The following is a 72089-nucleotide window of genomic DNA, read 5'->3' on the forward strand; positions in this document are numbered from 1 at the left end:
AATAATTACCATCTGTGCACTAATCATTATTTAGGAAAACTTTAACAGTTGGTTAGTCCAAAAGATGCTGTTAATGCCAGGCACTCTGTTTACTCAGGGACTCTACCTAGTAGCCCTATGGATCTCCCTGGCCATGCGGCTGGCGGATGCATGCTGGCTATCCTGCAGCTGGGGAGAAGTCTTCTTTCCCTGCCAACAGCAGAAATTGGCTGCTGGAGCACGCTGGACCAGACTCAGTGGCAGCCAGCTATTCCCAGCTTTGCAGTGGCTCCACAGTTCCAAACCATCGAAATTAAACGTCAGTCTGGCTGAGTTGCTTACACCAGAAATGTTAAATTACAGTGTAAAGCAAACTTCCAGAAGACTTGAATTGCTTAGAGGGTAATTTTACTGTCTCTGGAATCCCATGCATGCTTCCATCATGGTTTTCCTAATAAGACATCCCTGTTTTTTCTTTGTTTGATTGAAAAGCACATGCAGCCTCCAAATAAACTAAATATGCACATGTATAGTTCCTGTACAGGAATTCTGGCATTTAATCTGTCTACGTTTGTTAATATGGACATGTATATGCATGTTTGCATATACAAGGCCATTATGTGTAGCTATGTGTGGCTGATACATGTTGACCTCTGAAATTTGGGATTGTTTACTTCAAGTTACAGCTGCATTTTGGATTCCTGTCTGTGAAGCCCTGTTGCACACCAAAGCTGCTACCAGCACTAATGTCTCCTTGGTACACAGGGCTTCAAGTCAGAGGCAAGGTGCTCTCAGCCCAAACTGCTGGAAAGTCTTCCTAAACCAAGCAAGGCTGGCAAACCTTCAGGTTGTGACTTGTCCTCATACCAATGTGAACAGAAATATTAATTTGTTTAAGGAAAACAGGCTAAATAAGAGAAAAGAAACCATGAAAAATTCTGGAGTGCATAATTGATTTTGACACTGCAGTTGGAGTAAAGCACATCTCGACTTTTCCACATTTTCTCCAAGACTACAAATTAGGATTTATCTACAGTGATGCTTAAGTGTCTTCTATAAAATATTTACTCCGAGTTTGATCAGTTATGAGTGACTGGAAGGTATTCATGTGGCATTTGTAGCATTGAGTGAACATTCCAGCCCCAGTCCAGAAAAGAGCTTAAGGCTCATGCCACTGAGCTGTGATCTCTGGCCAGCCTGACACAAGATTTTTAACTTGTTTTGTGCCAAAAAATTGTTGAGCAGCCTCTGAGCTGAGGATGCAGCACTAAGGCTGCTGCTGTGCTCCCCATCACCCACAACTCCTTCGAGTGCCCATGCACCTCCCTTCCCTGTCAGGCAAGTGGTTGGGAGGCCTCTGGGCAAGAGCTTTTTTGTGGGGAGCAGGATAAGCAGGTTAAAACAGTAAGCCTTGATAATTCTTCTCAAGCTCTCTATTGGTTTAACACTGGCTCCCAGTGTTCATGCAAGGTGGGACAGGAGCAAGGAAAGCCTCCTGGCCAAGACCTAATTCTTCACCTGCTGTAATTACCTGAACTCATCTCCTGGCTTTCACTGCTCCTTTTCCTCTGGTCATGAATAAAACAAACCCTTGCTATGGTTGCTAAGCAAAACTGCCATAAACACAGTTTTGTTATCCTTCAGCATAGTTTACAAATAGGAAACAAAGTACCTATTCTTACAGGAGAGAAGTACAGAAAAAAAAGGATGGGATGAGAAGGGACAACCTGTGTCCTCAGAAATTAGGTTGAAGATGGAATACAGGGATTCCCTCCCTGGTGGGAGACTGGCATATTAGACTGACATGAGGGAAGAGCCTGACTGGGCTCAGTGAGATTCCAGCTTTGTGCTAACTCTGCGTCTCACTGGGACATATTCAGCCAAGTGCCATGGGCTGGAGGTACAAGCGTCAACTGATACTGTAGTCAAAATCATAAAAACATCACTCCTGGACAGAAACCTTCCTAGGTTGGTATTAGCAAAAAAGTGCACAGTGCCTGTAAAATAAAGGTTAAGAGAAGCTTAAGCTGATACTTAGAAGTAGTTATGGGCCATACCCTTCTTGGAAGACCTGCACTCTGACTTATACCTCAAAAACTCTGCTTTTCTTTATTCAAAGAACCCAGAAAAAAAATCCTTGGAAAGTTATGGAAAGCTCCATGAGCACCACAGGCTGGAAATCTGGCTGCAGTTAAATATACTACATTTAACCCTAACTGGAAATCATAAAGGGATGCCTGTGCAGCCCACTGCAGGTACAGCAATAAATAGAAAATGTCCAAGAGTAGACACAAGCCAGTCTGGGTGCTGTGTGCATGGGCTCTGCAAGTGACATTTTCAGCCCATCTTCCTCCGTGCTGTTCTGTGTGTTCATTTTGTTAAAACCTCTAATTTGTGCACGAAATGGCCATTTCCTTGAATGCCATGAGGCAATTGAATCTAATGTTCTAATTTGTAGTTTCAAATGCTTGTTTGCCTGAGGAGTCATGTCTGTGGGCAAGGGGGCTCAACCACGCAAGCACAGACCGCTGCACATCTGGACTGTGGGATTTGAGAAACACCAGCAAAACAACAAACCTCACAAAAAGACTTATGAAAATAACATGACCTTTAAATGGCAATATTAGTAATAGAAAAAAACAAAGGGAAGGAAAGAGGAGTAATTTAATTCAAGTGGATTTTCAAATATAATGTAGTTCATTTAAATTTAATTTCATTTAATGTTAATTTTAATTAGCTCACATCTGTTGCAGATATCCACAGGACTGATTTAACCTGTGAACTGGGGCTGCTTTTCCTTGCAGTCCTTTACTTCAATTACAAAATCCTACCACACTGTAATGCTACACACATATTTGCTTCCTTTGGAAAGGAGCAGGGAGAGGATGAACGGTGCAAAATGGACACCGGTCATGTTGGTTAATGTACAGCAAAAAAGACCTATAGATTCTGCGCTGACAAGAAAACAGCTCTGACATAAAAAAAAAAAAAAAAGCCAACCCAAGGCTGTAATTTGTCTTAATATTAGCGTGTCCAAAACTTTCAGTAGAAATGTGAAAGCCAGAAGTACTGGCTGAACAATCATGGACCACTGATCTCTGTTCTTTCCTTCTTTGTATGCTTGAGACCAACTGAAATCTGCCTTTCACATTGGTTTGTGGTAAGCGAATTTTAAGACTGTGAAATAGTCCCAACTGGAAAATTACACTGAGAACCCAAAAAAGGGAGACTAAGATGATTTTTTGAAACCAGTTGTATTTTTCAAAGCTGATGTTCTGCATTGTGATGAGTTTATATGGATGTAGTATTGCAATTTTCAGAAATGTTAGAAGAAATGAGACCTGGATACACTGAGTACTATTAACTCTCAAGTGGAATGTGCAGCAATTTAAATTAAAGAAACACTAATTTCCTGCTCTTTCAAAGAACTCCCTTTACTGCCATAAGACTCACAGAAACAAGTGTATGCATGCCTACTTATTTAGTGGTGTGGCCTAAAAGTCTCTAATAGGACTGTTAAACAGACAAGAACAAATATCTGATGCATTTGTCCCAGTGATGAGCTTTGTTATCTCTGCACCCAAGTGCTGCATTTCGTATGCACTCATTTTTCAAAGCAGAGCACCTAGGCAGACTTACATGGCCGTTAAAGGGAAGGCTTTGACATGTAAGAGATTTCCATTTCTTCCTACACTGAAATCTAAGCCTGACAGACTCATGGGCTAAATTAATTCCTTAAGCCCTTGGCCCAACGATAAAACTTATCTGAAGCAGAAAATGGAAATGTACAGCGTGCTTTATAGAGCTGATCAAAGATCCCCCAGAAAGTGCTGAAGCAATCAGAAATGAATGATCTGCTCTCATGGATAGGAAAAGTGGATGTTTTAATTGCATCAGTTATTCACCACCAATTATTTGTGAGAAGTCTTTTATGTCTGGGTGGTTCAGGAGCCTATCTACACATGTTAAAATCAGCTGAGTTTCCTATTATTTTTCTGTGAAAACCAAGTTAGCTGTGCTGATGGTTCAAATCAGAGATGGAGGAGCCTGCTGAAATTTGGAGCTGACAGCTACTGTGTGACCCCTTCCCTACTGAAACTCAAAAGAAACCAACATTGTAGTAGGAAATTGATCCTTACTGAAGTGGTCTTTAAAACAAGGAAAACCAGACAATCTCCTGAAGGAGATGATGTACAGATATATACTATATTTTAACTTACTAATGCATTATTATGCGTCAGAAAATAACACACAGAGGATGCTAACACAAGCCACTTCTTTTTGTTATTCTTCCACTAGCGTAAGAAATATCTTTATCACTGACTAACCCATCAGCCTTTTCAGATCCATTTCTACCCACACATGACATGGTTTTGTGGACCTGTGTTTTTGTTTAACCATTCATTGCTGCTGAGGAAAAGCAGTGCCTATCAAGTTAACAGAAAGGGAGCTCATCTCTCCTCAGTGCTTCTCCACCCTGTGGGGATGCCTGTGTATCTCCTATGCTGCTGGTTAGTTTTAAATGGCTCAGGAGGGGACTTTGTAGTCCAGGCTATTGCATTAGTGGTGCCCCTTACTGACTTGAGGCTGAATTTCTTCTTAGTTAACATTGATGGGCTTGCATGTGTTGACACGAGGACAGGATTTGACCTGGGAAATGTCCAAGTATGCGACCTAAAGGATGAATGGTGGTTTTGATCAGACAGCCAGCTTGATGACACTGTTGGCCATTAGTGAACCAGAGATATTTATGTGTCATCTAGGAAGAGTCCCTGCCTGGTGGCTGCTTGCCTGGCAGGGACCATCTGCGTCACTTCATATGGAGCCAATTCCTTCAGTGCATCATACCTTGTGAAGCAGCCTGGACAGACTCAGTATCTCCAGAAAAAGCAAGATGTCCTTTTCCCAAGCTGTTTCCTGAAATAACCTGTATTTCTTGCAATGCTGCTGTCAGCCTGCTGTGGCTGGCATGAAGAGGTAACACGTAACCCATGTCTGAACCCCAAATCCCCCTCAGATGCAGTTGCCACGCAGTGATTTAAGACTCCTTAAGCAGAGCAGGAAGAGATCAGAAAAACAAGGAAAGCCTATTTGCAAATCTAAAGAAAGACACGGTGTAGCTGGGGAAGGAAAAGCAACAGCTCAGCAGCACCTGGAGGCACTGCCAGGCACAGGCACAGGACAAGTAAAGTGATAAAAAGTCCCAAGAGCAGAGGAGCTCTGGACCTCTGCAAACACTTTAAGGCTTGTCAGCCCTGCCAGGTGCCCCTGACCAAGGGATGTCCTTCCAACAGTGGGATCCAGGGAGAAGGCCTACATACAACAGCACTGCCTCAGTGCTGGCTGTTGGCATTAAAATGTCTCCACAAAGTTACAAGATTTTGTCTCAGTTTCTGCTTCCTTCCCTAATTTATCACTTTGGGAAAATCACTGACATTGTCCTATGCCAAAATGATACATGTGTCTGTGTGTTTGCTATGGCACTAGAGCTGAATTGTAATGGGTTTTTTTGATTAAAAGCTGCAGTTGGACTTGATGATCTGAAAGGTCTTTTCCAACCTAGATTATTCTATGATGAAATGGCAAAAATTGACATCAACAAATAGATTTGTTGTGAATGAATTTTTGCTGCCATTTTAATGGAAAAAAAAATGAAATGCAGGGGAAAGCTTGAAGTTCAAGAAAGGAGAAATATCCCACTGATGTGAGCTGTCTCCTCGCTTTGAAGGGTTTTGGTGTTGGGCCATCAGTTGTGTACTACTGGTGCTCCTCTGTAAGGTACTGGATGTAAGGAAATGTATTACAGAAAAGCTGCATGACAGATGCCAGGGATTTTTGGCTCCTCAGCTACCTGCTCCAGCTGGGGCCACAGCATCTTTCCAGGCAGCCCTTGGGGACTCTGTACTTGTGGTTGACGCATTTTGCATCTTCCTTTCCAAACACTTTCCAGCTGAGAGGCAATGCCTTCCCCCCTCTTGGAAAATTTTCCCTGGATTGCTTTGAAATGCCAGAGGTATACAGAATTTCCTCAGCTCGTATGCTGCAGCTCCTCACACACAGCTTTTGGGGATCTCGTGTGGCCAGGAGTAGGCTCAGCAATGTCATTTCCCATGACTGAGTCCAAGCAACTTCCACTCCTGCTCCAAAGGCCCAGCAGGATCAGGAGGACTTTTAAAAACTAGGAACATGACAACAGAATATATACTTAAGGTTGCAAAAGAAGACACCCCCAGCACCAGCAACCTCAAAGGCAGTGGAAAGAAGTTGAGGGGAAAGCCTCAGGCATCTGTTAGGAGCATGCTTGATGCCATCCCTCATGCCCCTCTGTTGGACTGAAAAGCCATACAGCTCCCTGCTTCACTGAGCTTGAACTCTGATGGCAGCTTGGTGAGATTTTACCCAACATCTCAGCAGCTCAGAGACATCTCCTCAGTACAGGGGAAGAACTGCAGTTCGTGACTCAGGTGTCTAAAGGTGTGAATTCAGGCAAGGATGCATGTTTGGTGACGGCATGGCATATCCCTCGGCCTTGAACTGGCATACTCTCACCTTTCTTTTCTTCTTTCCACCTACCTAACTGGACTTCTCTGTCTCCCAGAACAGTAAATCAAGGAAGAGCAAACTTGTAGATGTGGCAGCCAAGAGGTTTCAGAAACAGAAGACAGGATAGAAAGAGTCCCACAGGTTCCTTTAAAAAGGAAAAACAAGGCAAAGATGCAGGGGGGAAATGAGAGAAGGAAAAACTAGAGATTTTACAGCTTTAAAGCCAGCTGCTCAGTCTGGTGTGGCCTGATTCATGCCCTCTGTTGGCAAGAGCACTTTGGGATCCTGTCAGCCAGAGAGTGGAAGTAGTGGCCAGGGCAAACATATGCTAAATTTCTTAGTCAGAAAGTCAGAAGGCAGAACATGCATGATAATTTATTGGAACCTAAAAATAACACCGAAAAGACCCTTTAACATCAGGCAATTTCTAGTTCTTAAAAACTTCAAGACAGCTTTCTGAACATCGTTAATGGCAAGCCCATAGAATCTTCCATTGTTTAGACATGAAAAGAAATCCTTACTGCAAAGACAGAGATGTATTAGACAGGATGCTTCAAGAAATTCTAGAATGAGTCTCTTAAATGCCATCTTGTCATTGTATCAATCATTTAAGGTCCTTGTAATATGCCACCTATATTAGCATTTTGTGCCTTATGATAAACGTATAGATAGGAAGTATCTATTGATTTGTTTAGAACCTCCTACACAGCCTAAACCCAAGCAGATCACTCTCAGTTTAGTGATCAGAAAGTGTCCCAGACTCATGTCCATGCTCCTATGCACATTTACTTATCAGGAAAACAGAAACAGTTGCCTTCTATGATCTCATTAATAGGTCTTAGGCAAAAAATCAAGTTATTGTGGCACCTTGGCAAGATCTGTGTAACTGTATCTAAGCCATCATGTGTGTTTTCTCTGCTTGCAGGAGGAACTGAAAAAAGAATGGGTTGGCCTCAATTTCATGTGCATTTGTGGGTTTCCTAATGATCTGGTCAGTGTGCCTGAAAAGGCACTGATCTTCCCCTAATCTGCAGCAACCAGCTGCCCTTGCTGTGTCTCTCAGCTAAATCAAGGATCATTTAAAAACCAGAGATTCTATGTTCCTCCAAGCTCCGCCACCCAGCTGCTGCCTGGATCCTCATCTAAAACCAAAAATTTTCCAGGCTTCTCCTTGACCCTGGCACAGAACACCCCTGCAGTCTCCTGGCTCCTAATATTAATATGCTGGACAAATGAACCCTTTTCCTACATATTATCAATAATAAATGAAAACTTCTTGTTCACACCATCAAAGTAAAGACATATTGGCCAAAGTGACAGATGATGAATCTATTCAAACAGCCACCTAAACAAGACTGCTGAGAGCATCTCTATCCTCCTCTCTATGAGGCACTGGGAGTACTATTTGACATGAGACTTGGCATGGAATCAAAAACTGAGAACGTGTTCTCCTTAGCTCTACCAGCTGCTGGAAGTCCCTTGACAACTCTGTAACAGCCCTCTATCTGTGTAAAGCAGACAACAGAGCAGGAGGTATTTCACTGAGGTGTCAACCTGCACAAGCCTTCATGCTGCCACTTCATACCATAGTCACTATTTAAGTTAGAAGCCTTCATCTTTAAAAGCTTTAGGCTATGTCTGGAAACAGAGCCACAGCCATTTCTCCTGCCATCCTGAGCTGGTCTTACTCCATTGGAGCTAAGGGAGATCTGCAGGCTGGCAGCTAGGGGAAGGAGCTTGTGGCTGCCCCATGCAGCTTCTGTCACTAAAGCCCATCTCCCACCTCACAGAGAGATGCAGGAAGGGTGATTTCTTCACACCATGTCAGCAGTGACCCTTTTCTCTTTCTTTACATTCTAGTGTTGATTACAAAACAGAACCATGGAAGAGATGGAACAAACATTACTGTGCAGGGATGCAAGCTATAGCTGAATTGAAAATAAATTTAGGGCTTAAATTCCCTGTATTTCCTCTGGAGATCCTTCCCTGAGTTTTGAATCCAGGGTGCAGTGCAGGAAGATTTCAAAGGGGTGACCAGGTTCAGAGTAAGGTGCAACCCGTGCAGTCCCTGACACTGCATGTGGGCACTGGAACCGTCAGCTCTCCTTTGGTGGGAACATGATAGCTGTTATAATGAATGTATCCCTTGAAATTACACTTTCAAACCAAAATTGTGGTTTTGAAATAGTGGTTATGTGCTTTCATCATCCAAAACAGAAGCCCTCTCCTGGTAAGACTGAGCAGGTTGAAAACATTTCAGATTCACAGCCACAATGCTGGGGAGAGCAGAAACCCCAAACCAGGTCTCTCTGAGCCTGGAGCAGACACCCATTCTCCAGACATGTTGCCTAATGATATTATCTCTCATGGGCTGTGGTGCCTCCCTAAAATCCACTCAAACTAATTTTTTTCCTGAAACAGCTCGTCTAAAGAGACGCCAGATGTCAGAGGTGCAGCCTGAACATTTGTCCACACTGTGTGTGCTACTGCGCTGAGCATTTTTTCTGGGCAGAGACATCCACTCTGGTTCTGTCATCATATGCAAGGTGTCCAGCACACCTGCAGGGTGTATTTTTATGGATGAGAACAACTTAGAAGGAGTGAATTGAAGTGCCTGAAGCCAGTGTAAAGGCTAAGCATATGGCAGGCAGCAAGCAGCATGCTTTGCCATGGAACAAGTTTGTGAAAATCAGTGATTTCAAGCTATGAAAGAGAGGACAGGGAAATGTTTTTACCTCTGGGAACCAACTGGAGCTCCTTGTAGATGTCTCTTGTCATTAACAAACAGTTCCCTTATTTTCTCTCATAGTAGTCATAACTACATTCTTTACTCCCTTTTTCCCATGTGAAAATGTTACCTAAAATGAGACTCAAATCTCCATGGAAATACTGAAAATACAGGTGCCAGAAAATGAGATCTTTTCATTAGCTGTCAGTGTAGCCCTCATACGGAATCCACTTTCATAGTTACTTTACCCCATGTAATTGCACAGCAAGGCCCTGTTTAACATCTCACTACATAATGGAAACTTTCTATTTCAAATCAGACTAATTTTAAGAGTTACTCAGACATTTCAAGAGACAATAGCTGTAATTAAAGTGTTTCAAGTGATGGGTTCCTATTATAACGTGGCGGAAGATTCTCTGATAGTCTTGCTGACTGCATTAATCACAATTGTTTTCATTAATATTGACACTATTCTCTTACCAGACAAACAGAAAAGGAGATTAATCAAAATACTGTGCTGGTTTCCTTTGCTTTGAACCCCTCTTTTGGACTGATGCTCAATTCTAAGCTTTCAGTTGGAATAAAGAGTAGTTTTTGTAAGATGTGCAGGCAGCTTCACACTTGTTATTTAAAGCAAAATTGTGAGAACAAAGAGAGATAATTTTTTTTTGAAAATCTGAAAATAAAGCACTGATGAAATTTAAATGCTACAATTCCTAAACATCTAATTTGTTTCCAATTTGTGTGTCAGTGATGTGAGATTGCTGGAATGTGTTCAGACTGGGGAATGAGGTAAGCATGTATATGTGGGTTCATTTTTTGGGGGGAAAATTGCACAGACCAAGGAACAACTGGCACTTGAGCCATTTGGGGTTTTGAGGCTGACTCAGGAAAATGGAGGCCTCCAGTGACAAGTCCCCATGATGATGGTTTGGAACAAGCAAAGAGTGTGTTGAGTTTCACAATGATGGAAAACCATGAAAATACCAAGGGAAAACTATATTTGCAAATTCACTTTCTGATTTCAAATACTAGTTATGATGATGTAGCCTCCTAAAAATTGAGTGATAATCACAGAAATTGTTGCTGCTTTCATATATCTAATGCAAAACAAGTATTTTTATTGCAACCCTTTAAATGTGAAATATTATCTCGTATTTTGTACATAGGAGTACATAGAAGTACCCTTCAAATTTGCAAAATGAAAACAGGTATACTTTATCAGATGCATTGCCCAGCTTTAAATCTACAGGAACCTAAAAGGTTGATATTACCAGAGGCTGAGACCAAAGGACCTCGTATATAATTTGTTATTGAAGTGAAAATAATTTAAAAAATAAAAAAGGAAAACAAAAAAAAAAAGCTCTGCAATGAACAGAGCAAGAAGTCTGCAAGAAGTCTTAAAATGTCTGTGTCCTGCCTTAATGTTGACTTTCAGAGGCTACAGGTTTATAAAATTATGTCTCATTAGTGATTGCCTTGCTGCCCTTTGCAATGTGGGCTCAAATCCCATTGCACCTCACATTCTGTTTTGCTTAGAGGGGATCTGCAGCTCACCGAGGCTGCAGTCCCACTGGGACACGGCACTCCCTTATGGTCCTTGCACAAAGACAGCAGGTGGGTCTGTCTTCCTGCTCTCTGGTTTCTGGCCAGGACACAATAAAAAACCAAACTTTTGTGGGAATGAGAAAACTAACTAACTAAAAAAAAAGAAAAAAAAAATCTCATTCTCTGAGTTCTATATATAACCTTGTAATCTATTATTACAAATTACTTCTTGCTAATGTTTTGTAAAATGCTCTTTTAAACTCACCTACTGGAGCCTATGCACTCACTTATTAGAAACTAGTAAAAGTAGTTGTATGAAGCCTGTGTCAAAATCAGTATTTTAAAAAAATAAGTCCCAGACTTGTACAAAAGAAGCAAAGCACATTACGACACTGACATCACAGATTCATTACTGCTCAGTGTCTGTTGAATAAAAACTATTAACTGTAGAGGATGTGAAAAGCATAGGGTTTTAATAAAGAGGAAGTGTTTTATAATTCTTGAAATGAGACCTGTGGTTGTATCTAGTCTTTAAAAAGAAATTTTCCCTTTAGGTTAAGAGTTGCTGTAGTTTTGGTGAGGCAGGACAGGATATGCTTCAATTTATACTTCAATAAATAAGAAACAGTTCTACTCATATAAGTAGGATTAAACAGAGGAGGGAAAAAATAGACCTGCCATCACTGGGAAATACAAAGAGAAAAAAGAACCTACATCTTGGAATATGGAAATATATCAAAGGGGATGGTACATAAATATCTCCCACATCCAAAGGAATAAAAACTGTAGTTTAGGAAAAGAAGAATAACAATTAGAATTACATAGACTGAAGGAAGAGAGAAAAGAAGAATATACCTAAAGGCATAACTTTTTATTCTGATCAGTCACATCCTATTTGAGGTAGAATAAAACAATAGTTGTTTTACTCTGCTAGATTTGTTACAAGCTGTTCAAAGACTGTGATAAAGCATAAACAGCAGTGTGGGGGATTTCTCTGCTGGTGGTCCTGCACTCCTGACCACAGCTCTTCCCTTAGAGAGGTGTGAGCATTCACGAGTAAAACTGCAACCCTGCTGGCTTGAGGAGTTAATGCTAAGGCCTGATTCCTTATTTATGGTTTTTTTGAACCATTGTAAAGCTCTGTTATTGTGGTTGTGATTTGTGTTGCTGCCAGGGTGATAAAAAGCCGTTTCAGAATTTAAAGGCCTAGCTCTGTGCTGGGGTTAAACAAGTATTTAGCACTTATTTGGTCTGTGAGATTATCATCAATCAAAATAGAAAATAAGCATAATTTGAATATGTTCTTAAGAGCTTTATGTAATCCATGTTAACACCTCTATTCATGTTGATTGAAGGCAATCTCTGATTAATTTTTACAAAACTGAATATAATGGGAATGTTTCATTGTGCTTCCTGGCGCAAAAAACATAACCAGAAAGGCCCTAGTAGTGTCAGGTGTGGGTCTGTCCTATGTTAGAGACAGAAATTGTGAAATGTGAGGAATTTTTGCCAACAATCCCTACTTCACAATTTTCTCTTGGGAAATGAAGAAAGAACTATTTGGGCATGATAACATGGGCATGACACTTTCTGAATATTCAGACAAAGCCTTTGGAGTAGGGAAATATGTGGCACAAAGGATGCTGTTGCCATTGGGCTCTGGGACTACACTCATGGTCCAGGAGTGATAGGAAGCTTTAGGTTCAAAAAGGGTGACAAGCATCTACCAACTCCAACAGATTTGAAAAGAAAAACATGCACATGTAGGAGCTTTGCTCTCATTCAGTTTTCCAGTTTATTGAAACCTTGTAGGTTATTTCAGTTTGGGTCAGAAGTGTCCTCCAGAAGTGATGTTACTCTGTGGCTTCATCCTGAGGGAGACACATAAACCACACATGGTGTGTGTGGTTTTCCCATGGGAAGGATCTACCACGTTTCATTGCAGATTTAAACCCCACAACTGACAGGTATCACAAAACCTCTTGCCATTTGATGCATGCTACATAAAAGGCTACTGTGTACAGTCTGCCAGCCTGTGGCAGACGGCTTTCTTTACATAACACAAACTTTGATGTTACTGAATTTTTGTAATTGCCATTTTATTTCTGCACAAATACACTGTCATCCATCCAATATTTTAAATGCACAAGGCACAATGTTCATCAAAGTATTGACTTCCACATATAAAGTGACCATCAGAAACACCTAGTAGCTGCACTCTGAAAGCACTGAGGGGATGTTTTTGAGGAGATGCTTTTTCCTATCCTAGGAGAATGGACAGAGCAGTATTTCATGAGGCCAGAAGAACAGCAAGCTGTCCTCTGAGTAGCTCATCTGCTGATGGGCAGACATTGCTAAGGGGACCCACAAGAGGCAGAAGCAAGCGAACATCACAAAGGAGTTGGTGGAATGAGGAGGCCGCCGTGCAAATCCCACTCTCCAGCCTGGCAGCATGGTGCCTCAGCTCCCCACCACTCCCACAGCAGCACAGAACACACTTCTACAAGGAGCAGCAGGCAAATCTTTAAAGGGAAACACAACCACAAGTACTTTCCCAGCTATGGGTTAATTTTCAGCCCGAGACACAAAGCTAGTTCAGATTTCTGAATTTTCCCATCCTTGTTCACATCGCAGTGGTTGAGCAGGATCTGGCGGAACTTGTCCAGGTCTACCCCACTAATGCTGGGCTGCAGGCAAAGAGAAAAAGGATGCTGAGAGAGAAAATTACTCTGGATTTCCCCAGATAGTAAAGCAGCCCACCATGCAGCAACTGGGAAATTCACCCAAGGAAGAGTGACCAAAAGGCCCCATATCTCATATGTCATGGGGAAGTGAAGAGAAGATGGGGAAAGGGTGCCCTGAAAAAGCAGAAGGTGCATGGAACTGTAAGCGACTGTATGGAAATACACCATGACTTTTGTGCTCAGCCAAGGCCATCAGTATCTGATCCATGTAAAAGAAAACTTCAGAAAGTTGTGCAATGCAGATCCCTGCTCTCCCAGACCTGTGCTTTCATCTGGTTTCCTCTCTCAAACCTGCTGTGTAAGGACTAATGTGACATTACTGTCAGCTTACTGTTAGCCTTTTACAGGCTAGTCAGCAATGAAAAAATACCTTTTGTCGATCAAGTCCATGTTGAAGACACATTTTACAGGCTACACAGTGTCTGTATGCTCCTAATGCTGTACTGCTTGCTCTGCTTCCCACATTCTCAGGAGGGGATCAAATTCACATGCACAGATTGTGGTGTCCAAGGGCAATGCTGATGAAGGCCCTTAGGTAAAGTACAAATTTTCCTTCTTTACACACACTCACACATAGCCACACAAATCCAGCATCCTGCCTATCCCCACACCCTTCCCTGCACACTGCATGGCCAGAACACACACACACAGCCATCAGCACAGAGCTGCCATTCTCTGCTCTCTCCTGAATAGACATGGCAGCACAGATATCCCACACTGTGTGGAAATGCAACAGTTCAGGCTCAGAGGAAGCTAAAGATCAGATTCTATTTGGGTCAAAAGCTCTATCTTGGACTGCATCTGGAAACTTGAGATAATCCAATGAAGACAGACTCTTCTGTCCATCAGGAGCTGAAGAGACACACTGGGTATGGTATTCTTGACTGCAGACAGACCTCAAGCAATTTTCAGTTGTAGCCCTGAGATGAACTTATGAACCATGAGGTCATTCTGGTGAGAACCACATTCACAAGGAAAACAGAAGAAAGAAATTGTGATGACCCATCCATATCATGTCATGTTGTAATGCCTGCCTAATTCAAAGTATGAACTAGAATGGACCTTTTAAAAACAGAGTTCCCGTGGGAAGCTGTATTAATTTGTGAGGCAGAATTTCTGTGACATGGTGAAATGCTTTACAGTATACATAGTGAGATGGTGACATTGCCTTCTGCTGATGATCAAACTAAAATTTTTCTCTATGTTCTTACTACTGTCTCTGTGAACATAGCCTCTTCAAAAGCACTGATCTTTAAGAAATACAGAGTATTAACAAACAGAGCCATGAAGATACCTTGACCAGTTCCATCATGTCTTTGACAAATCCATCCACTTCTGGGCCTTCAAGCGCTCCTGTTTTACTCTGAAAGAAGGAATAGACATCAAAACTCCCCAGTGAGTCAAAACCACTACAGTGTTTACTGGTGAGTACCAATACCTTGTCACCAAGCTTTCTAGCATAAAGTTCACAGAATCATGAAACGGTTTGGGTTAGAAGGAACATTAAAGATCATCCAATTTCAACCATTCCACCATGGCCAGGGACACCTTCTACTAGCCCAGGTTGCTCAAAGCCCCATCCAACCTGGCCTTGAACACTTCCAGGGTTGGGTAATCCACAGCTTCTCTGGGCTAACCTGTTTCAGCACTTCAAGACCCTCACAGTAAAAAATTTCTTCCCAATACCTAATGTCTAAGATCCCATTGTTTTTCCCAAACCATCTCTTCCCACCAAGTGGGAGAAATGTCTCCCACCATCCTGAGGGAGTTCTGACTGCCAGAAGCAGGACTGAATTGCTGATGTCTAACACGCAGTTAAATGGTTACATCTGTCCTGAGCCAGACTCCCTAAACAACCATGGATTTCATATGGGAAGGGGGTTTATTTTTCAACACGATGGTGATGCAGGTCCTGAATTGCCAGAGACTGTGAGCGCTAAAGCCACCACCTTCCTCTTCTTCCCTTGCATCTCCTGCAGGGAAACTGCTAATGCAGCAGCAATGGCCACAGCAATGGAGAAAGTCAAAATGGGTCCTTGACACAAGATCTCTGAGCATAGCTCCTCTCTGTCCCTACCTTACCCCTCCCAGTCTGGCATCTGGGCTCATGAGCCATGGGCTTGGGCACAACTGCTGGTCCTCAGTGACTCCAGCAGCACCCAGCAGGAGGAAGAAGTCTCAGCAGCGCATGCTAACTCTGTCATTTACAAACAGCAAGGGAATGAACTGACTCATGGGACTCACAACGTCATAGTGTGAAAAGATCTTCTCAAAATCTCTTCTCCTTTCTTCTGTGCTGCAAGCCTGCATACAGAGAGGACAAACAAAGAAAAATTAAAGCAAAAATTTCAAGTTTGGGCCCAGGTCATCTTAGCTGGAGACAGGATGAATGTATCAAAAATTAGTGCTACTTACATCCATCTTGAACTGTAGAAGGAAATTTTCCTGGAGTGCCAGAATCCTGAATGGAAAGATTTTAATTATGATCTTTTTGCTTTATCATCTGCACATGACCTATTCTGAGCTCTCCTTGTTTGCAAAGCAAAGGGATGTTAGATTAAAGGCCTATAAAAGAGAAAATTGCCTGTGGGGTTATTTACAGAGGGCTGTTGTGGGAACACATGCCTTCCTCCCTGTCTGATTGGGCACAGAGAGTGCCCTTTGGTTCATCACAGACATGCCTATTAGCACCATTGCTTCTCCCGGAGCATTTCTGGTGGTCCTGCACAACAGAGGGTGTCAGCTTCTGAAGCAAGTGTTATCAGACAATCATTCCTTGTAACTGGGCTGCTGTGCTGCATTAAAGAAAGTGATTTATGGCTCTCTCTTGGAGGGAGGATTTGGTGGTTGTAAAAGTAAAAGACAAAGTAATGCTGGCCTGTGCATCAAGACTGGCAGAATTTCTCTCTTTTCATCTCCTAAACCCTGTAAAGCACTAATAAAACCTTTTCTCTCTTCAACTGCTCTGCTAACCCCAAAGTTTTTAGAGCCCATGGCACAGGGCATGATGAGCTGTGTCTGCCCATGGAGGGATTTGGAGTCTGAGAAATGTTTTCAGATTGGAGGAGAGCCTCAGATGGCCTGGTTCCCAAAAGGGAACTGTATTTAAGAGAAAATTGTAACAACAACCCCCTTTAGATATCCTCCATCCTGCCCCAGATTCTCCTCCTATATTCATAGTCAAAGGGAACTGCTGCATGCACTGCAGTTATTTGTGCTGGCATTTGTCAGGATTCCAAGCAGAGAGTTACAGTGGCAAACCAGACCTCTGTCCCCTCACCCTCTAAACTGGCCCTCTAAGATTGTATCTGCAAATTTAAAGTCCTATCTAACCAATGCACATAGTTGTACAGAGAGAGGCATGCTCTCTATCTCTAGGCAGTGAAAATAATCTAAAAGCCTCTGAGGAATCAGGGACAGAAAGGAGACAGAGGCCCATGACTGAGTCCCCAGCTTTATTCACAAGCATCTCACTATGGCACTCCAAATCCTTTCCTACTGCCACTGCCACACACTTTTGTGGTGGCATTTTCATTATTCAAAATGCAGTATAAATTCTTTGCAATTTCTGCTGCACATAATGATGAAAAATAAATGCATGTCTGTAACCCTGTTGAAAGGATTGTCATCCTTCTTTTGGAGAAACAGAGCCATGGGTTTTTTTGCCACCTCCTGGGAAGCACCTCCGATTATGCCAGAGCACATTGATGTTGTACAGACATACCCTGGCATTGCTCCTATCCCTGGCTCTAGATTCTCAGATTATTGCAATGGGGATCATGCGTTGGAGAGGTGGGATCAGAGCAGATCTAATTCAAAAGCTGGTAGAATTCAACTGCACATGCCTAGAGGGAGAGGATCACCTTGCATGGATTGACCATTGTGAGCTGAAGCACCCCATCAACATTATTAAATCCTACCTTGCCAGGTCATTCAGGTCCAGTCTTCCATCTTTGTTTTTGTCAAAGATTTTCATCTATAAATCAAGAAGACAGAGATAAAGCACATGGGCCATAAGTAGAACACACACACATATATAAAAAAGGGCAATATATATTTTTCTCTGCCCTGTGCCCTTCCCTCTGCTTGCTCAGGGTGCTTGCCCAGACCCTGGGAAGCATGGCATCCTGTGTTAGCACCAAGTGCAAGGGTGGCACAAGGGAATAGCAAAACCAGCCAGCTTTCTGACAGCAGCAACCCAAATCAATCAAATAGCAGTACCTCTCCCTTCCCACCTTACATGGGGATAAAGCAAGTCTGCAGGAAAGACATTCAGAAACTAAATACTGACATTGCCCTGGTCCTGAAAAAAAAAAAAAGAAAGCCAGAAAAAGGGAGAAATTTCTAAACACTTCCACCTGGACTCCATCCTTACCTTTGACTGCTGCTGTGGCTTCTGAGAGGCTGAGGTGCAAATGCCACCTTCTAATCACCACTCAGGTCAGGATTTTACACCACTACAGCTGTGGGGTTTGCTTGGCTCAAGGCCTGCTGCTAGAATGGACTAAGACTCGGAAGAAGGTTCAGGCTACCAACATCAAGAGGTTAAATGTGATTTCAAAACTTATTCTTTTCTTTTACTGAATAGCATAATTTTGATGAGCCATCACAGAAAAAAAACCAATTTATTTTCGGTTTTTGGTTCTCCATTTCTCTTCAAGGCACAAAAAATGGACTGTTACAAAGAAGGGGGTGGGGGGGATGTTTAATGAGTTGCAAACCTGAATATCTCATGGCTCAAAGTTCTAGAAAAAAATAAAAAAATCCACATTGTGTGTGGAGGGAACATGAACATTTTACTATGACATATTATCTTTCTTTGTCAAATGCTCAGCTAAGGAATATGCATTAATCTTACCTTAATAGATCACATTTGCTTGTTTACTGGCTGTGCAGAGTAATTGGTTCACTACAGATCTTTTGTGCACTGCACAGCTGGTGAGGAAGGCCTGAACCAGCCCCATCTGACACAGCTCAGATGGACGGGATTATCCCCTATGACATAGCCTGAACACATGGGAGCCAGCAGCATGTCCTGAGCACTTCTCAGCAGTGGAGCCAGGGCAGAGCCTAATAATCACGTGAGAAAAAGTAGCATCTGGAGAGCTGCCATTTCTCAGGGAGATTTTGCCTGTTTTGTCAGTGCTGCCTCTTCCCTGCCCATTGCTCAAGGGGAACAAGGAAGCAAGTCCATAGTAACCCTTTACTGTAGCACATTTAGACTGAGATTCTGCAACAGACTCTGTACCATTAATTATTCTGAGTATTTCACACTTGTGAGATTTGAGTGGAATTTTTGATGAGGCATTGGTATGGGCTCACTTTTCCTCCCATTGAAAGAGAGCATGAAAGTCCTACGAATGATTGAAGGCCCATATTGAGATATTTGGAAAAATGGCATCACAATTTGGAACCATGTGGGTGTTCAGTGGCACAAAGAAAGCTATTTTTCCATTTAACTGCCCTCTGCCAAACATATGCTCTGTGCAGAGCCACTAAACGACAGAGGAAAGACTTCTGAACTCTAGAACTGGGGAGACAAATAAAGCTGCCAGGCCATCCTGAGGACATCCCCCTGGTTGCATCAGTCCAAGTTGTTCCCTTCCAGCTGATCTAATTTCTTGCATGCTGCTTCCTGCCCCATTAGATCTCTCACAGCAATATGGAACTTTTCCCTGGTCTCTGCTGGAGCAGCAGTAGGACACGGCTAGAGGAAGGGATGGGAGCAGAAGCTCCCTTTGCTGGTGCCACCAAGGGGAGAAATGTCCTTGCAATGACAGCCTCCCACTGCCATCAGAGAGATAAACCCGAGCCTTCAAGTCTTAGCTGATAAAGGAGTTATTCTGCAGGTCATAGAAAATGATTAATATTCTTTCTAGAAACAAGTAAGCCCAGATAACATTTTAAAAGCCTCTCTCCAAATGGAACAACAATGCCTAACCTGATTTTGTCTGTTCTTTGAGGAGAAATACCCCTTCTACTTTGCTATGGCATACTCTCCACCACTGGTGACATTGCTACATCCAGCTTACATCATTGCTGTAAAATATGCTGCCTAAAGGAAGCTTATGGAGACAACCCCTATGTAGCTGGCTAGAGAAAGTACCAGCATGTGGGTGGTGGGAATACCATAGTCCTTATGGTATTCCACGAGGGCTCTACAGTAACTTCAGTGCTTTCGAAAATGCCACTCTAAATCCTTTGATTTAGGCCACCAAGGAGCATTAGTTACCTACATGGTCTGTAGGTCACCACAAAGCAGTGCAGCTGGGGGGGTGAGACAGAACAGCATTTGCTGGGAAAGGACATTTTTTGGCGGGAAACACAGGGCCCAGATTTCAGGAACTCTTCTGCCAGGTCAGGGCAGCTCTGGCTGAAGGCACTGGTCTTTGGTTCATATAAAAATACAGTATCTTTAGCAAAACACACTAAAACATACTGCCTTTAGTAGTCTTAGTACTTCACTTGGATTCTCCACGTTTCTGAGCTCCTCAAAGTGTGTTCTATTTTCTCCCATTTCTGCTGCATTTCAGAATTACTGTCTTGAGACTAAAATTCAGTGCTTCAGCCTAGACTTCAAATTCAGATGTGTTTTTTCTCTCTGTGATGCCTCAGAAAAGCAAACACTGAGTTTTTCAGGGAGAAGTTCAACTCTGTGATCACCATGTCCTAATCTCCATATGAGCTTATGGGACCATAACAGAACTGGAGGTTTTCTGTCCAAGAGCCAGACTTGGGGCACAATTCTCATTTCACATAGGCTTGCCTGGTGCAAGTCTCATGATTCTTTTCCAGTGAAACATCTTCAGCCTCATGTTCTTTTCCAGGGCATAAATACATAAGAATCCCAGCATTGCTGTCCTTGCCTTGGGACTTCATGTATCCCACCTGCCCTGCAACTGCTCTACTTTGTGGGTGCATCATATTTTCATGGTTTCAGAAGTCGCAAATAACGAGGGAGAATTTTGTGCACTCTTAATGAAACAGACTAGATGAGAGATGGTGGTTTAGATGAGAAAGGCTTTCTGCTTCATTATCAATTTTGTGAGCACATGGTTTTCAATCCTACCAATTTCTGAGCCCTTTACAATATTCCTGCAGCAGTACAGATTCAGAAAAACACATTTAATAGAGAGGTAACAAACTCCTTGGTGGATTTCTTAATGAAAGGAAACATTCTTCTCCTGCACCCTATCTTTCAGCTTGATATTGAAATTTCAGTGAATGACCACATCTACTAACAGCTAACCAGCTCCCCTCCCTGACCTCCTTCACTCAGCTCTGTAAGAGAGAACCTTTGTGTTTTCTATCTGTTTGGCCTTTTTCTGCCACAACTGCCCTGAATACAATTATCAAACACAAGCAATATTTTGATCATCCATACCAGTCGACAGAAAGAAAAAAAGTCTGGCTGGAAGAACTACGCCAAGCTAATTCTTGCCCAGTGACTAACACATGAAATATGGAAAACATGGAGGGAAGAAGGGCTGGTGTTCACTGAATTAGTTCAGGTACCACAGCTAATAAGATAGACCTAATCCTGTTATTGGGACAAGTGGAGCTCATGCATACCCACTACATGGCAGTCGCGTGCTGCATTACTCGGGGAACAGCCTGGGGAAATGTTTTTTAATCGAAATTTCAAGTTTCAAGCATGTGAGTGTTTGATCTGATCTGCTAATTCTGTGCCTGAGTACACAAAGAATGACAGAGGGTCATTCTTTGTGTACCCATATGACAAAGCATACATAATGGGAGAAGGAGATAATTGAAATGGTTATGAAGTTGTTTCTAATTTAAACTTTTGCCTTCACACATCATCTTGATATATTAAATTTGATGGATTTTCAGTTTACTCTCATGAAAGGTATATTTACACTGCCAGGTTGATATGAAACATCTCAATGTGGTTTAGGACAAGGTCTCGCATGTTTAAATAGCACTCAAATTTACTAAAGGCTCTGTTGCATCTAGCAGTATGCTTTATAAAATGATGCATTTCCATTACTGTCAAACTACCCCATGTTTTAAAGTGTTTGCACAAATTAATTCACTGACATTTTAATGGCAGTGCAGCAAGGGCACACCCTGTTTGTTTGAAAGTACTCTGAAGCACTCTGAGACAGACAGAGAATATGTAAGAGCTTGGTTTGCAAATAAAAGTTGTTACATCTCCATTTTTTAAAAGTGCAAAATTAAAACTGCCATCAGCTTTTAATTCAGCAAAAGAGATACTTCTGCTTTCTCAGTCCAGTGTTCTAAAGGCCACTGAAGCACCACAATGCGACAAACACACACATTCTTTGAAGAGCAATATAAATCTGAATTATTTTCCATGACAGAGATAAGGAAAGAAGTAAACAACCAAAATAAATAGTTCTGTGATCAGCAGACTCAATAAAACCTGCTTTCATACCTTCTCTGGGTCTCTTTGTGTGTAATTAAGTGGGACACTAAGAGAGTCAGTTTTACTTGAGCTCCTACTCTCACAAATATATTTTAATGTCTATATCACGGGCACCTATGCCCAACAGCTGAAACAAAAGTTAGCCAGGGAGTACAGAGGTTATTGAGACTGTATAAAGACAGGCATCAGCCCAAGCTGCAGGACTGCCTATGGCCTCTTTCTTTAGGGAAGGATGGGATCACAAAGGCATGTGCAGAGTGACAGGAGAGCCCAGTGGCCAGCAAGTTACCCTCAGGACAAAAGCTCAGCGTCCTGCCCAGCCAGACTGCCTGTGTCACATAAACAAGTTCTTTAGCACAGGATTTCTAAGAGTGATTTGATTCCTAAGAGATCAAGGCATTATCTGTTAAGGTGTTCAGAAGCCTGCAGGCTCCTGACTTCTGTTGGTTTTGATCTTCAGAAATGAAGTTTGAGATTAAATTGTATTTTCTGCCTCCCTTGGCTTATGCCACAGCAAGTGTGGTGCTGGAGATGACAGCACCCTGGCATTAAATTGAGAAGGGACACAGGAGGCAGATTTGTGTTCATCAGCTGTGTGGGTCCTTTCAGTCACCTGGGAGAGAAGCCAGCATGGACCACTACCAGGAGGAGAAGGGATGACCATAGACTGCACTTTGGGAACCAGTCTTGTAGGCTACACTCTACTCCTATGGTATTTCTAGAGCTTTGGGAAGTTTGCTTGGTGTGTTGACAAAGATAACAAATTCTGTTTAGGCTTTTTTTCAATACAGTAAATATTTGTCTTTCCATTATTACACCTTTTGTTTAGTGATCACAGGAGACTTTGTTAACAAAGATATGCTGCCTTGACTAGTAAGATGTTAAGAGTCTAAATCACCTGAATTTGGCTTTTATTTTCTCACGTGAGTACATTGGCATCAGCACTGAACACAGACAGACTTGCACAGCCATACAACTGACCACAGTGAAACTCTGGCACTATCCTTGCAGAGGGGACAGGCAGCAGCCACAAAAGCACTGGAAATCCCCCCAATGCACAATAAAGGTAGTCCACAGTGCATACTCATGGACACAGATCATCCTCAGGGAGAAGACAACCTTTTCCACTTTGCACTGAGAAGATGAGGAGCCCTCAGCTGCAGGCTTCTGCACTTGGGGCACATAGCTCAGTGCCCAGGAGAATCTTGGCAAATAAGCCCAGCAAAACCCTGGTGTCATTACAGCTGGGGAAAATATCTATTCTGACTTCTCCGGGGTTAAGATTTCATCCTCATCATCATCATCCACAAGCTTTCAAATGCTGTAATTCATGACCAGTACTTGTTATTAGTCACTGCATTTACATCACTGCCTCTCTAGAATATTAACCTGTGATGGGCAAAGATGGCATGTTGGCTGGATAAGAACTGTCCTTTGCATTTTACTGAGATATAATAATGCTCAGTTTAAAGGAATTTTTTTGCTCCATCTGACATAATCAACATAAGTCAATTAAAAAAGTAAATGTCAGTGTTGCATGTGTGACTGCTTCAGCAAAATAAACAACTTAAATTGCTGAAATTTGACTCAAAAATGAGCTTGTCTTGCATGCAGCTTGTAGACATTTGCATTACAAACTAGAAGTAGCATCCTGCTATCTGGGAATCTACAGACTATCAGAAACCATATCTTAAATCTAGTTCATACCCTGGCATTTACAATATTCTGCTTAAGTGCATACACAGGTAATGGAACCTGTCACTCTTAAAAATTGTTGTCAAATGCATATGTGAGACAGGTATTTCTGAGCTGAAACTTCATCAGGACCCAGAAACCTACTAACAGCTTGATCTTGGGGTCTGAGGGGAGGTGGGAGGGACTGAAAATGTTGTTCTACTGTCATCATCCACAGTATCCTCACCATGAAGTATCAAGGGGGGCAGTCTTCATCTCTCCAGCTTGTGCTAATTCAGGAAGGCAGAAAATTCTCACCATGCTATTTAAACCCTCCATCCATTTTCAGCTATGCTCACTCTGTCTCCCAAAGTACACACTGCAGGACCCTTGGGGTCTCTTCTCAGGAAGTTCAGAACAATACCAGGCTTCACATTAACCTCCAAGCTACTTGCTCCCTGCCAACAGCCTGTGGGAAGGCAACAAACCTACAGATTGTTTTCAAATACTAAGAACTGCAAGGGGGTGCATGTAAATAATTATTAATACACACTAAATTCATTATTATTAATACAAATATGTATCTATGTAGGCATAGAAAAAAAAACAACAGTGCCTACAAAGGGGCTTCCTTACCACAGCATTGCCACTTCAATTCGCCCATGAAGAGTCTTGAGAACTGCAGTGCTCTTCTGTGATTTTCCCCAGTGGATTTAGTGCTTTTTAAGATTTGATTTAGCAGACTCACAGAGTTTGTGCAATGCCAGTGTGTTCACTACCTGTTGTCTTTATAGGAGTTCATCACTTGTTCATCAAATCCCTGATCTATACCAGTGTTCTCTGAAGAAAGGATGTCAAGGTCATAAGGAAACAGAATAGCCTCTTAAGAAGTGGCTGCTAAGCAACCTGATAAAATGATGTTCCTTTCCAGAGATGACCAATCTCTTCCAAATGAAATACTCTCTCCCTCTTCCCAGCATTTTTTAATGTCGTATGAGACCATTCATAACAGCACAAAGGGCAAGAATTTAACATGCCCTGGTTGGTTGATATCTGCTCACAAACTGCAAACACCCAGCACAGAAACATAAAATGCTGCCTTAATTTTTTTCCTCAAGCCTGGGCTAGCTTCTTTTAAATTACAATTTTTGCCTTTTCCCCTTTATCTCTACCTCCAGAAGGCCCTAGGGTCCACTCAGTATACCAGTAGCTGCTTAAGATGTGTGCAGGCAGCTGTGCATGTACAGAAAAAAGGGCAGAAATCTGTATATTCCTGTGGAGACAGATGGGTTTACAGCTCCTTGAGACACAGCTTATTTCAACTGAAAAATAATTACATTGGCCCTTGAAAGCCCTGAGCTGAATAGATGGGCTATCCTGTGAGACCCTATAGCTGTGTGAAGTAGAAACAGGTCCTGCTCCCAAGGACTTTGTGCTCTAAAAATATAAAAGGGTGGGAGCAAAGCAATAGGAGAGAGAAATGTAAGTATGTCCAATCTGCAGAAAAGGAATCACTGCTGCTGGTTGTCAAAGTTATAACAGAGTCATGGAAAAAATGGATGGGCCACTGACCCATTTGTCCCAAACAGTGGTGATGGTGGCAGAGTCCAGTGGCAGTGGGACTCTGCACTCCAGCAGCTCCTCACTCCATGTGGGAAAGGAGAGAGAAGAAGTGAAGGGCACTTCTTCTTCAAGTAAAGGGTTGCCATTACTCTGGGCCTTGACATCAAACCTTTGAGTCACTTTTCCCTCTTTAATCCAGCCCTGCAAATGCAAGGCTGAATCTTTCTTCCCTCCTTGGAATTTTGCCTTCAGATAGATACTTCGGATAACGTCCTATGCAATCATTTGTGGAGTGCATCTGATGCTATAGGATACTGCCCATGTGGATAATTTGCTGTTATATACAGAATTCACATCCTCTATTTTATTCCAGGATAAGATTATGGCAGTGATAATGTCAAACCTTGCCTTAGTTTTTGAGACCAGATGTGTTTATAAACATCCTTGATATTCAGTAGAGAAAAGAACTGCAAGGTGAAAATTAATCATCTGCCATATTCTTATTTCCCAATAACCATTAACATCCCTGAGTCTTTTGGCATTGCAGCTTGGCAACCCTTTGTCCTCAGGAGCCAAATTTGCATTTCAGATCATAAATTTCCCTAGATATACAAAGCATCCCTTTTCCCATATCAAATCTCATCTTCCAACATAGAGATTAAACTGCCTGTCTGGAGATACAAAGCCCTTCTACAAGAAACCATGGGAATAGAAACCAGATCTCCTGGCTCTCAGCCCTGGGCTGCATTGATACCTAGCTGCATTGGGGCAGCAGAATCACAGATCTTTCTTGGGAAATTAGAGGGAAGAGAAATTAGCTGGAGCAAATGAACCACCCATTGTCTACAAGCTTCAGATCACCTATTCCCCAGCACCTGATCAGAGATTAAGCACCAGGGATGGAAATCTTAATGGAGCAGAATGAAAGATATTTGCTACCAGCAAATGCTCCCAGAAATATTTTTGTCTTAGCTGTAACTTCTGGGCTTTTTTTGCTTTCAAACTCTGCCAGTTGGAAAATAATTTCTGCAGCTGGCATTCCTCTCTCTTCACTGTCTTATAAATATGAAAAACAAAATATACACTCTTCCATAACAGTACAGTTTCTCACATTGCTCTAAAGGGTCACATTTCTGGGCACACAGACATCACACATACATAACATGTTATTGCAAAATATGTAGGCAGCTCCTTGTTTGCTTGCATACCAAGCTGGTTTTTAGGTACAAACACAGATTTTGTGTCAAGAAACAACGCAGTCCCATCTGAAAGACATTTAGAAAATTACAGTGATAGATGTCTGCTAGTGGAATTCAAATTATACCCTTGAAAATGACATCCAGAAAGTAGATTTTTTTTCCCTTCTTGTTTTTAGATGTTTAGATATAATAAGTTGCTCTGAAATCCAGGTGACTGATGCTAAACCCACACCAAATACTATGTTGTTGATTGCAGTATAAAAGCTATATTGTGATAAGCCAGGTGGAGAATTGAAACTTTCAACCTCTCAGTCTTTCAGGGAAGCAGCAGGGAGCCAGCAAGGCTTGCTGGGCTTTGAGAGCAGAAAAGCCAGATACCTGCATGTCTTGGGAGTAAAAGGATTTGCTAGGAGGAAGAGTGGGAAGGAGGAAGTGAATGAGCTGGAGATCTGCCTGAGGCTGAACATATCCTCAATAAGGATGCACCTCACCTGTATTTAAAGGCGTTTAGAGCTCAGCCTGCTTTGGTATAAAGTTGAGCTCTTTTCTCAGAGGAAATATTTTGACTATCAGCAAAACTATTTGAAATGCATTCACAGCTGATTCCCAGTCCAAAAACTGTTAGCACCAGGGCATGCTAACTACCCCCAAGGATCTCTGACACACCTTTTAAGCACCTTGCAGGGCTTTCATGGTCCTGCAGACTTTGACCCTAAAGGAGATTTTAGGCTGTACTCAGATCTAAAAAACATTAATTCTATGTTTTCTTACCATAGTATCAGTATATTCTTCCAGCTTTACCTCAGCAACTATCTTGTTATGCTGCAAAAAGAGATCTCGCAGGAAATCCTGTAGTAAGAAAAGAGAGAAATTTTACTCTCTAGTGGAAATTCAAGAAATAACAGTAGGAAATTAAATTCAAATTGAGCAAGGTTACACAAACCTAGTTTCACATTCCTGGTTAGTACTAGTGTCTTCAGTTTGACAAAGTTCAAATTTTTTTAGCTGAAACTTGGTGTTTTTTTGAATAAATTAGAAAGTAACTAAATTTCCCCAGAATAGGTATACTGGAGCGAGTCCTAACAGACTCATGAAATAAGCAAAAGACAACATAAGTCCTGCAATACTTGCTAATTGATCTCAAATAAAAATATTTGCATTCAGTAAAACACTCATGCCTCCTCTAACATCTTTGCTGGGACACAGGCTGAGGCCACACACTGAGACTTCAGCACATGATGTACAGCGCAGGGATGGACTTTTTTGACTGCTGGCTCAAAGTGTTTGAATTATGGTTTCTGAACAGGCTCTTGCCTCAATAGCCTGAGCTTTAATGAGAAATCAGTGTTCAGAAAACCTGCAAGTTCAGGAAGAGATTGTGAAGAAATTCCCTTAATAAAACACAATGGCTTTGGCTCTGTTTAGCTGGGAGAAGCACATGTGCAAAGCCTTGTGGGGCTCACTGGATACCTCAGGTCACCAAGACAACTGGGGTCATGGCACAAGGCTAGTGGCAAGCAGGAGCAAACCATCCTCCCTCCACCATGCCAGAAGGCACAAGTCCTCAAACTACCTAGGAACAACCCAGAAATGCCATTTGTCACTCACACAAAAAGACAGCAAATTGGTAAAGCCGATGGAAGGGCTCCCATTGACATCAGTGAGGTCAAGCCCGAAGAGATTTGTTAGAATAACTTACTTTGAGTTCACCAGCTGAAATAAATCCACTGCTGTCAGCATCGTAACTGCGCCAGATCTGAACGGGGATAGATTGATGTGAGCACATAAATACGGCAGTTACTCATCTGCTCTGTGATAGATTGTAACGATTCAAAGCAGAACTTCCATAATGAGCAAGTTGTTGCATTAGCCAACATTTAATTAATTTTAGATTAAATAAACTTTTCACACAATAGCTCTTACTCACACTTGGATGCTGTACATGCTACATGCTGCTATCACATGTTTAATGCAGACACACTGTCTATAAAAGGAAGAAAATACTAAGAAACTGTTTTGCATTTCTTACCTAATTTGTACATGCAGCTTATTTTATTGCTCTGAGTCAAGGCCATATACAACAGGTCCTTGATCTGTAGAAGCCCCTAGCTTGTATGTGAAATAAAAGTATCTGCATAAGATTTTGGAAAAAACTGAAATTCCCTGTTGGGATACTTAGAGGCAGAGATGAGAGGAAGATTGGGCGAAGTTCTGTGGGCTTATTGACCCAACTTATGGACATTTCCTCTCCATGCCCTAACAGTCTAATGTTTCAGGATAAAATGGGGCTTAAAATGTACCTGCTCTTTGTCTTGGTCTATACTGCATTGCAGGTGAGGAGCTGCAGGGGTGAACTGATGAGTGGGGACATTTTGTCTGTAGTGGCATGACTGATAGGTGGCTGAGAGTGTTTGTGAAAAGTAGCGAGTTCTCTGGGTACCCTTGGTCCAGTCCTAGATACCACACCTCTGTTTCGCTGGTGTAAATAACGTAAAACCTTCTTTACTTGAACAGGTCAGAACATGTTTTGCTTCCACAATACCCATCTATTTCCCAAGCTGCATTTTACAGGGGACAAAAGGGTTGGTGCTCAAGGAGCTGGTGGTGTGCAAGGGGGAGGAGGCAGTGTGGAGATACAGACCCGCATGAATTCCACGCTGTTGTCCAAGGGAGTTTCCCGTCGGAAAAGCAGTAGGAAATTCTCATCATCCGGCAACATCATATTTGCAAGCTGGATTGAAAAACATTTTAAAAAATCCCCACAACAAAAAACCAACCCACACCATGAAAGTAAAGAAAGGAAAAAACTTGGGCAGCTACTGATCCAATATGTGAAATACAGGTTTGGCATGGAAATAAACTTGGAAATAAACTCCAGACCAAAGGATCTGGCCAATGTAATACTCTGTGGGTCACCTCCTCTGCACCCAGGTTCTATCTTCCAGATCTCCCAAGTTTGCCACAGGTCTTAATCAAAGAATGGTTTGGGTTGGAAGGGACTTTTAAGGCCATCCAATCCAACTTCCCTGCAATGGCCAGACACATCTTCAACTAGATCAGGTTGTTCAGAGCTCCATCCAACCTGACTTTTGATGTTTCCAGGGATGGGGCATTAACCAGCTCCCTGGGCAACCCCTTCCAGTACTTCACCACCCTCATTTAAAAAAAAGTCTTCCTTAATCTAGTCTTAATCTACCCCCTTTCAGTTTAAAACCATTACCCCTTTTCCTACTCCTACAGACCCTATAAAAAGTCTTCTAGTTCTCCATCCTTGTATAAAAGAAATCTTGGGCTGGAGTTGGGCAGAGATACCTCCTGGATTTGCAAGCGTCCATCTGTGGTGACATCATAAACAGACATGAATTGCTCCTTCATCCTCTGAACTTCTTCTTCTGTGATGGTGCTCTGCCATGGGGAAAACAACAAGTGCATGAAAATTGCTGAGGGCACCAGAAGACTCTCCTGGAATAAATCTCTCCTCACTCATAAATAATCACCAAGATCATTGCATTCTTACAGTTGGGGATAACACCTTCAAAAACCCACAGATACACCATTGTGGATGAATTGTTGGAAATAAGTCCTATGCGTATCCTTGCAGCTACTAAGCTTTCCGTTTGAAGATCAGTGTTAGGGAGCCCAAAAATATTTCAGTGACACCTGTTTCTTTACCCAGATGTTCCTGTTATATCACTGGGCTTTGGTTTTGCTCAAGAGTGTGTTACAGCACTTTCCATCCTGCTTGTTTTCAGCTTGTGCTTTTCAGGAAGATATCCTTATCCTTAAATGACATCTCTGCAGTTCATTAGATCATCAGCCTTGAAAGGTGTCAGTGGAGCTAGATTGTTGCTTATTATTGCCTGTCAGCTGATTTAAGACCTGGCACCAAGCCCTGTCAGTGTTTCTGGGTTAAAAGCACAGAATTTCAAGGAATTGACATTCTCTTTGTATCTGCTCAACCCTGCAATTGATTTACACATAGTGAGGAGTTCTCCAGACTTGCCAGGTTACGTGTTTTGACAGGCATCGCTGTGACAGGTGAAGTAAAAAGTTTAGCTTCATCGGGCATGGTTTCTTTAGCAGAAACCATAAGGTTCAGAACCACTCTGTTTGGACTACACAAAATACAATTTCCCCACCATGTGAAAAGGCTTCTGGTCATATGAGCTTAGTGGCTGGGCTGGAAAGCTCACCTAGTTAATCTTTCCCAAGCAATTAAGTCCTGTGTTACCCTCAGCACCCACAGTGAGCAGGTTCTGGCTTCTCTTCCAATTATGTGGGAGGTGGCCCTCTCTGGGAAGGGAGGGAAGGAAGGGAGAAGGATAACCCACACTGCATTGTGGCATACCTTTGTAGAAATTTTACAAGACAATAAATTACCTTCTTCCCAATCCCTGAATAAAAGTCCTTCAAAGTTTTTATAATCTCTACAACCAGGTGGATGTGGGATAGCAGCTATTCCTTCCTGGGTCTTCTAACCCAGTTTTTCATTCTTTCCAGCTGCTATTGAAGCTCCATACATTGTACACTCCCTTTTTTATCACTGTGACACAAGACCATGAGTGACTTTCCCAAATTTACACAGTGCACAGCTCCACACAGTGCAGTCCTTGGGGTGCATCCTTGGTGTGTAACACCAAGGGTGGCAGCTCCCAGTCTGGGGATGAGACATCGTTGTACACTCCCTTTTTTATCACTGCGACACAAGGCCATGAGTGACTTTCCCAAATTTACAGTGCACAGCTCCACACAGTGCAGTCCTTGGGATGCATCCTTGGTGTGTAACACCAAGGGTGGCAGCTCCCAGTCTGGGGATGAGACATCAAGCAGCGATCCCACTGGGATACACCCAAGGTGGCAGGTCCCAGAAGAAGTGGCTGAGTAGGTCCCAGGGCAAGGCTGCAGGATCCTCCTTTCCCATGGTGGTGTCCAGAAAGTCCTGTGGGCTCGGGTATTGAGGGCACAGCACATCACTAAACACACACCTTGGTTTTCTTTCCCCTTGGCATGGTAACTCAGCCCCATGATATTTAAATTGCCTTCTGACAGCATCTTGACACTTTGAGACACCTCCCAGGAGTTAGGCAAGCCTATCAGTTGCCAATTTCAATAGGCTTGCAAAGTACTCTGAAATGATCCTCCCTCAAGCCCAGTAGGATGAATTATTTACAAAATTATAATCACAACTGATATTTGAAATGTGTACTGTGCATTTCAAACTAGTCATTTGTTAAAATGTTTATTGCACAACCTGGTGTCAGCTATTAACCACCACTTCACTGAGCTGTCTGTGGCAGGGACACTGTTACCTGCATGAAAATAGGACATCCTCCTTCTTTTTATATTCTGATTTTAACTATGGGATACATCACGTAAATGCCTGAAATATTTACAATATTTACACAGCTCTGAAAGATTTTAGTCCAAGGGGTTACACTATAGTAGATTTTTCAACCTGGACAATCTTTATATCTTCACAAATATTCTACTTATGAAACACAATTGGTAATAGTTCTACCAAAACCCAGCCTTTACTCACATAGAATAAAATAATAAAGCACAAACTGGCTTTCCCAAGATGCACGTTCAAGACAAAATTATTCCAATATTAAAAATTTCTACACGAAGAACAATAGACCTTGTGTTATGACCATTAGGTTTCAAAAGGAACCTTTCTCTTTACCAAAAAAAATCCCAGAAGACTGAAAAAGCCCTGATAGATCAAATAAGATATTCCAAACAGAAACTAAGGTTGGGAGACCTGGTTTTCAAGATTGACCTACTGGTGGTGCAAACAAGTAGCTTGCTCTATATTCCTTTCTATATTCCTATATATTCTATTTCTATAGAATATTTCTATATTCTTGCTCTATATTCCAAAAACATTTAAAAGGCTGGAAAACCCCCATAATCTACCTGATCTGTTCCCCTTGTCCAAGCAAGGGAGGACATGATTTGAAGTCTCACCTCACCCCACCAGCAAGGAGGCTGGGGCTGCACAAGAAGTTGAAAGGGGACACAGCCAGGACAGCTGACCCCAACTGACCCAAAAGATATACCTTACCATATGGTGTGGGGCTCAGCATATAAAGCTGGAGGAAGAAGGAGAAAAAAAAAATATGTTTGGAGTGTGGTGTTTGTCTTCTGAAGTCAGCATGATGGAACTTTGCTTTCCTGGGCATGGCTGTACAGCTGCCTGCTCATGGGAATTGGTGAATGAATTCTTCATTTTGCCTTGGCTTGTGCCCTTGGGTTTTGCTTTACCTATTAAAACATCTTTATCTCAACCCATGAGTTTTCTCACTTTACTTTTCTGATTACCTCTCCCATTTCACTGGGGAGAGAGTGAGTGAGGAGTGAGAGAGTGAGTGAGTGAATGAGTGAGGCTGCCTGCTGTGTTAAATCATGGTGTAACAAAGAGCAGCATACAAAAATGTGTCTCTTGTGTCATAAGATGGATCAGGAGGAAATGGCTCTGCAGCAAGTAAAAGTCTGTAGCTGAGCATATCTTTATCAGAAAATGCTGTCTTAAATATGTTGCCTGCCTCAAGCAACAGATTCTTAACCAGTTTCAAAGGTTTGCAAAGCTTTCCTTTTTGTGAGGGCTTAAGTGAATTCTGTTACATACTTTCCAGTCATTCTGTACAGTGAAGCCTTTCTTGTAATTCCTTGTTTTCCCTGGTGCATGCACCTCCCTGAGTTTGTGGATGATGTGTGGTTTCCAAGGGCTGCTGCATGTTCTCACTGCAGTCAGGAAAGAAATCTGTACTACTTACCATGAGAAGGCCAGATGCTTTTTATTCTCATAAAAGAACACAGTTTAAAATATTGCCGTGGCTTTGTTCACATATTTTTCAGGGTTAACAAGCAAATTTCTTACTACAGGTGTTCTTCCACAGAGTTTAACAGAGAAAAGCTTCTGTGCTTCAAGTGGCCATAGCAAATGAATTTTCTGCTTTCTGCTTTCTCCTTTCCATGTCCAGTCTCCATCTTCCCTGCTGTGAAAACCCTTTAGAAGTATTTGTACCAACACAAAGGTAATCTGGTTTTTAATAGCGTTTGTCATCACAGAAAGGGCATGATCACATTTTTTTTTAAATTTCTGCAGCATTTTATTTCTTTGTCATGGCTGGTTATGATTGTTTGGAAACCTGGCTGTAATCTTTGTTAATCCATTCCTTTTATATTGTTGCACTCCTTGCCTCACGCTGACTAATTAAATTTTTGTTCCTTAAGGGATTCATGTGCTTGGCAGAACTTTGCCTTGATGAAAACACAATTATGAGTCATTTGGTTTGGAGGGCAAAAAGTGAAAGTATGGAGCACTGCACAGCATTTCCTACTTGATGAAATGGGATGTCTCATTTAATTTCTGCTGGTTAAGAAATTCCTGTAATAAACTGATTTATTTTTCCTTCTTGACATGATTTTAGAAGCAAGCTGCTATATTGATTAGGGTATAAAAAAAGATGAAACTACATTTAAGTGACCGTTATACCCTGTTCCTTGAAAAAAAACTAGAGAATTGTCTGAAAATCCTGGCTCAAACATGTGTCTTCAGCCAAATATGATAGAAAGGCCAAGGGTCCCACAGATATAGAGTTCCTACAAGATCTATGAAAATAAATTGTGTCTGCCAAGAAGGAGAGTTGGAAAAGAAAATCAACAACTATTATCATGCCAAAAGCTACACAGTACAGATATGAGGCCAGCAAGTACCAAAAGAGAGACATCAGTAATGTACACTTTGACTTTAGAAGAAGAACCTTTCATTTTTGGGCCAAATATTTCTTCATTGTAAAAACTAATCTCATTAATGACTTTGTTACCCCCATGCAGCTGTAGGTTGGATGGCCTGCATAATTGTGGGTTTTCACCCTACATCTCCAGGGCCAATTTCTCCTTTGGGCCAATCTTTCTCACTTAATTTCAGTGCTATCACTTGAGAATTTGGCCCTGTACTTTGGTTAGGATTTACTGTACTTCTGCATGTGACAATAGATGAGCACTTACCCTGTCATCCTGCATCGTGTTTTTGGTTTCTTTTCTAATTCTCATCAGCATAAATGTGGGAAAGCTTCTTTTCCATAGTAGACACCAGCATCCAACAATGGCTACTGCACAGTCTTCCCTGTGCCATCCTGGTTTTGCGGTTAGGTTTTGGACAGGTTCTGTCCTCTCTGCTAGGCTGAAAGTTGTTTGATGTGAATTTGGGTGATGAAAACATATTGTGTCATTTTTACCATGGGTATATTGGGTAAGCATTAAGAAATACCTCGAGGCACTTCAATGCCTTAATGTGGAGGAACAGGATTAGGAGCTGGCCAGGGTAATCAAGGCTGATGGAAGCCACACCTAAAGAAAGAACTCTATTTGGCAATAATCAGAATGATAGAATGGTTTGGGTGGAAAGGAACCTCAAAGATCATCTGGTTCCAACATCTTCCCCTAGACCAGGTTGCTCAAAGCTCCATCCAACCTGAACACTTCCAGGGATGGGACATCCACAGCTTCTTTGGGCAACCTGTTCCAGGGCCTCTCCACCCTGACAGGAAAAAATTCTGTCCTAATATTTAGAGAGCCAGGATTGCCTGGGGGTTAGAATTCTGAGATATTCTGAATGTGGATGAAAGCTGATTGCTTTCTGCTAGGGATCTTCTTGATATTCACCTGCTGGTCACTATTGACCTTAGGTCTCTTGGGGTGATAAAGCACAGTGGAAGTCTGTCTTGGATGGCTTTGAGGCTGACTGATATTTTGGCCATAAAACATTGTTTGACTAGCTGTTGCATTCCTGGCTATGCTAAATTATACACATTATTTAGATAGACAATGCAGTGTGCAAGGCAAGGGTGAAGTGCAAGGGCAGCTGGAGGGTGTTTATATTCTTTGGAAGTAAAAAACCAAAGACAAATCCTTAATGGCTGCTAAGAGTGAGCTCCAGAGGATTAACTTCAGTCCCTTCTAGTCATAACTATTCATGTGGTTTTCAGGCAGGAGAGATTTAAACAAGACTAATACCTGTCTTGTCTAATCAAATCTATACTTCAACAATTGTTGTGGTCTTCTATACACTTACAGTTAGGTGAAGGCAACCATCCTTTATCTGAAAGTTTTCTATCAAATTTGAGCATAATTTAGGCAAAGTGAAATACATTTCTGAGAAAGCCCAAAGTCAATGTGCATTTCTCTCCATATCTGCCCAGATATCATTGGTTCTAAGGAAACTTTCAGTAATCCAACCCCAAAATTTACAGCCATTCCTTTCTATAAAGTCTTATCTAATTATTATGAGAATATACATAGAGCTTCATTAAAGCCATAGAAAAGAGGAAGCAAGGAAGATCCTTAGTGATCTTGATACAGAAAGAAAGATGTACCGGAATATAAGACAGATCTGCAGGAGCTATAGTTCCTGTTCTAATAAAATTACTTCTTTGACACTGAAAGTAACTGTCCTTTCCACTGGGCTTTTGCTCAGTATAAAAACTTTTAGAAAATGTACGTATAGAGTTGCTATAATGTAGAAGAAAGAGGTTTATGAAAGAGCAGAAGAGAGCTCAGGCTGCTCATGGCAGGCATGCAGTAGCAGCTTGGAAGCTGGAGGCTCAAATGGTTAGAGAGAAATCACAGCAGTGATAAGAGAAACAGGTGAACAGTGCCAGCAGCTCGAAGATATAATGCTGGCATGAGAATGAATTACACACACCTGGAAACTGAAGGGATTTTCTTAGGACTGGGATGGAATGGAATGGAATGGAATGGAATGGAATAGAATAGAATAGAATAGAATAGAATAGAATAGAATAGAATAGAATATTCCAGTTGGAAGGGACCTACAACAAACATCTAGTCCAATTGCTTGACCACTTTGGGGCTCAACAAAAGTTAAAGTGTGTTGTTAGGTGCATTGTCCAAATGCCTTCAGCAATCACCCACTGCTGGTTGAGAAGGGACAGGAAGCAGCATCTGGGATTTGGTTGGTTTACTACAGGTCTACCTTTGTTGCAAAGTTTTCCCTTTCCCCCCACAATTGTTGATGGTTCAATAAAAGACAATGAATTGGCCTCCATCACTGGATGCTATTTCAAGTTTCTTTCCTCTCTCAGAGTTGTCAGGAAAAGCTGTGTCGCTCAGCTTCCCGACAGGCTCATTTTTGCTTTGTTTTCCCAGCTGCTCCCATCCCCTGGCATTTAGTGTCAGCTGGGGATGCTGCAGAGTAACTGGGAAGAAAAACAGAGCTGAAGGACCACAGTGGTCATTAAGAAAAATAACAGCTTATAGAATGCAGGCTGAAAAAATATAATTATGAAGCCGTTCTCTATTCAAGCAGAGACAACTTCTAGTGCTGACAACATTATTTATCACTTGTGTAGCACTTCAGACAGAGTCACTAATTAATCCTTGTGACACATCTGTAAATTGTGCCAGTGTTCTGCTGTCTCCCCCTTTTACCGTGCAAGGAAACTAAGACATTAAGAAACCAAAGGAGTAAAGGTCAAGATGAGTAGTACAGCAGACGGATGCTCAGTCCCAGCTCACCCTTTTATCACACAGGACACTTTCTGTAGGATGGTAAAACCAATACAGAGGGGACCCTTTACCCCTCCTGCCATAATCACAACCCTGTACATTATGAATCATGCAAAAAAGAAAAAAATGGCTCAATGTTGTTAGACAAACTCATTGTACAAAGGTAGTTAAGACTTTTGTTTAACTTGGTGCTCAAGTGGCTCCCATAGTCGAGGGAGTGGGCAGAGGACTGCTTTCAGCCTCCCAGGACAAAAGTTCCCCTTGGGGTTTCTGCCACAAAGACAGCCTGCTTTGCCTGCAGCCTGCCATGTAATTTTATCACGAATATTACCAGAGTGGAAACACTGCCAAAAATAGGCAAGAAGACTAAGGGAAAAAAAACCAAAAGCACTGAGAGCCTGTCTGAGCACTCTGAAAGTTAGTGAGCACTGTCCTTCAGAATTAGCCTATTTAGTTCTATTTAATAGGAGGAGAGTGAGTTGGTTCTTTCTCCATTCAATTTGTGTTAAACTATCTCTTTTAATGGCAAAACTTAGCTAGCAGAAGCAAAGGAGATGCAACTGGATCAGTGTGCTGAGTTAAGCTAGAGTCATCCAAGCAGAGACTTCTAACAAGCAATAAAATATTGATTTCTTAAAGCAGGAAGTTAATTGCTAGAAAATCCTCATTTTGCAAGTTCTGTGTGCTGATAAATGACACAATGTAGTGGAGTTCACACTGGCAACAGTAAGACTACACAAACTGTAGGGTTTTCTACTTAGCTGGTGTGACACTGTCCTAGGACCTCATGTGAGGGATACACAAGGGCAGCTATGGGCTAGAGTGGGGCTTGGAGTTTCTCTTGACTCAAATCCTTAGGAAACTGCCTTCAGAATGAGATCTCTGATTATCCCTAGATTTTATCACCATCACCTCACTCCAGAGAGCCCCACTTGGAGGTCCCACTGCAGCACTGAGTTCTGCAGCCTCATTTTAAGTGTCTTCTTCAACATCTCATATTTGCTGTCACTGAGTTTGTTTGAGCATGCTTTGTGTTGCTGTTTCAGTACCTCAAGACCAGCAGCTCCCAATTTCATCTTTTGTTCCTGGGTAAACAATCACAAAATTTCTGATTTCTCTTTAAATCAGCTTTTCTATGTCCCTAAATGTTCTTATTGCTGAATCTTTTTTGATTCATTTGAAGCCTTTTTACATGCCTATCTCTTCATCTAGCCATCCATGCTCTGAAAGACATTTCTGCAGAAACTGCCAATATTTCAATCCAAATTTACTTGCAAATTAAATAAAAATATGCTTGAAAAAATTACCCACAGCTTCTATTTTTTTTTAATTGCAGCCCTAAAGATCTAAGAGTACTAATTGACTTGTAAGTACCACTCTGATTTTACACTTGATGCTCAGGAATTTATGCCTTTGATCAGCTATCTTTTCTGTCTTTGTTAATTAATTTTTGCTTAAAGGAATTGTTTCAACTCTGTTTTTTGGCATACCTCCTCCTTCCATTTGAAAGATGTTTTCTCCTTTCCCTATTTGGGCAGACTCTGTGTAGTGAAAATATTACTATATCCTTTGTAAACTTCTGAGTGCTGGCCTGAGTGGCAGGATTTCTCCTTCACTGATGGTGACACTCATAGGCAAGGTAAGACCTGGAGCTAAGGAAAGCAGCCCCTGTAAATTGTAGTGCAACTTCTGTTTGTATGGAGAAGCAGAAAATGAGAGAGGAGAAATGCTGCCAAAACCAGGAAAAGAAACCAGGGGAGAAGCCCAAAAACACTGTAGAGCCAGGTCTGGATCTTAGAAGCAACAGAATTGATGCTCATTTGGCTTTTAGCCATTTGTGGCAATATAGACATAAGCCTTCTTCCTAAGCACCATTTAAAATTAATGACAGTATATTTGTTAAAAATTGACCTGTGAAAGAAACCTATCATATGAACAAAATTAATCAGCACAGGCTTGAACAAATAAACCATGAACATTGCCCTCCCGCTCAGGTAGCCAGGCTGTATGCCCGTGCTTTTTCACTTGGTTCTATTCAACAACAGTAAATGACTTTCTGTCCACACTGCCAACCAGCCCCTTCAGCTGGTGCCAACTGCGATCTGCCGCTGACCAGCAGCTGTGGGGCTGGAAACAACTGATCAAACTGCTCAGCTGACTGCACTTGTTGTACGTGCTTAAAAGCCACCCTGTTGCCAAGAGAAAAGCTCTTTACCTTGGAACTGCTAAGGAAGTCGGCAATCGGGGAACAACAAACACAAACCATCTCTCAGCATAACTTTTTTTACTTGGACCTGATGGGCAATTAACGCGGCACAGTCACTTACTTCTGGTCCCAGTTTCTCCAGGAGATGATGAAAAAAATCGTCAAGCTCCTTCCCTTCTATGTAACCATTGTCTAAAAAAAGAGCAAATATATTAATGGTCAAGGGTACTGCCTGAGTTCCAGGAACCGTGCAGGTAGCTCAAGGCTTCAGGGTCAGGATCTCAGCCCTGCCTGCCCACTCAGGGGAGCCCCATGTTCTATTCAATTTCATCTGTTCACTTCTGTGTGAGGGCTGGGCACAGCTGCGGTGCTCCCTTTGGAAGTTTTCTTACAGAAAACTTTTCAGAAACAAAAAATGTCCCAAACTGGGACGAAAAGAGAGAACAGCAGATGAAACGGGGAAATGATGAAAAGGCAAAAAATTTGGGGTGGAAAGGGCGATTTACAGCTATGATATTCATGGTGAGGAGGACGAGGGGGGCTCAAGAACACCGGCAGGACCTCGTGGGTGTAAAGCTCAGAAATATCGGTCCCATGGGCGGCATCCCAGGCACCCACACCGCACCCACCCTGGCGGTCCCGCTCGCCCCTGCACGGACAGACCCCCGCAGGGCACCCAGCGGGCCCGGCACCCACGCACCCCTCAGCCGGCGCCCCCCACTCGTGTCCCCACTTGCCGTCGGCGTCGAAGCGCCGCCAGGCCCCGAGGAAGGCGGCGGCGTCCAGGCGCCCGTCGGCGCCGCTCTCCATGGTGCTGCTGCTCCTGGCCCTCGGCCTCGCCCTGCCTCGGAGGCGCAGCCTCTGCCCCGGCCCCGCCGCCGGGCCCGGCTTTCAGGGCGGCGGCCGTGCTGCTGCTCCTGGCCCTCGCCCTCACCCTCGCCCTGCCTCGGCGGCGCAGCCTCTGCCCCGGCCCCGCCGCCGGGCCCGGCTTTCAGAGCGGCGGCCCCGCCCCGGGGGCGGCCCCACGGGGGTCGCAGTGGGGAAGTCTGCCCCTTCCCGGAGCTCGTCCCACCGCCCGGCCGATCCCTCGCGGGTGTGCTCGGGCACGGGCTGTGGCGGGATGGAGCTCGGCCGTCGAGGTGGGCTGGAGCAGCCCGACCCCGCAGCCCCCGCTTCGGAAGAGCCGCGCGTCGCTTGCATACGACCTTTAAAGCTTCAAACCCCCCCCGAATGAAGGCAGAAGGAGGGAAATGTGAGGCTTCAAAGAAGTAGTAGAGTTTAAGGGGAAAAAAAGGAGTTTTCTGAAGCTGGTAACTCTCCTCCTCGGTTTGTGAAAGCAGAGCTGCAGCAGGCAGAGGTCTCTCACCTTTTCATTCCTCACAGCCATCGGGAGGGTACCCCTCGCCAGAACGAGCAGCCAGAGGACAAAGACAGACAGAAACCTGCATCGTCTTCCTCCTGTAATACTAATCAAATGGAGAAACCGCGGGGTTTAAGGTCTCTGTGCTGGTAGAGCATTATATTCATGATGGAGCAGCTTGGGAGTAGATTTGATTTGAATGTCACTGTGTATTCACCTGCAGTGATTTTAGGCACCTAGGACTGAGCTGGTCTCCATGTGTGCTCCGAGAATCATTATTATCTCCTTTGAGACCCTTACAGTTATTTCTAGGTTGCCTTTGATTTGATATATACATATTTTTGTTTTATTCACGTAATGATTGCTTTAGAGATGCTCTCAGAAGCAGCAGAAAAGGCTTTTAAAAAGTATTTAATGTTCGCTCTGAGAAGGTTCCTATTTGATCTGAGGGAGGCAAAAAAACCCTGAAGAACTGAGTTGTGTTTTACTCAGGAAATACTTTCAGGGATATCACACAGCAATGTCCAGCATTTCCAGTGTGCAAAGAAAAAGGAGATGCTGTAAAGCTGATGTGTTTAAACAGCAGCATGGGAGCATCTCAGTGCAGGGATTCCCTAGACAGCAGCCTGGGATTATCTTTGGACCTCAAAAAATTTATTATCAAGATCTTGATGCAACAGCAATGCCAGAAGCACTCCTTGACTGTGCTCTGGTGGGGAACCCCAGCATGGGAGAGGAACTCATTAGGTAATGACATGGAAAAGTCTAAATTTTTAGGGGATACCTGCTCGAGTCCCTTGCAGGCAAAGAGTAGAGTCACTCCACAGGTTTCTCTGTCATCTGTCCTTGCCTCATGGCCCAAAGTCAGGCCTCACTGTAGGTTGAGGGCTCCCTCATGGAACCCCTCCTTCAGTCCCCTCTTCCCACATGGCTCCCTGGTAGTGGTGGCCTTGTGCTCCATGGGAGCTGCCTGATCTCCTGTGTTAGATGAAGTCACCTGGCACTGCTCCATGGCATGAAGGTCACTTTTTAGGGCCATCTCTCTTCCCAGGACCCAAAGCCCATCTACCCCAGACAGGGAGCATACTGATCCAGGTGTTTAGGAAGAGATGTTCATCAGTTTCTAACATGCTTTGCAACCTGGCTTTGGAAACCACCTCCATGGCTGATAACCAACAAGGTCCCCTGGTATTATGATCATGACAACTGGTTTCTTACTAAAAAAATACCTTTAACAAAACTAATTTAAGAGAAAACACTACCCGTGTTTTGAAATATTTTGCAAGTGAAAGCACCCTGCCATTTGGCAGGGATGGAGACAGCAAGATTTTCTGGGGTTGGATGCAAAGCTCAGGAGACTGAGAAGAGCTTCTCATAGCTGGTTCTCCCCTATGCTTTCACAGGAGGAAGAGCAGGCAAGAAGTGACACCTTATTTAAACTACCTGTATTTATCCAGCATCTCACGCAACTCCATTGAAACCAGGTGCAGTTTGGAGAGAAAAAAGGATCTTCATGCTTAAAGGGTGCTCACAAGAGCTCATTGTTACCTGTACATGAGGATGTGGATGATATGTGTCCATCCATCTGAGCATCATTGTCATCCCGGACACTCTCAGTGCTTGACAGAGAGGGATTTTGATTTCACACAGCACCATACCTGCAAAGGGGGAAAAAGGAGCAGAGATTATGGATTCCTCTTCTAACTGCACCAGCTAAGCCTTTGCTCTCCCCACAAAACCCTCTGCTGAAATACCCTATAGATATGGGGTAGATACCCTATAGATGCACAGCTTAGATGCTCTGCCCCACCTCAAGTATTGCACACAATGGATTTAAGGTTCTTAGGAGAGGAATTGCAAAATTTAACTCAAAGTGACTGGAAGCAGGTAAATCCCAGCCTGCAGAGAGGATATGGCTGTCCTGCTGCATGCCTGAAATGTGTTCATCTTCTCCAATTTCTTTAGGTGACACACTAAAGCCTGAATGAGAAGAAAAAAAAACTTTAAAAAAACCAAAACAAAAACAAAAAAAACCAACCAAACAAACAAACAAAAAAACCCAAAAACAAAAACAAAAACAAAAAAAAACAACAAAAAAAAAAACAAAAAAAAAACAAAACCAAAAAACCCAAAAAACCAAAAAACCAGCTCAGCAACCACTCTGCCTTGGCTTATTTCCTCAGAAGAATAAATAAGAGTTAGAGGTAGGCAGTATTTTAAAAAATAATGAACTCTTTTAAACAAGGACTTTGGCATCAGCTTTGCACTGTGCAATAAAGTTCAAGGCTGAAGAGCTCAAACCTGTGTTTTGAAAAGCTTAAAAAAACACATATATATATATAAAGTGCTTCAGTAGGTCCCTTGAGGCTGGAAGCATTTGCACAACCATTGCCTGGTCCTGCTGTGGGTCAAGGAACCCTCCAGCTGAGGACACCAGCAATGCTGTTTTATTTAACTGATATTGATAATAAATTAAGAAATGGCAATTATTGCCAAGTAAAGAGCAAAATAAGGAGCTTGTGGCCAAACCCTGAGCTTTGCAGAAAGGCTTAATCAAACTGTACATGGGAAAACATGGATAAAAGTGCAGATTGTTCATCTGGAAACAAAAATGAGGGGCAGCTGACAAATGCCTCATTCTTTGGGCCAGACTCAAAGTATTGATGTGAAATGAAATATTCGGGTTCCCATGAACAGACTAGAGAACAAAAAAACAAACCAAATATTTGGATTTGTGGTAGGACTTTGCTCCTCACCTTTATGGAAGAAAATTTCAAATACATGCAGGCACAGTTAAATGGAAATAATTTTCCTCATCAAATGGCTTCAGCTTCCCTTCAGCTTTGCACTGACTGGAGACACTGAGGAAGCCAACACCAGCCATCAGCATTTCATCTTTCACTGGGCAGGTGTTTTGCATGTGGTTTGGGTCCTGCACGGATCCTGCAGAATGCCACAGCCTGGATCCCCAGTGTTCCCCATTTTCCCCAGACCCTGGTTTGTATCAGGGCAGTGGAAGGTGGGTGTGCTGGCTGAGCTGCTATGCACTGCTCGGGCTGCCAAGGGTGGGGATGATGCATTCCTGCCCAGCAAAGGGTCTGTGAGCATCCCAGCAAAGGAAAATGCTGCAGGAGCAATGAGAGACAGACTGAAAGGAAATCAAAATGGAAATAATACAGTCAGTAAAGGCCCCTACTATTCATACAATTTTTTGGAAATCAAGTCAGAGATGAAGCTGTCTGCTGCAGAAAAGAAATAGACTCTTCTTTCCAACCTATCCTTAGATGGGTACAAGCTGCTTGTTAGCAGTAGACCCCCACCTTCCAAGAAGGATGCCTTTCTCTTGCCCCTCCTTCCATCCCGCTCCCTCCCTCTGCCCAGCAAATCCCACATTCCTGTGCTGGGCTAGATCCGGGGTCCATCTTTCTGGCTGATGTGGTGCAGAGTGTGTGGGTTCAGGGTGCAAAGAAGGGCAATGACAGCTCAGGTCAGGTACTGATGGATGTGGTGTGACACAAAGACTACCATCTCACAGACATTTCCATCCACAGATTCTCACTAAAGCTAAGTTTCTCCAGCCTTCCCAGCCAGCCCTCCAAGTTGAGGCTTCAGTCCTCTGTTGTCTTCATTTTGGACCAGCAATGGGATCCCTTGAGTGTTATAAGGAAGCAGACAACCTCTTCCCACAAGGATTCCACTAAAATGAGGAGTCAGGACATCGGAAGGTATCTGAGATTTCCCAAAAGAAAAGCTGATATTTCCCCCAGCTACATGCTGCTCATTGTTACCCAGGGAATGCAGCCTCAGTTACAGTTTGTGACTTTCATCATTTTAGTCTTTGGCTATAATTTAATGTTGTCCAAATAAAGCCTGGGCTGTACAGCCTCCACAGCCCGCTCCTCTACCCTCTGTTAGGTCCTACTCACCTAAGCAAATGGGAAGGGAAGGAGGCATTCCTGGAACGATGCTAAACAGAGATTACAGAGTTAACTTGACTCTTCCATTCAGTGAAACCAAATTGGATTTGCCAAGCTAGCAGCCCCTCTCCTGCCTTCCCTGGCTGGTATCAATCTAATTAAATACTCTTTCTCCCATGCAGCTTTTTTATTCTCAGGTCAACTTACTGGAAAAGCAGAAAAAACAGACTCTGAAGGATTGGATTCGGGGTCAGCTGGCAGGACTCATCATAAACAGCCAAAGCAGCATCAGCACAGAGGCATCAGAGCAAAAACCTCAACTCACAGCTGGGAGGAACAGTGGCAGCATATCTGCTTTTCCATGCAGGCTTCCCAAACATGGGCACTTGGAACCTGCATGTAATAAATCCCTAGGACAGCTGATGTAGGGGTGTCAAAGGCAGAGTAGCTTTCTAATTAGGAAGAGACTCGATCTGCAGGAACCTCTTCAGTTTGCTGTGGGATACAGTATAAGTCCTGTAATAACAGATCCCTCATAATGACATCATCTTCTGTGCAGAGACCCACAGATTGTTTTCCCTCTACTCAAAAATACAGCTCTTCAGGTGTTTTTTCACTCTTCAGCTTCTTGGTGCTGATGAGCATTGTTGCCCTCACAGCGATTCCTCTTTGGTACTTGGCATGGAAGGAATTTTTACCACAGGACACTCGCAGCCCCTGCTCCTGCAGGATCTCCCTGATGCAGCAGGAGCAAGCACAGGTGAGAGAGCCCAGGGAGGGGGTAAGCTGGCATTCTGGTTCTGGTTCCTGCTCAAAGAAGTGCCTCATCCTATGGACCACCATGTCACTGGCTGCTGATTGAGAACTGGCAGCTTTGTCCTGGACTCAGAAGAAAAAGGAGCTTTATCAGGAGCTCAGCCATTGCCCTGCACCAGCCTTTCTCCATCAGCTGGGATTTCTCTCCTTACCACGTGACCCTGGAACCTCTAGGGCATCTCACAATCCCAAGGGGCACTTGGAGGCAGGCCCCCCACTAGGCTGCTTTCTAGCGACTTGTCATCAGCCAAAAAATCACTATTTGATTTGTTTCCCTGCCCTGCAGATCACTCTAAAGCCTCACTTCTGCATTTCTTCACCCATTCAGATGTCTGTTCCCCAGGTCTCTGAATATGCAAACTCTGTGCAGCTCTGGAAGACTGTCCTCCAGAGCTGGAGAAATCTCAGTTTCAGGAAGGGAAAAAAAGACTTCCACATGCAATGATAAGAGCAGCATTTTAAGGTGCCAGTCACTAGCAGTGCCTGCTGAAACAAGGTGCCATCGTGGCCTGAGGAACTCCAGGAGCACTGTCTGTTTAGTGAAGCTAATTGCTCTCAACCAAAAATAGGCACACCCCTCTCTGTCCCCTGGGGAAAACACCCCAGCTGCTGTGAAGTCCTGCCCTGCTGTGGTGAGGAGGCTTTGGAAATGCTGGACATTAGTGGAGGACAGCTCAGGCAGCTCCAAAGGCACTTGCTGTGGTGCTGGCAAGAGTCCCCTGTTGGGAGAAGGCGTGAGGAATTGCAGGAGGACGGGCACAGAGATGAGTAGGAAAGCTGTGAAGGTGCCTGGCAGATCTTCCTATGATCCCTTATTTCTAGGATGGGCAGCTCATACATTAGAAGGAATGGTTGGCACCTTGTGTTTATGTTGCAATTTTCAACAAGTTGAAAATTTGTTTTCAAGAAAATTGAAAATTGCAATTTTCGATTGCATTTTATTAGGATGGGGAAAGACTGCTCTGTTTTCCAGGCCTGATCAATAGGAGACCAGCATTAAATGATAATCTTTACTCAATCTGTGATGTTTGTTACTCCTCTGGCCCATGGCTCCAGGAGAAGCAAAGGACAGTGTTTCTACCAGAAACCTTCCCCAAGCCTCAGCACGAGCAGAGGATAATCTCCAGAGGTGGGATTGAGGCACAACCCACCCAGTATTAGCATCCCTGGGCATGAGGAAAGCAGCACAGCTCTCATGAGTTTCAAACAGGAGCACAGCCTTCTGGTATTTGCCCAAAAATTATTCTCAGTGCCTTATTTTGTTTGCAATAGGGGAGAGAAATCACCTCCACATTAATCAATTAATAAGCAGTGGTGGCGAAAAGTTGTGCTGGTGGGAGCTCTCAGCTAAGTGTGGTGGGTTGCACAGATTTGTGACTAATGGGCCACATTAATTCCCAGTTTGTCTCAGCCTGGATGGCTGGCTCTGGCAGAGGGGGGAAGATTTAGGAGGATTACAATTCCCATTTTAGGAAGCAGCTATCTACTGTTATTACTGCGCATCAGGGAATACTTTAAAAAGCTCAAAATGTATCAGTCAGAGTTTAACCTCCTTTAGCAGGGAGTGGGAAGTAGGTCCTGCAGCTGCGGTACAGAGCTGTCTGAGTTCACACTGGCACATGGCCACAGCCCTTCTTCAGTGCCTCTCAGAGGGGGAGGTGCTCCCACTATGTACATCAGAGGTGAAATTCCTTGCCAGCAAAACCTGAAAACCAGATTTAAGAGCAGAAAAGAGAGGAGCAGCTCCCTCCAGAAGAGCTTTTTGCCCCCATTTCCTAAAGGTGGATCAGTTAGGTGTAGTTCTGAACTGAGATGCTCATGGTAAGACCCCTTCCAGGGCAGCATTTCTAACTGAGTGACCAGGACTGCTGGTCCTTCCCTCTTGTATGCTCATACTGAACATACACATGCTTATGTGCATGGGGCGAAGCAGAGGGCCTTGCTGTCACCTCAGATGCTGCCTCCCCTTTGCTGTTATCCCCTAAATATGGTGAAGGCAACTGCTCTCTTGTCTGACAGCAGTCATGGCCCAGGGACCAAGCCCTGGTGTCACACATAACCCCAGCTGGAGCCTCTGAGCCCTTCCTGTGTGACCAGACTGTACAGCACAGCACTGTGGAGATGCCCTCAGCTGCAAGGGGAATGAATGCTAGCAGCATGCCTGGGAGGCAGGCACTTCTCCCATATCAAACTTTGCTTCCACAGCTGCCAGCAAACTGCCAGCACAGCACCAGTGTGTGACAGGAAGGAACACAGAGCATTTGTGATACTCAAAGATATTATGGATGCCCTGGAAGAGCAAGTTAGCAACCCTTTCCTTCAGTGGTACCTCTACCTGATCTCTGTTCAGTCTCCCAGGAACTCCAGGAATCCTTGCCACTGACAGCCCACTAAAGCAGCTGAATGTGGCTTCTGGGCTCTGCCCCTCACCCTCCCAGGGAAGCACATGGGCCAGGATAGGCAGGGATCACAGGAGGCCACCCCCAGAGCAGCTCAAGCAGCAGAGTGGAAAATGAGAAATGAGGGTTCTGCCACCAATGCACCTGCTTGGAGGGCCCAAAGCTCATGGAAAAGCAGCACCTTCCTTGCTCTGCAAGAATCTCCTCGAACCTCCTGGCTTGGCTTAGAACCAGGGGACAGTGGTTGTACCTTTCCTGAAACACTTGCCCATGGTCTCTATGAGCTCAAGATACTGAAAATAAAAGTAATTATTTCTTATATGTCGGGGTTCGCTGTTATTTGTCTCTGCCCCGACATGGGAAAAGTGGTTCTGGGTGGCCGCGATTTCGAAGGATGAGTCTGGACTCTCAGGTTTTCGGTCTTCAGTCTTGTTTATTAATTCTTATATACAATATTTTCTCTCTGCCCAGCCGAGGTCTTTCAGCAGGACAGTCAAGTGCACTCTCCCCCGCCCACAGGACGGTTGTGTCTTTTATAGTGAAAATTACGTATATCATATTTACCTTTAATTCCCAATACTTTTCACCCTTATAGACAAGTGTACCTTCACCATGAACCAATCCAAAAGTGCCAACATCATCACACAAAATGGAAGACATGAAGAAGGAAGAAGAACCCAGGACTACGCCCTGAATCCTCCATCTTGTCTTCATGAACCCCTGTACCTAATTTTCTAAAATCTGTATTTCATCCCGTAAATATACTATTCACACCCTAGAACTTCTCATTTCCTCATACACAGACATTTCCTCTCTAGATGGATCAAAGTCAAGCCACCAGACACTTTTGGCAACATTCCAAGGTCTCCGAGCCCCCCAAGGGTTCTCTCGGTGACTCTGGACATTCAGAGTGATGTGCTGAGTTCCCACACTTATATACAGAAGAGGTACAAGAAGGGTGATCTGGACGCAACATTAATTCTTTTCAGTCAGGCTGATAGTGCTGGACATGCCAGGCAGAAAGAAAGTAAAGAAATTATACCTTCACTCCTCCCCACCTCCAAAGCCACACACACAAAAAGCCAAACCCCAGGTCTTCAAGACCTCTCACTAGCACTCCTTTATAGTTGTTTCTCTACCACTCAGCCTGCCCACAACACAGTGATGGCTGGAATAAAGATGAATGGCTTTCCATAAATAATATGGAAAAATACTGAATGAAATCCTTATACTTCAGCAAACAAATGTTAGCACTAAAGCTTTTTTTTCTTCTTAACAGCACAAACACATGCTTTGTCTACAGCATTTGTGACATCCGTTTCTTTGCTTTACTGATGCCAGGGTGCTGTGGCTTCTCACAGAAGGAGCAGAACACTACCTCAGATAACTGATGAGAAGAACATCAAGCACAAGTAAAAAATCTTCAGCAATTAACTGCTCTGGAAGTCATAAACTATATTAAATTTTTGTCTTAATACCAAAATCCTTGGTGTAAATTTCTTCAATTCACAAAACCAATACTTGGAGATATCCTTCTTTCATACTTATTATCTTCAGAATGTTGTGTTTTTCAATTACCAATAAGAATAAATACTGCAGTTTATTTATTAATAAATGAATTTTCATTTATGCTACGGGTATTTCAAGTTTTCCTTTGCAATTTGTCTTCTGTTCTTACTAATGGCAAATAAACCAAAAGTATATATGTGAATATGATGACACTTTGATAATAATTTCAGATAAATGCATAATTTAACGTCAGGGCAAATCACAGGAAAGAAGATCCAGCCTTCGTGACCTCTTACCCACCACCTTCTAGCCTACATTTGAAAAGTAAACATCAACCAGGTGCATTACAGATGTTCTGTTTCGACTTAGCAGCCTTCTATAAAAGAATAAAAGCTTCCCTTCACAGAAGGGAAATGAAATATTATGATTTCAAAGGGATCAACTGGGCAATCTTAGGTCAATGTCCCCGCACTTGATGGCACCCCATCCCTTTTGATGGCTTTGACTTAACGAAGATTTTTTTTTTCATGATCCATGCTATGTCACAGATATCTTCCCCTCAAAGTTCTGCTTCCTCCTAGATTATTTCCCCTGTTTTGCAGGATCTGTGAGGTTAATTTTGGCATTTTTGGCCCTTTGCACTGAATCTCATTTTCTCACAGACCATTTGCCTGAAGTTACTAAATGCTGCAATTTTCTAGGTCTACTGGATTTTTTTTTTCAATTGCATTTAATTTGAGGCCACCTCCTTTCCAGAACCTTTGCAAATCTTTATTTTTGGTGTGACAAGATTTCGTTTCCCTTCCCGAAAGGGAGTTCCCATTCATAAAACAAAACTCTGCGACTCAGAAAAGAAAGACTTAAAAACACACTGCAAAGGACATATCATCAAAAGAAATATACATGAAGAAGACAAAAAAAAGAAAATTGGGACATTTAGTGACTACAAGAAAATGGTCTGGGAGGAAATGAGGTGCAGCGCAAAGGGCCAAAAGATGCCAAAACTAACCTCACACAGGCTGCAAGAGCTAAGGAAAAAATGAAGGAGGAAGACACAACTTTGAGGGCAATACATATGTGACATGGCACGGATCCTGGAAAAAAAAAATCTTCGCCAAAGTCAAAGCCATCAAAAGGTATAGGATGCCATCAAGTGCAGGGACATGGACCAAAGCTTGCCAAAATTCATCCCCATTGAAATTCTGGAAACAGAAAAAAGGACTTACAAATGCTCTGCAATGGAGATACCATCAAAGGAAATGATGTTGAAGAAAAAAACAAAGAAAATTAAGACATTTAGAGATTAAAAGAAAATGGACCAGGATGACATGAGGTGCAGTGCAAAGGACCAAAAGATGCCAAAACTAACCTCACAGATGCTGCAAAATCTGGAAAAAACATCAAGGACGAAGACAGAACATTGAGGGGAATATATCTGCGACATGGTATGGATCCTGGGGGGAAAAAAAAAAAAAATCTTCGCCAAAGTCAAAGCCATCAAAAGGCATGGGATGCTGTGAAGTGCAGGGACATGGACCAAAGATTGCCCAATTGATTCCCATTGAAATTGAAAGATTTTGTTTCCCTTCCTGAAAGGAAATTTCCGAAATATTCTTTTTCCTTTTCCGAAAGGAAACGAAATCTTGCGACCCTGAAAAGAAAGGCTTACAAATGCTCTGGAAAGGAGATATGATCAAATGAAATGCACCTGAAAAAAATCCCAAAACCCAGAAAATTTGGACATTAGGTGACTAAAAGAAAATGGTCTGGAAGGAAATGTGATGCAGTGCAAAGGACCAACAGGTACAAAACTAAGCTCACAGATGCTGCAAAGGCAGGGCAAAAAAAAAAAATCTTTGCCAAAGTCAAAGCCATCAAAGGGCATGAGACGCTGTGAAGTGCAGGGACATGGACCAAAGCTTGCCAAAACTGATCCCCGTTGAAATCCTGGAAACAGAAAAAAGGACTTACAAATGCTCTGCAATGGAGATACCATCAAAGGAAGTGATGTTGAAGAAAAAAACAAAGAAAATTGAGACATTTAGAGATCGCAAGAAAATAGACCTGGATGATATGAGGTGCAGTGCAAAGGACCAAAAGATGCCAAAACTAACCTCACAGATGCCGCAAAATCTGGAGAAAACATCAAGGATGAAGAACTTTGAGGGGAATATATCTCTGACATTGCATGGATCATGAAAAAAAAAAAAAGAAATCTTCACCAAGGTCAACACCATCCAAAGGTGATTCGCAGAAACAAACCATCTCCACAACTTTGTGGAAGTTTAAAGCCAGTGTTTTTACTACTGCGCTGGACTCGTGGTATTTTTTTCCATAAAATGGCACGCATGCCTCTGGGAACTCCAGATCCTCTTTATCTCCCTCTCAAATAGATATGCATGCAATTTTACAATAGATTCATACATATTCCTTCTACTGATTTCGCATAACATTTACCTCTAATTCTTCTTTATCAGAAAGAATGCCTGCTTCTTGATGCCCTGCTCTCCATAGAATCCTTTCTGTCTGCCCCCCCGCCTCCCACCTTATCTCTTGTCCTTCTGCTGAAGTAGTTTTTCCGAGCATAGGTTTTTCTTGTACAGGCAGTCAGACTAAACAGCTATGTTTGCAGACTACTGAAATCTTAACTCAAAGATGTACATTTCACCCAAATCAAAATGGATTTCTATTCTGGAAAATTTCCACTCTGTCTCATTTCCCTCCTTACCGAGAACATAAGTATATTCTTTTACTTAATGCAAGTCCCTATGATAATAAGTGTCTCTTAATGCTTTACCATGTATATTTAATAAGGAGGTTAACAAAACTACAAATACAAAAGTTAGAATGATTTCTACTAGACAAAATAACATAGTTGTTATGAATTTTTACAATAGCACAAACAGTTCTCAAGTACACAGAACCTTTACTAGTCTATACGAGCACAGTTTTTTCTGATCAGTGACTGGATGAACCTCAAAGTGGCAAATACTTTGTTCAGTGTCTGGACACACATCCTGAGCATTAATAGTGTTGATTTCACAAATGAGTCCTAGTTGTTCCCTAGTAATACAAGATTCTAATTTTACTGTTTGCCACTTTTCATTCACCTTTCATGCCCGCCCTATGTTCTGAAGGGTAGAGCACTGTTTTTTCATGATTTAATCCTAGTGCAATGATGGGGTGGATAACGTAGAGTGGCATTACGTATGGTAAGTACAAAGGCATGGCCACATTAGAAACAGGATCATAGGTGAAATTTACCATAGTCCACTAGGACTGAAACTTCCTTTCAAAATCAATCGCATTATCCCAGACAACCTTCTGAATTTCAGCTGGAAAATTACCTTCACCCCCTTCCTGTATGATCAAAGCTGCTGTTGCTTACATCCATAACTGTGCTTGTATAAAACTGAAAGCTAAAGACACATTATCTTGAATTGTACTAAGCACTTCTAGTATTAGCTTGTGGTCTTGGTCCCTGGCCTTTTCCCACTTTGGCAGTACTTTTGAAATCTGCCACTGTCCAGTTCCTAATGCCAATAGAGATGTCTGTAAAGGCTGCTTCAATGTTGCTAGGACAGCTGCTGTAGTGGCCAGCATATTCATCAGTATTTCTGAATCAGTTCCATTTAAAACTCCCAATCCTATCTTTAATATTTCAGTTAGATCTTTTCTTATTCTGCTTCTGAGGTATACTTGTCTTTGTAACTACATTGTCCAGCTCTCAAAGGATGTTCTTAGCAAAGAGGAGCAGGCTGGTAGGATTTTGGAGTTGTTAATTTGCATTAGCAATTCAACACGTTTGAGAGACCATTCTGGATTGAACAACAGTTGTTGTTCACCTACATTCTTCCTGGTGTTTGTATACAGGAGAGGTTGAGACACTAATCTGATCTCTCATGAGCCTTCCCATTGACCACCCAGCACCCTACCTTGATTTCTTCTCCTCTGATCCCTTGAAGTGTCCACAGTTCCTACCACTCCTGCTCCTCATATATCAGTTTCCCATGGATTGCCACACTGGATAGGTTTAAATGTTTTATCTCAGAAGGTTCTCCTATGGATCCAGTAGAGTGATTAAAAGCCTGGGACCAAGGACATTCAGCATTGCTTTGGATAGAGGTATTCTTGAATTCTAAGACTCCAGTTATATACAAAACAATTCTGTAAATGAAATTACAAACAACCCCCAGACACAATATACTCATTTTGCCTGAGTAAGCTTTAGTCTCAGTTCATTGTTTCCTGGTGTCACTCTCCAAGGGGCTTCTGGGGCCTTCTTCACTCGAGAGTGGTGGATCCAAACATTCTGCTCCTTGATCTTGATAGTGGTGAAGGTGGTAAGAAGCACCTCAAATGGTCCTTCCCACTGTGGTTCTAAAGTCTTTTCTGTAAGAGACTTAACTTACACATCATCCCCAGGCTGTATGTTATGTACTGGTCCATCTAGCTGCCTGCTCTGAGTTCCAGCTGTGTGTTTCTCAATTCCTCTGAGCTGTTTGCTTAAAGCCACCACATAGGTGGCCAATGTTACCACCCCAGTGTGGGTGGATGTTCCCTTTTGTATTCCATATGGTCTTCCATGAAGCATTTCAAAGGACTCAGCTTTTCTTTAGCCCGAGGTTTAGTTTGAATTCGCAATAGTGCCAGTGGAAGAGCTTGGGACCAGGCAGATTAACTTCCTGCTGCAGTATTACAATCTGCTACTTAATCAAATGATTAATTTTCTCCACCTGGTCGCTCTATTAGGGCAGTATGGAGTGTGAAGTTCCCAATCTATGCCCAGGTGGCTACTAATCTATTGCACTATTTTGGAAATGAAATGTGATCCTCTATCCGAGGTTATTGTGGCTGGAACTCCAAAGCGTGGTATTATTTAATGTAATAATACCCTGGTCACCTCTTGAGCCTTGACAGTTCTGGTGGGGAACGCTTCTCGTCATCCTGAAAATGTATCCGTCAGTACTAATGAATACCAATACTGACGCGGCCTCAATCCCAGGAGAAAGGGCGAGCCTCGTACAGGCTAGCTGCCCAGCCCTTTTCCTCCAAGCGGCACCACCGAGTGGCCGCTCCCTGCCTCGAGCTCCTTTAGTATTTTGTTTTGGGTAACATAACAAAATGAATGCTGATTGTCACTGCAGACTTTAGAGTTGGGTTTCGTCCCATAAAGATCTTGGAGGGGTAGGTGCCGTGGTTGTGGTTACCTTAATAAGACACTTTTTAATAATTCCAACAGCAATAGAAATTAAAAAGATAACCAAAAGTACTAAAACAATGTCCTTGATAAGAGAAGTTGCCCATCCTGACAGTCCCCAACTGCTGAAAAAGTTGGAAAACCAGTCCCCAGTTTCTTCTTTGACTTATTTTATTAAATCTTTCATTTGGTTGATCGAGGCATGGATGTTTTGGCTCTTGTCAGAGATGTTGAAACAACACAGGCCATCAAATTCTTGGCACCCATGCCCGTGCGCGAGAAGTAAAAAGTCTATGGCCGCTCTATTTTGTAGCGTCGCCTTCCTGGTTGCTTGCTCATCTTCTAGGAGGTCACTGAGCGCGCTGGATGTTAAATTGGCCTGTTTTGCAACCAGCACTCAAGGTGGCCTAATCCCCCGAGTGCTTTCGCTGCGGCAACCCAAGGTAAAAATGCCGACACTGCAGCCTTCACAGGTTTGGACCAAGTTACTACTTCTGAATCGCAATGCTCGTCCAATTGCATTGCGTCATGCTTTACTCTTTGAGGAGCCGAATTATTTAATTTAGTCTGCCAATTTAAAATTTGGGTGGTGTTGGGTGAAAACAGGGACAGCTGCCCGATGGTACATGGACCTCCTAGAAGATGAGAGGGAATCCCTGCCCAGGCCCTCTGCCCACAAATCAAAAATGTTCCCTTCAGGAGTTTCAAGGGCATCTGACGCTCACTGGATGGAAGATTTTGATGAGTGATCTCTTTGCACCACGATGCCGCTCAAAACTCCTTCCGGCACACTTTAACTGAAATATAACTCTCAGGATAGTAATGAGGCTTAAAGTTAAACTGAATACAAAAGGAAGCTTTAGCAGAAGCCAATAATTCAAACTCAGGAGGATCATTCTCGAGTGTGGGTAGCTCGGCTCACCACTTTTTCCACAAAACTAGGGGGTTCGTAAGTGGAACATAAGGACAATAAATCATAGAGCGGTTTCTGTTAATCTGATCCATGAGGGCCCGGATTTTTGCTGGGTACTGATCAAATGTGAACGGGATTCCCACCATGCAAGTTGACATAGGGTCATCCGCTGAGGCCATAGACAAGCACAGATGATCTCTTTGGAGCACACGGGCTAGGGTGACCCAAACATTCTGCTTGGGCTGGGGCACAATCCACGCCTCGCTGATTAGGAACTGGATCCCCAGGAGCCACACTGCAATCTGTTTCCAATCCATATCCTTGGCTGAGCACTTCACAAAATAAAAAAACAGAACAGAAAGGATTATGAATAATTTCTGATGTGATCTTTGATGGTGTAAGGTTTTCTTCAAACTTTGATGAGTGCGCTCAGTTATGGCCTGGCCAGTTGGGGAGTGTGGTATTCCTGTTCGATGTTCGATTCCCCAATCCTGCAGGAAATCAGCTACCGCCCTAGAGATATATGCTGGACCGTTATCTGTTTTTATCATCTTTGGGATCCCCAACACAGAGAAGGCTTGCACTAGATGGTGTAGTACATCTTTTGCCTTCTCCCCTGTGTGGGCCGAGGCATAGACAGCACCAGAAAAAGTGTTCACACTTATGTGCACATATTTTAGCCTTCCAAATTCTGACACATGGGTGATATCAGTTTGCCATATTTCACCACCATGGAGTCCATGTGGGTTTACCCCTGCACTCAGAGATGGCGATGCAGACCCTTGGCAGTGAGGGCATGTTGTTCTTTTGCACTGGGTGATTGGGAATTTGCACAGAGTAGTTTTCATATTGCACTGTATAGCTTATGTTATATCACGTGGTTTGTTACCCCTTTCTCCCATCACATGGTCTTTCCCTCACCCACCCCAGTACCCCCTGGTGGTCTCTTCCTGGGTGAAGAGATCCTCCCCTCACCACTCCTCACTGGTATCCATTGGCTGTGGACCTCTTCCTCTGTCGCCATTCCCTGGAGTATAAAAGTTCCCAGACACCAGACACTCCCATATGTTTGTCGCAGGAAACTTCAATTTACACTTGGGGCATATGCCCTGACACCTACTAGAACAGCAATACCAGCGCCTCTCACAAACTCTGCCCTGCAACAGTACCCACGCAGGGTGCCAGCCTCTCGATGCACCAAAGGCTCCAGGAATTGCCCGCAGAGGCAGGCTATTCTGTTTATCACTCCAGGGAATTCTAAATCCTCTGCGGCAGGTTGTTCCCAGTCCAGACTTACTATAGTACCAGCTGAAGTCCAATAAAGCCCCTCTAAATGAACTAATTCGTCTCCTCTATCTATCCAATAATTCACAAGATTCACAAACTCCCAGGGATCAAGTCCAAACCACTAGGGCAGAGGAACCCCTTGAGTTCATCTGGCCACGGTTAAAGTGTGCACAATCTACACAAATCACCACCTTTAAACACAGTAAATGTCCTCACCCATGCTTGCTCCACTTTTCTGCTAGGCGCTCCCTGCCCCACAGCCTGCCCCAGCCGGTGCCTCAGGCCTCACTCGGGCGCTTCAGCCGTGGGTAGAAACCCCTCTGCACTGTAGGTACACTCACTCACTCGCTCCTTTTTGTATACCACGCACCCGCACGATTACAAACACACTACCATTAACCACACAATGCATTAACCATGCAATGTGGTCCAGAGACCACAAACACACACACGGGCTCACTCGACCCCCAGAGTCGCTAGCAGTTGCCCTATCCAACAGTGAACCCCCCGTTGCTAATCCAGCCGCCGCCTCATCGGCTGGTGTACCTGCAGGCACAGGAATGAGGCTGAGTGCTCAGATGTCTCTGAGTGACTTACTCAGCAGTCCTATCTCTCTCTTCCCCCCGGGGGTGCCTCAATATATACTGTTTGTCCTCTGTACACCAGCAAGCAGGTCCTTGTCTGTCTCCACACTCAGAGGTAAGCCAAGATGAGAGGAGCTCCTCCAGGAAAATCCCGAGGCGCGCCTCAGGAGGTCCGTCTTCCCCTCCACCCCTGCAAGGACAGACAGTCCCCTGGCTGGCCTCGCCAAAATGATTTATGGAAGCAAACAAACTCCACAACTTTGTGAAAGTTGTAAAGCCGCTATGTTTATTACAGTGCTGGATGCTGGATGCCTGTGGGAATTTTTTCCCCAAAATGACATACGTACCTCTGGGAACTCCAGATCCTGTTTATCTCACTCTCAAATACATATGCATGCAATTTCACAACAGGTTCATAGAAATTCATTCTACTGATTTTCAGTGACAATTGCTGCCAGTTCTTCTTTATCAGAAAGAATTCCTGGGTCATGCTGCCCTGCTCTCCATAGCATCCTTTCTGTCTGTCTCCCACCTCCTCCCTTATCTCTTGTCCTTGGGCTGAAGCAGTTTTTCCAAGCATAGGTTTTTCGAGAACAGGCAGTCAGACTAAACAACTATGTTTGCAAGCTACTCAAAGCTTAACTCAAAGATGTACATTTCACCTAAATCAAAATGGATTTCTACTCTGGAAAATTTCCACTTTGTCCCACCTTCCCAAAAGGAAATTTCATTTCCTTTCGGGAAGGGAAACAAAATCTTGCGATTTCAATGGGAGTCAACTGGGCAATCTTTGGTCCATATCCCTGCCCTTGACAGCATCCCATGCCTTTTGATGGCTTTGACTTTGGCGGAGATTTTTTTTTGTTTTTTTTTTTCAGGATCCATGCCATGTCACTGTTATATTCCCCTCAAAATTGTTATGTCACAGATGTATTCTCCTCAAAGTTGTGTCTTCCTCCTTGATTTTTCCTCTGCTCTTGCAGCATCTGTGAGGTTAGTTTTGGCATCTTTTGGCCCTTTGCATTGCACCTCATTTCCTCCCAGAGCATTTTCTTGTAGATTGAGACTGAATGTATCTATTTTCTGGTTTTTATTGGTTTTTTTTTCAATTGCATTTCATTTGATCATATCTCCTTTCCATGGTGTTTGTAAGTCTTTCTTTTCCCTTTCGTAAGATTTCATTTCATGTGCACGGGGATCGGACAGAAAGTCATCAGAGAGGCAGGTATCTGAGCACTTTTGTCTAGTCAAGAAGCCACAAAAGGGCCAGAGAAATTGCTCTTGGGAGAGAGTTACCAAACCAATTTCATTCTGTCCTGTTTGACCAAAATTGAGAATTTAAATTAGCAGGTGTTTCTGGCTCACACATAAGCTAGTTTGCTAAAGATTCCAAGGTGGGAGAATAGTGAAGTGATCGTCCCTCAGCAGTTTTCTCATGTGTATGTATCCCTTTCAGCTGGAACAGGCACGTTACTAGAAGCAGAAAAATTATACAGGTTTTGTCTTAACTGCGCACTTTGCCTACGTGACCCAGTGCCAGCATTCAAAGATCAGAGACCACCAGACCACAAACAGTGCTGTAAAAATGAAGACTAGTATTTCAGTTGTAAAATCATTTTTTTATTGTTACAAATATACATATGAATAAAATCCCTTCAACCTGTAATGTAAGTGGGTAGCCATGAAATTTGCATCCCTTCCCTCAAAAGCTGAAATGTTTTTACAGATGTCGAACTATGTTTCTCATAGAATTACACATTGAAATGAAGCTAATATGCAGACAGAACCAAGGAAGGCCTCCAGAAAACACCAATATTAATAAAATTTCAATTGCCCTCATTCCAATCAACTATATACATTAATATACGAATGTGGAAGCATACCATGGTTATACGTAATCCAAATCCTTATCTGTTGTGCTTTCTGACGGTACACAAATGTAAGCGTTGGAGCTTTATGTACAGTAGGTGAACAGGAAGAAAGAAGCTCCCTATGGGAGAATGTAAAAACCATACCCAAGCATTTAATATATATAATCTATACAAATTATTTTATTAGTGTGCTCTTTTAATATAATTACAATGTGCAATTGCATACCGCAAGAATATATTTATAGGTAAGTCACGTGCAGATCTGACACATTTACATTCAGCAGTACAACACATTACCTGCTGTACAGTGTATTAGTGTAAGACAGAGTCCAGTTAATTTGCTTTGCTTTCTAAATGCCCTAATGCAGGGCACTCCTTGTAGCTGCTTCAGAGAAATTCAAGTAGAACACGTGAAAGAATAGCTGGCTTTAGGCAAAGGCATGGAAAGGAATGCCTTGCACTGTACACACCAGAAATTAAGGACCGAATCAATGCCAGGTGTACTGTAAGTCATGACTGGAAGATCAGGTTTTCTGCATGGAAATGTACCTGTGGTGAAAGAGCAGCTGACTAAAAGGGCTGTTGATTGCTGAACCCCGATTGTTATAAAAAGCTCTTGCGCTACAAAGCACTTGTACTGATTGCTAAATAAAAATAAAATCTTTATCTGCTTCTTCTCCAGAGTCACTGGACTTGCTTCCCTGATGGCCATCTTTACTTAAGGACCTCTGCTTCAGTTCCTGGAACTCATGAGACTGCTGCCCAGGGCTTCTTTTTGCAGCTGCATAAAACAGAAACAGGACTTACTAATGATGTCAGAAGAGAAAGGAAGAAGAAAAAATAACAATTAAAAAGTCATTAATGCACATGGGAGCTTCTCCTGATACCACTGAATTAATTTTCACAAGGAGGAGTACCATGGGTCCATTAATTCTTGATACCCAAACTTTTTCTCCCTGCCCCACTACACTTCCAGATCCCAATGTCCTTCCTGTCCCTTGATAAAAAGGACACCCATGGCTCTGCACCTTGCTGTGCTTGGCAATGGGGAAAGCAGGAGGCCACATTCACTTCCCACAATCTAAATGTAAACAGTACACATTTTGGTCACCCAGCACTCTGAAATCTCCATAAAGCCAGGGCTTTCTCCAAACCTAAAAGCTTCAAAATAAATTGGAAAACCAGTTTGTAAAACCTTGTTGAGATTCCTGACCTAATCAGTGGCCTACAACTGCTATGGCAACAAGATGGTTATACACATCAACCAGGGTGACCTTACCCAAGGACTGATAGCATTACAAATCTCATACTTGCACTTGAAGTGAAACTTCAAACACACTGTGGCCCTTAAATGGACCTTGCTGCAAGTCACCTCACTTCACTCCCACAAAATTAAATGTTGTCATTACAAGACCTTCTTTGATCCACCATTTTGGGTAGGGATGGTTGGCTTTGGTTCACACTGATCCTTACTCCTGACCACTTTTGTGAATACCTCTCGTGACAAGGCACCAGGGGCTGCTGTGGCCATGCAGCACCACTTCTCCTTCCCCGTGTAGCACTCACCTGTAGCCTCATCATTGCAATGAACAGCCTGCACTGTCCCCAGCACGCAGCTCCAGCCACAGCAGCAGCGTGCCACTGACCATCTCTTCAGCCATTTCTAAGTGTGGCAGGCTGTGCCATGGACTGCCAGGAATGTGGGAAGTACAGAGAGGGATCCCAAGGCAGCCAAATAGTTCTCCTGAGTCCAAAACACCTGTTTTCTCCTTTGTGCTAGCCAAAATATGTGAGGAAATAAGGGCCAGCAGCTACACAATCACTGCATTCTTACCCTGGCATTACAAGCTGGGAAACAGGAAGGGATTTTGAGAAAAGTGTTTAAAGCCATTTCACAGAATTGGAGAGGATTATCCTGTACAAAAATATTCAGGCATTTCTACCTTCCAATACACCACTGCTTTTCAAAGAAATAGGTCCCTGGAAATTTTTTGAGTCATCCTTGATACCAGTAGCTCCTAATAATTACCTGGCCTTTGTCTGGCCTTCACTGACTTCAAACAAAATCCAGAACACATCCTGCAGCAGCCATTTTAGCTTATGGCCTGATAAATATAGGCAAGTAGTTTGCCTCATAAATGTCTGAAAGATGTATCAGGCATTTAAGTCCACATAATGCAAGCAGGCTTCTGCCAGAAGAGCTTACCCTCCCCTCGATGAAACCGTACAACACAGGTGACCTGCATCAGTCTACGGCAGGATCTCAGCTTGCAAAACTTACTTTGCCAGAGAGGTATCTCAGAATGAACTAAAATATAATAATTTGATTATGATAGGAAAGGGAGATTCTCAGTTTGGATGGACTAACTTTGATTCTATAATACAAAAAGGATAAATTTTGGGCTGAGGAAGTGTTATGTGATGTCTTATAAGCAGAAAAACTGTGGGTAAATGGAATTGCATAAGATGTTCAAATACACAATTAAAACACTTTAGAAAAAAAAAGCAATTTTGAACAACTTTTCAAATGAACCATTTAACAGGTAAAGAAACATATAAACATGTACCATTTGAGAACAGGAGCTTTTATATTTTAAAAGCACATAAAAGAAATGAACACTTTTATAGCCTGCTGAATGAGCTCACTGTGAGTCAAAGCTGCTCCTTTGACTAACAGTTCTGGGCTTGGGCTCTTTAGGTGGCATTTTTCTTTGCTTTTGCAACTGAAAATCAAAGTAATGATAAATAATCCGATTTACCCAGTTCTCAAATGGTTTTGTGAGTGATGCACTGAAACTGGCACTAACAATATTCAAACTGAAATGTTTTTTGAAACACTGAAGGGCATGATCTTAGAAATGACAGGTGTGCAAGCACAGCAAGCAGCAGCCAGCCTTCCTGCAGCGTGCCAATGTTGCTGCACTGAGCAGTCACAGATAGTAGTGAGTGCTCTTCTGCAGAGGGGCTGCATGTGCTAGATGGAACTGGTGACTGGAGTTGACACAAAGGAAACATGCACAAAACATGTTGTATCTGTGAATTTTTTCATACCATGTAAATCCTATGAGGGCAGAAATATTATTAGAACCCCAAGAGATTTTTACCATTCTCATGATGACATATGACAAACCCACACCCTTCTATGGTTTCTTTGCTATTACCATTTCTTAACAATTGTTAGTGCCAGTTATCAAGCACCACCTTGATGAAAAATGAAAACATCTAACCAGAAGTTGGCTGTGCCATCCTCTGCCCAAGCACATTAGCTTCCTCTTCTGCACTGGTAGAATACTGCCCCGGAGTGGTTCTCACGCTGCCAGATGGCTTGGCACAGTCAAGAGCTGCATCTCTTTTTTGACAATCTCCTGTTTGCTCTAGCAAGGAAAAGGATTTGTTTATACTCCTAAGCTGTTCTGTAGGCCCACATACAGAAGGTAATATGAAAATTTTCACTTATCCAACCCATTTAATCAATTATTCAGAGAGAAGTAATCAGTATGCCAGTTGATTGTTTAAATGTAGTCCAGATATCTTGAGATGTTGGTAACTGCAGCCCGATCTCATAGCTGCACAGTGCAAAGTGGTCTATTTTCAGGTTATCCCATGAAGTACAGTTAAAATCATCGACATAAAGCAATTTTACAATCAAGTATCATCTAATTTGTAGCTTTATTTCACAGGAGATATAATTTTGTTACTAACTCAGACAGATTTGCAGTGATTTACCAGTTGCAGAAATAAATTGAATGCTAGCCTGAAGAGAGGCAGAAAGCAAGGACAGAGGAATGGCTAAGTGATGTAATGAATAAAAAAGTAATGACAGTAATGAATAAAAAAGAAAACATGAAAAGGAATACAAATAAAATAAACAGAATTTACTCTTTTCCAAACAACTTCATGCAAAGCCCAGCAGCTCCTTAAGGACCTGGCAAGTCTAAACTATTATTGATAAAATATGTACAGTACCATGTAGAGCCGAATAGAAAATTCTGTGTTTGACTGGAGAGGCTTAAGGGAGCAAGGAGTAAGAAAGCACAGTGCCTGACTTCTGTTGCTTTTGGTAATCTGGATCATCTGAATGATGACAGTGGATTCTGCAGCACAACTTCTCAGTCTTCACAACCCAGCATTATGTAGCTACCTCAACTCATTTTTTCCCCATTTTATGCTGTGAAAATCTGCTGTCAGAGTGTGAAAGGGCACCCCTTTGTTTCACAGTTTAAGTGATAGGAATCACCTTAGATGTCTTTCTTGAGGAGAGACCCAGGAAGGAAACACACCTCACCCCCAGATTTCAAGCATCATCACTTGTGCCAGCTAACACCATGTTGTTGAGCAACATTCCTGTGACTATTTCTGCACATACCCTGTGCTATCAGAGGAAGCTTGAGCTCTTCTAAGAATCAACTCAGGGCATGAAAATCCATCAGCAAAAGTAGAAATCCAGTGCACACATGAAAATCAGCAAAGAGAAGAGAGCAGCCTACTGTTGGGTATAAAAGATAACAGGTACCAAGCCTTGCCCTGGCACACAGAGACTCATTGCCCAAAGATGGGGAGGCGAAGTCAGTCACATATAGAGACCAGCAGAAAGGAAAACAAAGAGAGCAGTGGGCTGGCTGCAAGGAAAAAAGCCATGGCTTCTCCCCTGGAAACATTCTGAACCACAGAGCTGCATTTCCCATTATTGTGTGAAATTTCACATTATTGGTGTGAACATCTTAGTTCAGACCAAACCAACCATAAATGTACACATGAATCCCTTAATTGTTCAGTTGCATTATTAATACCCAGGGATTAATTTTTTATTTTATTTGATCAAAGATAGGTGGACAAGATGCTGAATAGGTGACCAGATAAATTTTTCTTGCTTTTTGCACCTTCAAATGCATAACCCTCTTCCCCCTTCCAGGTGAAAACAAATCAGGAGACATTGACACATCAAATTTCACTAGAAGACACCAAATACTCCTACACAAATACTCCTACCTTCTTGAGAAAATGATCTGACTGAGGGGCTGCTCTGACCATCCTTTTCTTTATCAGAAGGAACTTTCTTCAGCACTGGTGGAAGCAGGGCAACTTTTGGGGAACTGGGGCCGGAGGGAGACTCTGGAGCATCCTCTGTGGAGTACCACAAACAAAAGAGTGAAAAGGAAAAATTGTATCTACACTAAAGCTCACAGAAACAGTTGTTTATGATGGACCAAACCTCAACACAACACACAAACAAAAACCAGCCAGAACCTGTGTCAGAAAAAGAAGGATTCATGAATTTACATTACAACAAGGGAACAAATTGTATGGACCTCAGTCCAGGTGAAAGACTTTTAGTGGTCAAACAGACGATCTCAATTTCAGCATTTTTTATGTGTACTGCTATTGTAGTGCAAATAGAAATCTGATGTGATCATGTGATTTACATGCAAGATATAAGTAGGAATTTGGAAAGAACAGCTGAAAAAAAAAATTTGATGGGTTTCTGGAAATATTTGTTCTAGTTATATATTTTTTTTGTTCTGAAACATAATAAACTCATCAATTTAGATGTCCTGTTTCACAATGATAAGGTCTAAAAGTGAACCAGGGAAAAAAATTATATAAAAAGTGTTACAGAACTCTGTACATCCATGAATAACTTCCCAGAGCATAACACAAGGGCACCCATAAAGAGTTGCTGAAAAGAAAAAAATACTTCCATCTTCTGGACTGTGAGAAAATCTGAAACTTAAACTTAAATCCATAGTTTAAAACCATCTGGATATCTTGTCTCTAAAAGGCTGGATATGTAAGGCAAGCTGACTACCATCTTTACAGTCCTTACAGGAAGACCTTTTCAGTCTTACACTCCAGAGGCCTCATTTGGACAGTAGGGAAGTACAGCAACAGTGGATTATTAAACTGTTTTTAAGTTTGCTTTTCAAGAAGTAAACAGTGGCATGTGTACATAACAGAGGAACTAGGAAGATAGGTTAGCATTGACAGAAGAACAAAAGGGAGTCAGAGTATCATCTGTATTACGTATTTGTAAAAAGAGTTAATTCAGTTGCATACTAGAAATTAATCCAAATTTATCTCTGCTAAGGAGAGATCACAAAGAGTCAACTGTTTCAGCACAGGAAAGTGATGAGCTTCCCAAATGCAATTTGGTATGAACAGATACAATAATTCTTGAACCTTCTCCATGCATTTGATATGCCTCTGAGGCCACTTGCTTGGGAAAGCTCAGTATCAACACGAGGAGCACAGTGACTGGCAAAAACAGCTAGATATGGACTTTCAATCTTTGACAATTTGTGGACATCTGAGCTGTGCTCCTTTGCACCCAGATTACTTAGCAAAAAATTTGCTACTATTTGTGTGGCCACAGTGCTGGAAACAACAGCAAGAGCAAGAACATAGAAAGGATGATTGCTTGGTTTTCTTCATCACGTTGCCTGGGCATCCTTAGGCAGTGGGTTACTACAAATATTAGGATAGAAATTAGTCTGCAACAGAGCTGTGCTGCTTTTACTATCAACCAAAGAACTGGCTTATTATGGGTAAGTATTAATTACTCTCTTGTGTTAAATCCACAGTATGCTCTCTCTGCAGGAAATAGGAGCTGGCAGAAAGAGACAGCTCAGGTATTTCTGACTGCCTATTTGACAGATTAAGCACCACTAATAATCCATGCCCTCCCTGTTACATTCATCTTCATGAGCATCTCACTCAACATCCCTCACTTCGATGACCGTTTCTAAAATGGTCAATAAAATAAATGTAAATCCACCTAAAATCTGAAGGTGATTTTGTATGTGAACGACATTCTGCCCACTGGAGTGCAGAGACTCAGGAAGGCTCAGGTTTCACATCAAGAGCAGGGAGGAGACCGTAACATCCCTTTGACTCCTCATCCTTATCATAAATGACATCATTCTAAGGTCAACAGTGATTATGGGAAAAGTCAAGAGGGCTGCAAGCTCTTACAGATGGCCATGCTCATATTTTTTCACTCCCTGGCAGTTAATGAGCTATATTTGCTGTAGATACTTGGGAAGTCTGTAACTGGCTTTTAATTCTCCTCAATTGCAGTGGCTGTACTTTGGGAAGAGGAGGTTGTGACACTGGCCTATTAAACAACAGACAAAATGCATGGGAGATGTGCTGAAACATTTCCCACTATTGGAAACCTTAAGATAATATCTGGGCAGAAGGCAGTCTTGCAGGATTATAAAAGCCCAGTTACAATTATTTTCAGTCAAAAGCAATAGGGAAATAAACAAAGGCTAAACAAGGAAAAAGTAAGAGACAGCTGGTTTGTACAAGTTATTAAGAAACAGGCACTTGCTTGAGGGGCTAAGAGCAGCCTGCCACAAAATGCCAAGGACTTTAGTACATAGAGGCAGGTTTTTAGAGAAAACACATTTATTTTTGTCAGTGCTACTACAATAGGGCTTTGATGCTGAAGTAGCTTTCTGTGCTCACCTCTTCTGTGACAGCAGGCTAACTAAACACTGCCACTGCCACTACTGCTTCTCACACTTTACTCTTGAGGGTCACAGATTAAACCATTTTAATAAGTTTATTTGAATTAGGGCAAAGGGAGGTAGAAGAGAAGGATGTGAGTCGAGAGCAAGGTAATGAAGTAGTGTCCCTCTCCTTTTAACTTCTGTTCAGAATGTGGCAATGGCTGTCTCCACCACAGCCCACACAAACAGCACCTAGAGCTGGGGATAACAACTGCCCAGAAGAGCTTCTCACCAGTACGAGAGGCAGAGCGTGGTTTCTGTGGCACTGTGGGTCGTCCTGCCAGGCTGGGCTTTGTTGACTGCAGTGGGGGCTTTGGACTAGTTGGTGTATTGGAAGAACTTCTTGCCTTTGCACCAGCTTCTGCCTTTGGTTCAGCTTTTGAATTTTTTTCTGATGATGCTGAGATGGAGTCACCTTTATTCGATGCAAACCGACTGTCTGGAAGGGTCTGCTGTTGTTTAGGCACTGAAATAAATATACACATAAAATGAAGTCTGCTGCAGCACAGGAAGGTCCATGCACAGCTATAGGGGTGTGGAAAATACCACCACAAGCTAACACATGCATTGCTATGTGTAAGAGGATCCCCAATGTCTTATTCAAAATCACTGCAAGCAAAGCATCTAAACCTGCTAATTTTGACATGTGCTAAGATTTGTGATTCAATTGCCTAAGACAGCAATTGCATGTCCCCCTTTTTTATATATTTGAGATGATGGCTAGCTGGACCTTATTCCTCCTTTGTATTTCTAGGAGCAGATGGCACAGCCTACCTGCTGAGAAAACAGTGATGGATCAGTGGAAAAAGCCACTTTTGACTGTTTTTTGTCTCTACAGACAAAAGGCTGGGTTTCCAAGATCAACAGAGAAATCCTGGCCCAGAAAATAAATCCCAAGTATGTGACCAGCAGGCTACATCTTTTCATTTGTTGCTTTTAGCAAGCTCTAGAAGAGATTTTGAAACTCAGCCCAGATCAAAGTATTCTTTATGTAGTATTTTGATTTGTCTAATAACACTGTACATGGCTTACAGTTTCCAAACATTAGTAAGTTTACCAACATGTTGTCTATTCCAAACAAAGACCAAAGTATTTAGAGATCAATTTACAGTGACTTGCAAGCAGTCCCATCGAACTGTGCTACTGGTAGAAAGCCTGCTGGACTCCAGGTTGCTAACAAGCAAAAAGCCTGCTCTACTTTCCTACTCTGCAGCTTTCAGGAGGTAGAAGACTTGTATCTAGCAGTTTCAATGATAATCTTGGAACTTGTTTCTTAGTCTGGGACTTTCAACAGTTTTCACACCTTTTATCTCAGAAGAGAATTTCAGACTAACTGAAATGCAGACTGGTAGCCTTGGTACTTGGCAAAACCAAGTGTGTGCTCACAGATGCTGACTTGACCTACCTACCTGCTATTCCCATTCAGAAAGCCTACTGAACATGGAAGTGCTGAGCACAGGCATTTTAATGGCAGTGGGAGGAAGGGAGGGAGAGTGTTTATACAGTTTGTTGCAAGCCAATCTCCAGTATGTTTTTCCAGCCTATGTAGCCGTTTTCCAGCCCAGCTGGAGGTAAACTCTGGCAAAGCAGACAGCTGTATGGCACGTAGAGTTGAGCGTGAGTGCATGACAGTGAGAGTTTGTGTCTGCACATGTGAAATTCTTTCTTGCTGCAAGTGAAACAGCGGGCAACCACCTGCACCCGTGCGTGTGTGCATACAAAAGAAGCAGGCAGCATCCAGACACAAAGCAAGGAAAAAAAACCCCAAAACTTCTTCTCCTTCAGAACCACTAGCTTAGTTCTCCTGTAACAATATTCAGCAATTTTCCATTAACTTTCTTTCTTTTCTTCCTGACCTCAGGCCTTCTAACATTATTAGAAGTAATTTAAAATAAATTAGCCCAAGCCAAAGACTAACCATAGCTGCAACAATGAAAAGAAGCCTTGGGGAGCTCTCAAGCAAGAGTGGTAGGGAAACAACTGAGAGCTGGAGGCCAAAAGGAAGAGGCAAGCACAGTGCAGTGAGGTGGGGTGAAATGTGTCATATACAGAGACGATGACCAGAGGCAACTTGAGGTCAGACACCCCCAGCTACTCCAATGCCCAAAGTGCAGACTATCCTTGCTCCTCTGACTTTAGGATGCTGTCTTCAGGGGACACATACAGTTCACAATGTCCTCCTCAAAAGACAAGCAGGCTTTAAAAGCACTGATTTATAAATTATGGCATGCTTTGAATATGCTTTTTTAAAAAAGCTTTAGAAAGACATAAAACTTCAAAATTGACCTTTGAAGTGCTGAATCAAGATGGCCACATTTGGATTTTGATTTCAGCCTGCTTTTCCAGCCTTTTTTTTGGTATGTTTTAGCAATCCTGTGTGCCAGGCTTGCAGGATATCACTGCTGCTGAGATATCAGACCTGGATTTCCTAGTTCAGATCACTCCTTTCAGGTAGTAAAACAAACCACCAGAGCTGAATCCCTTTTGAAACCTTCACTGGCTAGTCCCCAAAGTATACATGCAAACCAGTCTGCTAGCCTTGTCCTCAGGTGGCTGAAGTGTGGCACTGCCATGTCAGGGCCAGGACTGCGGTTTGACAAGGGCATGGAGAGATGAGGTGCAGAGGGAATCGGTGCTGTAAGCACTGCAGGGCTGAACACCATTTCGTACACAATGGAGAGCTGCTTTGTGCACATGAGCAGTGTCCAGGGGCCTCCACAGCTTTGCAGACAGCCCTGGCTTCGATCAGACTGGTAAAATTCTGGGAAGAGCCAGCTACCATTGACTATGAGTCAGCACTGCTGACTGACAGACTGACAGCACTACAGTCAGCTGAAAGTCAGCACTACTCAAGTTAGTATGAGCAGACCTAAAGCTCGAAAACTGGTCATATTTCCATCCTCAGATACACTGAGCACTTCCACTTCTTTGTGCACAGGCATTTTTGCTGGCTCTTGGGTTGAGCTTCAGCTTTGCTGATCCCATTAAAAGCCAGCCTTCTTCCAAAGGCACCCCAGCCACCTGCACCAAGTACCTTCCCTCCTGTGCAACAAGAGTAAAAAAGTGAGCCATAACCTCAGCCCTAGAGCTGACTTCAAGAGAAGTGCCATCCATAGCACAAAAAGTGAGCTTGTTTCTAATTCTCTTCACATAGTGTAAACTCCTACTTTGCTTAACCAATTGCAGACCTTTAGTCTGAAGAGGGAAGTGAGATTTTGGACATCAGGCATTTTGCGTTTTCTAGGAAGTTTATACCAGGAAACTTATACTGTACCTGTACCACTTCCATCCAGTCGTTCTGAGCTCATTGCTGTGTCAAAAGACTCTCTGGGAGTTGTGTCATTCCCAAGTTTCTGAAAGAGTGAGAAAAGCTCTCAGATTAGTAATATATCTGCAATTAACACAACTCAGTTGTCCTATTAAGAAAAACCCTCTAATTTGGAAGCCATCAGGCAGAGAAATCAGTGATAGCAAGAAACGTTGCATTCTCTCTCTTTGTTTCAGATCTTGGAGAGTTAAGGGGGAAGGAAACTACCCTGATTTGCACCTAACACTGCCACATGCCTACCAAAGCTGCAATGACACACTGCCTCCTATGTGTCAGGCCTCCTAACATAGCTCTGGATCTAAAAGCTTTTTGTTTGAAATGAAAACCTTTTTCTGAAGATCTAGATTTTGAATATGACTGCTGAATTGATCTTATGCTCTTCTACACAGAAGAATAACTTCTTATTTTAGATAAATCTGCAACTACAGAAGTAGCTGTGCTCACATATTTACAGGATTCCCCTAAAAACCAACAGACCTTATTCACTGAAAAGTTTTTAAAGCTACTCATCACCAGCACTGCTGGGTGCTCAGCACCTCAAAAGAAAAGGGACTTCTGGTTTATGTGCTGATATTTTGCCTCTCTTCTATTGTAAATAATAGGTTTCTAACATCTTGGTCTCAAAAAAAAACCCCAAACTTTAGAGGCCTTTATCATGTTATAGCCAAGTGAGGCTGAAACCTGTGTATTCATCAGGAGAAGTTTATATCTGCAGCACTTGCAAAAGAACCTTTAAAGGAGGAGAAGCCTCCTTTTACTGCCTTACCTGCTACCAAAGCTTAGGCAGAAGGACAAATGAGAGGATTGAAAAAAAGCACATAGAAGTAGGTGCAGGATATACTAAGAGAGAAAGCCTTATAAAGATAAGACTAGGAGTAAAAGTGAGATTTTTTTTTAAAACTATGTAGGGATAGACTTCTGCAGCCAGGCAGCTTCAATCTTGATCTTTATTTACTATTTCAAGACAGTCAGTGTGGCAAATGACTTAAAGAAAATTATTTGTTCTGGTGAGCACTGTATTTGGTTATATACCCATGCATAAGTAACGCTAATGTGTTCAGGTCACTGCTACTGCTCCAACACCAACTCTGACTGTCCCTCCCATAGCATTCAGAAATCTCCATCACGTGCCACACAGTGTACAAACATGATTACTACCTTTTGGGGGTTATGACCTGGAAGACTGCTAAGTATAGCATATAGTTTAAAATGGGACAACAGGAAACACAGGAAGGAAGAAAATGGTTACAAGTAGCAGAAGTACATGCCTACTATAGAAAAATTGATGTATTTGGAGTGAAATCAGTATTTCAAATACAAGCATCAAGAAACGATCTCTAAACATCCCTGCTGGCTGTGTGCCTTTCCCATGCATTTCAAGAGAAGATGATTTTTGGGGACTGATGCAGAAGACAGTGTAACTGGCCTTACAGATTTACTGATACCTCCACTTTGCTCATGTAATTTGACAGCTCCTAAAACAAAGCCTCTCTTCAATACAACAAAGAGAACGGAGATGCTGAGTGTTTACCATTCCTGTATAAGACCTGGCAGAGTGATGCTATTTCCCAACCTCTCCTCTAAGAACAGGTGAACACTTAGCATGGCACACTGCACTAAGGAGGGTGCTATTAGAATAATCATTAAGCTTCCTGTGCTGTAAAAATACCCTGATACAATGAAGTCTTCTGGACAGATGAACTCTAGAAATGCTGTGACTTGTAGGGCCAGAATATTTAGCTGCAGTGTCCATATGGACAAAACAAAGTCACTTCCAGAAATAGAAACACTAGGGCTTTGTGCCACTGGGCAGATCTCAGTTTTTGTTCCCATTTCTTGACTGACATTGATATTTTGGCTAAATTTTCACCTGTTCACCTCCTGAAGTTACATGTTTTTCTATAAGACTGTCTTGGCCATATATATTTTTAAGGAAATACCACTCTCCTTTTGCTGGACTTTTCTTCTGTACCTCGGAAAAAAACACCTATTTTTGCAACACTCTTTTAATGGAATGTAAATTCTCTTGAACTTTCACCGAGAAACTAATTTTCTTATGCAAATACTGCAGAAAGATGCATAACACTTAACTACAGTAGATGACTTAGGAGAGCTGCATGAGTGTATGAAACTAATTTCACTGTAGTTCCTTCCTCCCTCTCTAGTTATGGGACAACTGGGGAAATATGACCATGTACCAATACAAGCAGAAAAGCCAGTGCTGGCACCTATTAGTGTAGTACTTAAAAATGCAATTAGGATGTGAGCAT

At 42.7% G+C, this 72089-nt stretch overlaps 2 protein-coding genes across 4 annotated transcripts in view; both read right to left on the reverse strand.

Moving 5' to 3' along the window:
• Positions 1 to 13262: 13262 nt before the first annotated feature.
• Positions 13263 to 39934, reverse strand: SCGN (secretagogin, EF-hand calcium binding protein). The gene is made up of 11 exons (XM_041408124.1): positions 39862 to 39934; positions 39246 to 39316; positions 29698 to 29790; positions 29027 to 29116; positions 28085 to 28141; positions 27157 to 27234; positions 17463 to 17518; positions 15958 to 16003; positions 15787 to 15846; positions 14837 to 14905; positions 13263 to 13485 (listed from the first exon to the last, which is right to left on the reverse strand). Exons 1-11 carry the CDS (start codon positions 39932 to 39934, stop codon positions 13357 to 13359), a joined length of 822 nt encoding a protein of 273 aa, XP_041264058.1. The 3' UTR covers positions 13263 to 13356.
• An 18773-nt stretch (positions 39935 to 58707) lies between these two features.
• CARMIL1 (capping protein regulator and myosin 1 linker 1) overlaps positions 58708 to 72089 on the reverse strand; it is a 190211-nt gene continuing 176829 nt past the window's right edge. The window contains exons 34-38 of one of the 3 annotated variants that reach the window (XM_041408076.1): positions 69766 to 69844; positions 66724 to 66957; positions 63970 to 64104; positions 62208 to 62354; positions 58708 to 59761 (exon numbers count right to left, since the gene is read on the reverse strand). In XM_041408076.1, the coding sequence (XP_041264010.1) occupies positions 59625 to 59761; positions 62208 to 62354; positions 63970 to 64104; positions 66724 to 66957; positions 69766 to 69844 (732 nt within the window). In that variant the 3' untranslated portion in view covers positions 58708 to 59624. The remainder of the gene's footprint in view (positions 59762 to 62207; positions 62355 to 63969; positions 64105 to 66723; positions 66958 to 69765; positions 69845 to 72089) is intronic. The other 2 variants (XM_041408078.1, XM_041408077.1) reach the window with 2 other exon arrangements.

Source organism: Onychostruthus taczanowskii, unplaced genomic scaffold, assembly GCF_017590055.1.
Source record: "Onychostruthus taczanowskii isolate IOZ18803 unplaced genomic scaffold, ASM1759005v1 scaffold29, whole genome shotgun sequence".
NCBI lineage: Eukaryota > Metazoa > Chordata > Aves > Passeriformes > Passeridae > Onychostruthus > Onychostruthus taczanowskii.

Coding starts and splice junctions, on each gene's coding strand:
- SCGN (XM_041408124.1), bottom strand. CDS start 39,934: ATGGAGAGCGGCGCCGACGGGCGCCTGGACGCCGCCGCCTTCCTCGGG. Junction 29,117..29,697: donor GACGCTTGCAAATCCAGGAG/GTATCTCTGCCC, acceptor TTTTCAATCCAG/CTTGCAAATATGATGTTGCC. Junction 28,142..29,026: donor ACAGCGTGGAATTCATGCGG/GTCTGTATCTCC, acceptor ATCCCCGTTCAG/ATCTGGCGCAGTTACGATGC.